General features: G+C 36.7%; 4 protein-coding genes and 1 long non-coding RNA gene across 5 annotated transcripts in view; 1 reads left to right on the top strand and 4 right to left on the bottom strand.

Moving 5' to 3' along the window:
- Nucleotides 1-14,291: 14,291 nt before the first annotated feature.
- On the bottom strand, nt 14,292-16,414 carry LOC126695200 (chlorophyll a-b binding protein 5, chloroplastic). Its single transcript, XM_050391865.1, has 2 exons — nt 16,178-16,414; nt 14,292-15,159 (listed from the first exon to the last, which is right to left on the bottom strand). The coding sequence occupies exons 1-2, from the start codon at nt 16,321-16,323 to the stop codon at nt 14,508-14,510; spliced, it is 798 nt and encodes a 265-aa protein (XP_050247822.1). The 5' UTR covers nt 16,324-16,414; the 3' UTR covers nt 14,292-14,507.
- On the top strand, nt 14,889-36,540 carry LOC126695201 (uncharacterized). The gene is made up of 2 exons (XR_007645997.1): nt 14,889-15,101; nt 36,482-36,540. It is a non-coding gene; the product is annotated as an uncharacterized LOC126695201 (long non-coding RNA).
- Nucleotides 35,758-37,638, bottom strand: LOC126695199 (chlorophyll a-b binding protein 5, chloroplastic-like). Its single transcript, XM_050391864.1, has 2 exons — nt 37,408-37,638; nt 35,758-36,539 (listed from the first exon to the last, which is right to left on the bottom strand). The coding sequence occupies exons 1-2, from the start codon at nt 37,557-37,559 to the stop codon at nt 35,888-35,890; spliced, it is 804 nt and encodes a 267-aa protein (XP_050247821.1). The 5' UTR covers nt 37,560-37,638; the 3' UTR covers nt 35,758-35,887.
- A 20,801-nt stretch (nt 37,639-58,439) lies between these two features.
- LOC126696142 (uncharacterized) lies at nt 58,440-59,243 on the bottom strand. The gene has a single exon (XM_050392926.1). The coding sequence runs from the start codon at nt 59,241-59,243 to the stop codon at nt 58,440-58,442; it is 804 nt and encodes a 267-aa protein (XP_050248883.1).
- Nucleotides 59,244-66,411: 7,168 nt separating this feature from the next.
- LOC126695197 (calcium-transporting ATPase 12, plasma membrane-type-like) overlaps nt 66,412-72,089 on the bottom strand; it is a 7,794-nt gene continuing 2,116 nt past the window's right edge. Inside the window, exon 2 of the mRNA XM_050391863.1 lies at nt 66,412-69,283. Coding sequence (XP_050247820.1) covers nt 66,545-69,283 — 2,739 coding nt within the window. The 3' untranslated portion in view covers nt 66,412-66,544. The remainder of the gene's footprint in view (nt 69,284-72,089) is intronic.

Here is a 72,089-nt window from a genome sequence, read left to right as displayed (position 1 = left end):
ATGATTGATTGTTGTTTAGTATTAATTTATGCGAAATTTGCGTCTTTATATTTATAATTGATTCAAGATGATGTAACATAATTGAGAATCGGCAACTGTGTGACAAAAATCCAAGAGGAAAAGTTTGAAGGCTAGTCTAGGGAGGCTTGATTTGATGGATATGTTAGCGAAAGGACTTTTTGATGCAGAAAGAGTGAGAGGAGATAAAGTCCATAATAAAAATGGAGGGTAGCGTTTGGAAGGGAGTTTTGTGGGGGGAATCAAAATGGTTAGGTAATGCATGTGTCGTTTTGTCTTTTAATTACCACTGTATTGCTTTGGTGTTGGTTTGGCGGGTTTATTTTTTGTCAATTTATTTTATTATTCAATTTATTTTTGTTATTTTTTATGGGTTTTATTGCACTTTTTGGTACTATACATAAGTTCTACTATACTATTTCAATTAACATTTATCTTTATTTACGATATTTTTAATAAAAAATTTTTAATTTTAGCAAAATAAGTGGATCTCACACAAATTCTTGATTTGGAAAGATGGTATGGTATATATGTCATGATATTGGTGGGGTAAGATTTTATTTTATTTTATTTTTATTTTTATTTTTTATTTTTAAACCTTTGAAAGCCTGGGCAGAAAAGACAAGGATTAGAAGGAATATTTTTGGAGTTTTATTATTTATATATATTTTTATATAAAGAAAGGTATCTGTTCTCATGTACACGAGGGGTCCCTCTCTTTTTATTATTATTTTTTTTCTCTTAACTCTATGATTTCATGCATTATGCAACAACAACGTTCCAAATGTTTAATAGAAAGGTAACTCGTTAAGTACCTTAGTATACAGATCTAGAAGTTTTAACCACTAAACCATACATATATGATATATAGCCTCTTTTTTTTTTTTTTTTTTTTTAAGGTAAGTTACGCATACAATGACCCAAACCTTACTCCTCACCTACAACTTATAAGGGGGAATGCCAATTATGAATCTATTTTAGTATATTTTAGAAAAAAAAATTTTTCCTCTAAGTTAGTTTGGATGAATCTACTTCAACCTAAAATGTGGCAGTTTTTAAAAGACGGTATGTTTATTAAATTACATAATTTATTAAATCATTCAAATATCTCACATGACTTTTAACGTGTATGTGACAAGTTTGACTTGCTTCTCATTCGGCATTTCTATCAACTTGAAAATATTTTTGACTTCATAAATCCAGTCAAGGTAGTGCTTGATATCAAGATTGCCATTGAAACTAGTAATATCAACCTTTAGACAGTAATCCTTGACCTTCCCATTATTCTGTGCTTTCCTTCGATGTCCCTATGTACCCTCCATCTTCATCTTCAAAATCATCCTTATAGGCTAGTGACCTATGGTGGTTTACAGAAACTTGTTGGCCAACAATGGGATTGCAAACATTGCCCTCGATACACCATTATCCTCATTGGCTTCACAGTTCTTATTGGTGTTAAGCCCTATAGCTACTTGCATATCACAAATCTCTTGGAATTCGTATTCTGTACTCGGTTGATAAGCCTAGAATGCATCCCAAAGGGCATGTACCCTTTGCTACTTCAACATGATTGTTACGCTCACGGCCGGCTCAATGAATTTGGGAGCTTTAGGCGAAAGCTTTAAACGGGGCCTTTTCTACTAACAAATCTCTTAATTTTATATCAATAGTTTTCCATTGACTTGGATAAAAAATATTTGTAGGAATATAATTAGGTTGATCATTAATATTTTCACTCTCCTCTAAATTATTTTGAGCTTCATTATCAAGAATGGTGACATTACATGTTTGAACATTATCATGACCACCTTCGTTATTATCATTTTGTTGGATATTTTCATTATCTTCTAACTCTTTTTGATGAATTTCTTGTTCATTTATGAAACCTTCACTCAAATTTTCTGTAAGATTTTGTTTTTTACTAGTAATAAATTTGTCTATAGCTCCTTTTTGAGATTCAATTAGTTCTTCTCTCTGTCTTTTTTTTTTTTTTTTTTTAGTTTTTCATATCCGGATGGATATTTTCTAGTAGACATTTGTAATTAAAAAATATTTACAAATAAATGAAATACAATCTATAATAAAAAGAAATTACAATTTAACTAGAATAATATAAATTTAATGTATAAAACAATAGAACCTGGTTTATCAAAAGCACAATTATAACTTTACTTAATATGATCACTTTACACTTTAAACCTGCTCAAAAAAATTAAAATTAATATTAATACAAAGTAAATTATTCTAAATTTATAATTTTGTTATCAATACTCTTTTTTTTTTTTGTGTAGCAATAAACCTTTTTTTTAAAGCAAAATGTGTAGGACTTAACTTGATTGAATCTACTAAGACTAACCCCCTAGCAAAATAGGTAGAACTCAACTTGATTCACTCATTCACTAAGACTAAAAGTCCATCACACTAAATCTGATTCTTAAAAAAAAAAAAAAAAAAAAAAACAACAACAACAACAACAAAAACAAAAACAAAAGCAAAACGTGTAAGGCTGTCTAAAACGTGTAAGAGTAAAAGACTAAAACGTGTAAACTCTTTTTCACTTTAAAAGACTAAAACAGTAAGAGTTTAAGTGGCTTCTAGAATCTAGAGAAATCTAAAGCAATCTAAGAGTCTAAAGAGTCTAGAGAAATGAGAAATCTAAGGGTCCGGATCATGGCTTCTAGAGAAATCTAAGGTTCTCTTTTTCACTTTTTGTAAAGTAAACTCTTTAAGTCTTTTTGTTTGTTCTCTTGCCGGCACTGTTTGTAATCTTTACTCAGCAGCAATGAGCAATAGCAAAGCAAACTCCTCTTCAACAAACAAACAAAAAAAAAAAAAAAAAAAAAAATCCCAAACGCCTAGCAGCAAACCAATGACCATGAAGAAGGCAAAAGAGCCAAAGAGGCAAAGGAGGAGAAAACAAAAAAAGAACCTGAAATGAAGATCTGTGAACACACCAAGTCTATTGCTAACACCAATTGATGAGTAAGTGAACTAAAAAGAGTGTTTTTTTTTTTTTTGAATCAAGATGGAGACCGGAGAGAGTCAGAGAGTGGGTGATTTTTTTTCTTCTTTCTGCCTTTTGTAATATTTTCTTCTACAAACTAAAGATTTCTGCTTTTTGTAATCTTTTCTTCTGCAAGTTAAAGATTTGGTGATGGGATTTCATGTCACTTCAGTGTAAGAAACGGGCCTGGCTTTTTTTTTTTCAAGATGAGAAATGGGCTTTTTGTAATCTTTTCTTTTGCAGATATGGTGATTGCATTAGCCTTCATGTCACTTCAGTGTGAGAAACGGGCCTCCTTTTTTTTTTTTTTTTTTTTATAAGATGAGAAAAGGGCCTTTTGTAATCTTTTCTTCTGCAAACTAAAGATACGGTGATGGTATTAGCCTTCATGTCACTTCAGTGTGAGAAACGGGCCTCTTTTTTTTTTTTTTTTTTTTTTTTTTTTTTTTTTTTTTTTCAGATGAGAAAACAATATTATATACTATATTATTACTACTTGGGAGCCTCTTACAAGTGGGGGCCTTAGGCGGCCGCCTAAGTCGCCTATAGCTTCAGCTGGCACACTTGTCCTAGTTATTTGCCATATGTTGAGTATATACATGTGAGTAAAGTGTCACATGCAATAATAATAATAATAATAACCAACACCTTATCATAGCACATGGATGGAAAGGCTTAAATCCAAATGATAATTAATGTTAGGGGTGTATATACAAATTTGAAACTTTAAAAGACAAAATCAAAATCCCCCAAACTTTAAGCAAACTGTAATTTAGTAAAAAAAGGGTAAAAATATAAAATGTGAAGTTTAGCTTAACACAACTACATATGGCTACCTTTAGCAACATATGCAAAAACCAATGCCTTTTTAATTGAATTTGATTTTCTTATTTTTATAAGAGTAAAATTTAAGCACTTTTTCTTAGATGTTGTACCTTAATTTCTCCAATTAAGTTTAAGCATGTGAGTGCATTGGCAAAGGCAATAAAAAAGTATTATCTTCCCAAGGAAAAATGGGTACGAGTGTGTTCATTTATTTGTGTTAGGTGTCATCATACTCTTGGCTATTTCGATGGTTGACAAATGTATATATATCCTACAAAAGTGTGTATACACACACACACACACATATATATATTTATCACACTAGCCTCATCGTCAATATATATATATATAAAACCGAAACCTTTGAAACTCCTACAATTTTTCACGTCATCACTATTTTTTTCTATTCTTTTTATTTCAGATTCTTTTTCCATGTCAGCATTATTTAAAAAAAAAAAAACAAAACAAAAAGTCTGATTTTATATGATAGATATTAGAAGATCATATATAGATACGCATAGTAAGATTAATGCCACTTAGCTGGTTGCCATGAATTAAAAGTCCCATTAGAAATTGGATTTTATTGGAGTGGCGTGGAAGTCTCTAAATCATGTTTGTATGCAATGCAAACTCCTTCATAGTGAAGGAGGTGCCAACTTACTCTCCTATATATGTATAAACCTATGTGTGTTGCTGCAAACTATTCTTTTGTTACAAACACTTCTTTCTCAAGGTATGAAAATTTCTCTTCGTAGCTTTCTCTCTTTAGTTTTTGCATTCTTTCTTTAATAGTAGTCTGTGTATGGTCTATGTTTGTGTTTGTTTTTCCTTTAATAGTCTGTGTGAATATATTTCTTGGTACTTAAGCAAAATCTTTAAAGATGCCTTCATATTCTATGTTTCCTTTTTGTTTGCTATTTCTTGGCTTATATTATAGATTGTAATGTATATATTCATCATACAATTTAGTTAATTGGTTTTTACATCCTTAAACATCACCTGTTCATGAATGGAGATTCCGTGTAATATACCACTAGGTTATTGTAGAGTGAAATTCTCTCACAACAATTTTGACATTTTGAATTTTTTTTCCAATTTTTTTTTTATTCAAGGGTTTAGATTCAAAGTTATAGAAGCAACTTTCAATCCAAACCTTTCAAAAAAAAAAAAAAAATTCTATTGATGAATTAAAAAGCTGATGACTTTATTTCATAAAGTCATTTTTTTTATTCTTAAGTAGAAAGGATAAGATTAAAAAAAAAATGCAAAACTATTTATGGGGGGTAAAAGACCAGTAGGCCCATGTTGATGACTACATTGGGCCGAAGGCCTAGCCCAAGGGAAAAAATCCCTCCTCAGTTGCGGGGAGGAAAAGCCCCTCCTTGGCCACGAGGAGAGTCCTCCTCGGCACAATGTAGTCGAGGATGGAGGAGGTAACCTGCTACCGGTAGTGACACTCCTTATCATCTCATGAAGCGGGAAAAGTACTAAAGCAGAAAAGGACAATGAAAGTGTTGAAAGGAAAGACTGTCATTATCGCATTCAGTGCCTTGTGCCTGACACAGCTATACCCCTTTGTCCTTACAACCACTCCCAACAATTGGAAGGAAAGGCTGATGGGACAAATACCTACCCTAGGGGCCCCATTCAGGAGGAAGGAAATTACTATAAAAAGGGAGCAAAGAGAGATAGAGGGGGGAGGGGGGGTTGGGGGGCGGAGACCCCCCAACACACCAGAGGCATCAAAAAAGGCACCCCAGACCGTGGCAAGGACCAATCCTCTCAAATGAATCTGATCCACCTTAATCTGATCGTAAAGAGCACCATGATGATCGTTGTTCATACGCTAAAGCCTAACTCTTTGGCCCACTCTCTACAAATTCATTGTACCGGGCTTACCAAGGTCTAAAGTCTCATTCATTTTGGGCTTGGCCTGAAAAACGTGACCCTAAAATTGGCGCCGTTTGTGGGAAGAACTTATGCATCGGCGAATATGACAATTAGTCACGGTTAAGTTACAAAAATCCCTCGAGAGGACAGTTTTGGTAGTGGTGTGAGCTGCGTGGAATTCCCCCATCATTTCCAGGAACACACCGCCATCATCATAGCTTAGCCCCCGTTTTGGGTTATGCTTCAAAATGATTCATTACGAGGGGAGGATTGCTAGACAGCGTAGTTTAAGGGGCTTTGGACGTCAGATATATGCCCCCACGCACTTGTCAAGGGGCTAACTCTTGAGACCCCTAGTATTTAGTTTCGCTGAATCCTCTACGGACAGGGGAGCCGAGGGTTAAACCGAAATCTCTTGAGGTGCTAGACAGAACCAAGGTCTTGCATGGTCCTCGAACTCAAACCTATGGGGAAACTAGACACTCTAACAGCCTAAGTGTTAGACAGAACCAAGGTCTTGCATGGTCCTCGGACTCAAACCTATGGGGAAACTAGACACTCCAAGAGTCTAAGTGCTAGACAGAACCAAGGTCTTGTATGGTCCTCGGACTCAAACCTATGGGGAAACTAGGCACTCCAACATCCTAAGTGCTAGACAGAACCAAGGTCTTGCATGGTCCTCGGACTCAACTCTATGGGGAAACTAGACACTCCAAGAGCCTAAGTGCTAGACAGAACCAAGGTCTTGCATGGTCCTCGGACTCAAACCTATGGGGAAACTAGACACTCCAAGAGTCTAAGTGCTAGACAAAACCAAGGTCTTGCATGGTCCTCAGACTCAAACCTATGGAGAAACTAGACACTCCAATAGCCTAAGTGCTAGACAGAACCAAGGTCTTGCATGGTCCTCGGACTCAACTCTATGAGAAAACTAGACACTCCAAGAGCCTAAGTGCTAGACAGAACCAAGGTATTGCATGGTCCTTGGACTCAAACCTATGGGGAAACTAGACACTCCAAGAGCCTAAGTACTAGATAGAACCAAAGTCTTGCATGGTCCTTGGACTCAAACCTATGGGGAAACTAGACACTCTAACAGCCTAAGTGCTAGACAGAACCAAGGTTTTGCATGGTCCTCGGACTCAAACCTATGGGGAAACTAGACACTCCAACAGCCTAAGTGCTAGACAGAACCAAGGTCTTGCATGGTCCTCGGAGTCAAACCTATAGGGAACTAGCAACTTCAAGAAAGGCCTAAGTCCTAGGCGAAATGGAGGTCTTGTATGGTCCTCGGCCCCCCGGCCTTTTGGAAGCTAACACACAAGGGTGCCTTTCTGAGTATTTAGACTAGGTACAGTCATGCCTCGGTCCTCGGACCAGACACCTAAAACGAGTTAAAGCTACGAATATCATCGAAAAAGCAGAAAAGAACCCTAGTACCTAGCGATCCCCTCAGACAGTTTATTTTAGATTACACGTCCTCAGGCAATTACCCCGTTCGTAATACAGAACATACGGCCGTTATCTCGGTTAGTCTGATATAGTTAACTTATTTTAAGTCGGCATTGTTGTGCCCGTGGGTTCCGCTAAGTTCAAAGTAATAACTCTTTATCGACAAGGGCATCGGTTCTAAGTGCGGTTTGAAAGAAAAGACACCAGCACATTTATTCACAAAATGATTATTGCATAAAAGAAGGGATACATAAAATGCGATAAAATCATCTTTTATTAGATAAAGAGATAGTACAATATACATAAAAGGGCTTAGACAAGCCTGTAATAACAAACTTACTATGAAAAAAAAAAAAAAAAAGAAGGGAATACACGGGGACGATAGATCCTTCAGTTTTGCTCTAGCAGCGGCTAGGCAAGTCTGGATGGCACCAATGATGGAAGAGAGGAAGAAGCGAGGATGCCAAATCCCCATACCTGCTCTAGCAGCAATTGAGCAAGTATCGTTCTAGTAGCAATCGAGCAAGCACGGATGGTACCGGTGATGGGAAATCCAAGCCTTCACGCGCATGACACACGGCACTGGATGGAGGTCCCAATGCTGTTACACCAAAAATCTGATGCAACCTCCACCCGCTCCGGATTTTGGTTGAAGGAAGAAGAGGCTCCTTTCTTGCCTTGTCGAGGAGAAAAAATGTCTTGAGCCTTTGTCTCCCTTGCCCTGACCAAGCCATTTTGAATCTCGAAAATACCCAAGGCTTCTAAAGAGGGTGTGGTTCCTTCACCCTCACCCTAGCCTTGACCATTTCACCTCCTAAGGCTCAGTCACACTGGTAATGAGGACTTTGGGCACAATTGGAGAGTTAGGAATTTGAAAAACTTAAAAGGTCTGCAAATAAAGGGAATGACCTCCCACCATGCTTCTTATATGGGAGGCAAACCTAGTGACAATCAATTCACCCAAATCTCCAAAAAGGAATTACAGGCGAAATAAATCTCGCTCAATTTCCAAAGTGATCTTCAACAGTTGAATTGATGTCACCTTATGAAGGGACCCTCATTAAAGCACGCCTCGTATACCGAAATGACATGGACGCGGCTTGGATAGATTAAAAAAACTGTCTCGCAGCCGGGAACGTGCCTTGGGCAAACAAAGAGGCTCTGGCCTTTAGTGGAAGGCCTGACGTGGCAAGCCGAAACAGAGGCCCGATATCACCAAAACCCTCCTCTCCGCCAGAGGAGCCGGACAGCAGGATTTTGAGGGGCTATTATGGGGGGTAAAAGACCAGTACGCCCATATTGATGACTACATTGGGCCGAAGGCCCAGCCCAAGAGAAAAAATCCCTTCTCGGTTGCAGGGAGGAAAAGCCCCTCTTTGGCCACGGGGAGAGTCCTCCTCGACACAATGTAGCCGAGGACGGAGGAGGTAACCTGCCACCGGTAGTGACACTCCCTATCATCTCACGAAACGGGAAAAATACTAAAGTAAAAAAGGACAATGAAAGTGTTGAAAGGAAAGGCTGCCATTATCACATTCAATGCCTTGTGCCTGACACAGCCATACCCCTCTGTCCTTACAATCACTCCCAACAACTGGAAGGAAGGGCTAATGGGACAAGTACCTACCCTAGGGGCCTCATTCAGGAGGAAGGAAATTACTATAAAAAGGGAGGAAAGGGCGACCGAGGGGGGGGGGGGGGGGGGTGGGGGGGCGGAGACCCCCCAACACACCAGAGGCATCAAAAAAGGCTCCCCAGACCATGGCGAGGACCAATCCTCTCTGATGAATCCGGTCCGCCTCAATCTGATCGTAAAGAGCACCTTGATGACCGTTGTTCATACGCTAAAGCCTAACTCTTTGGCCCACTCTCTACAAATTCATTGTACCGGGCTCACCAAGGTTTAAAGTCCCATTCATTTTGGGCTTGGCCTGAAAAACGTGACCCTACACTATTTTATAAGCATGCTAATTACATGGAAACCTAATTCAATTAGGAGAGAAGTTCAATTAGAATTAGGAGACATAAGTTACCACATAGAATAGAAACCTAAATTCAATTAAAATTAGTAGAGATAGAAGTTACCAAATAGAATAGAAATCTAATTCAATTGGAATTAGCAGAGATAGCTAAGAACCTTGTATAATATAAAATCTATAATAGTGTTCCGTATTATATGTTAATATATTTATATTTGGTTTTGAAATTTGCTATTATTGTTTTAAAGTGTTCCAAATTCAAAAGATACACTTTAACCCTCTATTCCAAATGTTAGTTTTATTACTTTTATAGTTTTACTTAAACTAATTGATATTTGAATGTTGGTGGAATTTTCATAGTGAGGTTGTGTTTGAAATTGTAACTTTTAAATCAGTATGCTAGATTATGATACTTTTTCAATTACTAATATTGTTTGGTTACTTAGCATAATAGTTAGAACTTAGAAGCTATATGGGCGTGGTCATAAGAATATGTTTTTTCTATTCTTTGCCCTGTACAACACTTCAATATATAACATTGGTTACACATTTTTGGATTGAATATTCACTTTAGGATTTTGATTATAATGAGAAGAATTTTGTGTAACAAGTTGCCTTCTTTGAACTCTACCATTGGGCCCAAATATTGGAAAAAAAATATTTCTTATAGGACCTTTAATCCTTCCTTAACAATTGTAGTTGCTCTTGCTTGTGCTAAAATTTCCAATTTTTTAAATCAAATTGTTTTCTTCTAAAAGCCTGTGTTATTTCCCTATCCATTAAATATCATTATCTTTGTTTTCATACTAAAAGTTTGTGTTCTGGTAAATTTATATCTTTGTGGTGGGAAGTTTAATGAAAAGTTTTTAAAATCTCATATCCAATAGCTTTCCCGTGCATTGCACGGGTTAGTGACTAGTTTACACTATGCCCATGCTCAAATGTTTTTTTTTTTTTTTTTTTTTTTTTTTTTTTTTTTTTTAATGTCAAAAATTTTCATTTATCAAATGTGAGATTTATGTGTGTGTATATATATATCATTAATGTGATCTCAAATAAGTTAGGAAAAATCATAAGCTGATATAAACGTAGAAACCTCATCGAACAAATACATAAACCCCAATATGAACTCAAAATAAGCTAAAAGAAATTACCTAATAAAGCCTCATTGGATAAACACATAAACCTCAATTGTGTGTGTTCAGAGACTCTTTTTTTTAGGTCAAAATTTTGGCTGCTGGGCAGACAAACTGTAGGAAGAAGACGGAGGACAGGGAGATTGGCAACCACCTAGCTATGGTGAGACCAGGATTGGGATATTCTTTCTTCCCCTATTTTTTTCATGGGTGATAATTCACCACTAAATTTGGTGTTTTACCAACCCCTTTTTTCAAGCTTGGAGAATCATGATAAGCTATTTGCTTTAAGTGGAATCCATTGGAGCACCAAAAAAAAATCGTATTCATGTAGCGAAGCTACAAAATGTATTAGAGATTTCATAGATGGAATGTCCATTCAATTTGAATTCACATCACTACTTGAGGGTCTAACAATTTAAATCACAAGTCAATAGTAAATAAGGAGGTGCTTACCTCAACAATCTTTAAACCATCTCTTCTTTGAATCCTTAGATACTCTTCTATCTCTAAGGTTATTCGAGTCAAAGATAACCATGAGTCTAAGGATGGCTAGAATTTTTAACCTAGAGTCAGGAGTAGAGCCAAGAATGAAAACTTGGGATGATCAACGTATGATATTGATACAACAATAAAGAAAAGTACAAAAAATGCATACATACTCTAATAATTTTCTTACATACATAATATAATTTATGGAGAGCTTTTGAGCTTCAATCTTGGAAATTTATGTCTAAAGTTGCATTCTGCTTCTAACTCTTTATCCTGCTTTTGATTGACAACTCTTTCAAAATGAGTGAAAAACTCTATTATATTGAGATTAGTACGCAAGCAGTCCTTCAAGTTAGCATTGAAACTCTCACTAAACTGGGTTGTCTTCATTCCTGTAGTGAAAGTTCTCTTAACATATGCTTCGGCCCATTTTTCCTTCAATTTAAATAGATCAATTAGCCATTTATTTTCACAAACATCGTACTTATCCAGCATTTCATTCCAAGTTGTAAGAAACTCATCTTCACCATCATACTCATCGATACATGCTAAGAAATCTTCGTTAAATTGAGACTCATTTTTGAGTAAATGACCCAAGGGTTTCTCAACATTCTACCACATATGCCAACTACATAATGCATGATATGTCTTAAGCATGACTACTTTTATTGTAGTTGGCATTGCTGCATCTTGATTTGTGAAAATAGTGATTGGCTTCTTTTCAGACATTGCTTTTAAGAAGGTCTAAAATAACCATAAAAAAAATTCAATCGTTTCATCATATAAAAGTGCACCTCCAAATACAACAGTTTCTCTATGATGATTGAGACCCAAAAATACTCCAAGTGGCCTTGCATCTCTATTTGTACTATACGTTGTATCAAACGTTATTACATCACCGAAGTGGCTATAGTTAATGATCATTCTTGTATTGGCCCAAAAGATATTAGTAATCAACTCTTCATAGTCTAATTGAGTAGCAAAATAATATGAAGGATTTTCCTTAAGTTGACGACTGAAATATCTTCCCAAGCTAATAGCTTCCTCATGCTCCATGTCTCTCTATCGCTTAGTGCATAAATAGTTTTTATGATCTTTCTTGATAAAACCAAGATTATCATATCCACCAACTTGCTTACTAAGAAGCTCATAAGATTGCTTTAATCTTAATCTTGATTCATGTGCCAAATCAATTTCAATAGCATGAGTTGCAGCCACTTTTCGTTGTGATGGCATCATGTGCACAATTGATGGGAGGTGGAGATAGTGGTTATGCTCAGCAATAAATTCATTCACCACATATTTTTTACTATCTCGATTAAGTACAATAACCAAACGTGCTTCACAACCACATCTTGTTTCTGCTTGTGGATTCTTTTTATTCTAATCTCTCGTCTTTGCCTTGAACTCCCTCCTTCGCGCACACAAATCTCCTTGAAGTAACCACTCCAGTCTTTTTACATTTATTTACATACTCTTTTCTAATACTAAAACCAGTCTTTCTGCCATATTCATTATAAAAAACATATGCAATCTCATCTGCTTCAAACTCCATCCCTTTAAATGGGGTAGATTCCATGGGCACATTAGAAGGTACATGTATTCCCATCATTATCCTTAGAAAAAATTGACCATAAATTTATTATAACTTTCACCTATCATTTGTTTTCAAAATAGAGATGATGTAAAAAAATGAGACAGGGTAAAAATGAAAGAGTCATTGGAAGCAAGGGAAAATTTGGCTGCTGAATGAGTAGTAGAGTTACGGCATCTACTAATCCAACTAAAATTGCAAGAAACAAAAGACATAGCCAAGTCTTGAATGTCAGCAATCAAATGGGAAATAGACCAGGTAGAACAGGGACCATTGGTGTGAATAGACCAGGCGATCAAATATGTCATATACTAATAAAGATTCAATCTTTATCTCAAAAAAAAAAAAAAGATTCAATCTCTATCTCAAAAAAAAAAAAAAAAAAAAAGATTCAATCTTTATCTCAAAAAAATAAAAAAGATACTCCAAGAATCATCCAGCCATTATAAAGATTCAATCTTTATCTTAAAAAATTAAAAATAAAAGTTTAGATAGACTCTAACTTGCGTCCAACCATCAAAACAACAATATAAACTCACCAAGACAACAATATAAATGCAGAAAAATGAGATGGACTCCAAGAATCATCCAGCCATTATAAAGATTCAATCTTTATATCAAAAAATTAAAAAATAAAAGTTTAGATAGACTCTAACTTGCATCTAGCCATCAAAACAACAATATAAACTCACCAAGACAACAATATAAATGCAGAAAAATGAGATGGACTCCAAGAAACATCCAGCCATTATAAAGATTCAATCTTTATCTCAAAAAATTAAAAATAAAAATTCAAATAGACTCTAACTTGCATCCAGCCACCAAAACAACAATATAAACTCACCAAGACAACAATATAAATGTAGAAAAATGATCAAACTTCAAATAAGATAAGCATAAACAAGTTTTACGGATATACCTCTGTTTTGGCCAGATAGAAACAGAGATGTGCTCTGAACTTGTTCTCTGAACCTTTTGTGAAGCTTTGAACTTGCATGTTTGGTTTTCACTTTTCCCTCCTAAAAGGCTTTTTTTTTTTTTTTTTTTTTTTTTTTCCAGTAGAATTTGTCCGTTTGAGTTAAACAACCCTCTAGTTTAAGTGTTTAACCACAGTTAAGTGTGTGTTTACATTTTAATTGACGTGGCACGTTTTTTATCCTTGATAGTTTTCAAAATGATCCTGTCCGTGAATTAGACACTCTCCATTTCAAAGGGAAATGGAGAGGATACATATATATTTATTGGTACTAGGTATCAGTGTATCACAATGTCAATAGATGGTTCTTATTATTTCTTTATTCACTGGTAAAATAGTTGAGAGAAATATCTTTTTGACCTTATTTCCCATCATCAATCACATTGTCATGATATTCAGCAAAAAAAGAAAAAAAAAAAAAAGAAATATCTTTTTGAACTTTGAGTTTGCTTGAGTGAAGAGTTTTAGATTTTGATTGACGTGGCACGTTTTAAATTGCTGATCTATATCAAACAGATCTTGTTTGTGAAATGGACACTCCATTTCAAAGAGAAATAGAGAGGATCCAAATTCCTTTTTGAAGTCTTTGGTGAAAGTGTTAGGCTTGTTTGGTGAAAGATTTCTAGTAACGTTGTTTAAGTTTTGGGAAAATACGTGTAGGTAAAAAAGTATGTGGAAATACGAGTTGTGGTGTTTAAACAACACTTTTCGTTGTTTAAACACCGTTATCAAACGGGGCCTTAGTTATCTTTTTGTCTTAAACGGGAAGATTAGAAAACGTTTCTTTTCCCTTTTGAAATAGAAACTTTACCATATGCTTCCAAAAGTTTCTATTCCCCTTTACTTAGCAATGGGAAATCAATCATATATTTGTTTGATAAAAAAGAAAATTGCATGTATATATGCTTCAAGTTGAGATAGAGAATATTCAAATTATAACACACATATCTACCAACATTAATGTAAGTTCAAGCACAAAAGACCAAATGTCTTGTACTTTAGAAGTGATACATTAATATATAGTTTGAAGAAAAGCAGTTTGTGGTAGCATCAATACAATATAGATGAACACAGCAAGAGAGAAGTTGAACACAAGCAAGAAGATTGATGAGTAAAGTTACAGTAGAACATTTAAGTTTCTTCATTTTCCAGGGACAAAGTTAGTGGCGTAGGCCCATGCATTGTTGGCGACTGGGTCAGCAACATGGTCAAACAGGTTCTCAATTGGACCCTTTCCAGTAACAATAGCCTGAACAAAGAAACCAAACATGGAGAACATTGCCAACCTCCCATTCTTTAGTTCCTTCACCTTCAATTCTGCGAATGCTTCAGGATCATCAGCCAGTCCAAGTGGGTCAAAGGCACCACCAGGGTAAATGGGGTCAAGTCCTTCACCGAGTGGTCCTCCACCAACTCTGTATCCTTCAATGAAGCCCATAAGCACAACTTGAACAGCCCAGATTGCCAAAATGCTTTGTGCATGAATGAGGTTTGGGTTGCCAAGATAATCAAGACCACCTTCAGAGAAAATCTGTGCACCAGCCTTGAACCAAACTGCTTCACCAAACTTGACACCATTCTTTGAAAGGACTTCAGGGAACACACAGCCCAAAGCTCCAAGCATGGCCCATCGGCTGTGGATTACCTCCAGCTCACGGTTCCTAGCAAATGTCTCAGGGTCTGCGGATAATCCAGCAGTGTCCCAGCCATAGTCACCAGGGAATTCACCAGTAAGGTATGAGGGAGTCTGCTCAGAGAATGGTCCCAAGTACTTTGGGCGGTCTGGGCCATACCTGTTTAATTCGTCACATTCACGGGTTTATTATTTGATCGTTTAGTCTAACAGCTTAAAAGTTTTCATGTGAATTTCGTATCAACTAATTATCTTTCTAATACTATAGGGAGAATTTTCCGTGATAAAAATTTACTTCTCTTAGTTGAACTAAAACAGGTTATTATCAAAAGTTTATTTTATCATGATTATATAATAGTTTTTGTTTTAGCTAAAAGCCTAAGACCTTTATAAGTCCTCCAATCAGACAATCATGGTTTGTAAATAATTTTGTGATAGATGTTGACTTTGAAGGATTTTATAATTAGTTCACCATGTTTAGTGCCACTATATATGTAAATTCAAATGACTCTTATAGTTGTGATCACTACTTTATTGATTGAGATATTGGAAATATATAGACAACATTTTTTTTTTATTACTTAAGTAGATAGCATTTTTAAGAAAGAATGACTTATGGTTATGGTAGTTGAGTTATAATTGCCCATTTAAGAAGGTGAGCTAGAGGCAGAGCAACATCGGCAGCCTATTAATCAAAGGGACCTTTAACAACCTGAAACTTTAAGCGTGTTATTCTTAGAAGTAATTAAACTGAAATATATTTTTTTTTCTTAGTTGTGAATTAATCTGAAACTTTTTTTTTTTTTTGAGAAATAATTACAACATGCTGCTAACCCTGCAACTCGAATCCTTTTCCCCCCTAGACCTCCAAGCACTTTGTGCATGGGGAGGTACCAATTCAGCTACAAAGTCTTTGACAATTAATCTGAAACTTTAAACATGCATTAAGTGTACAGATAAAGTTTGGTCTCCATTTTTAATCAACTTAGTTTACATCAAGATAGGAGACTCCATTTTTTAAGGGTAATTTTGATTAGTTTACATCAAGATAGGAAACTCTTTTTTAAGGGCAATTTTGATTGTTTAACATGCAAAGTGTATTTTCACTCTAAAATTGATGAACTTCGTACAATATAGCTGCAAATAGATGATTTACTAATACTAGAGTAAGTTGTTACCATATGCTTTGTGGAGCACTCTTCACTGTTCGCCTCATGGTAACGCGGCCACCGGCAAAGCTCCCAACCTTACGGACAAGCTCATTGGACTGCTTCAAAGCGGTCTGGCCTGCGAATGCTGATCGTTGAATGGTGGAGCTTGCCATGACTTACTACGACAAGATTCTTGGTGTTTCTTTTTTGGGTATTTTGAAAGTTTAGAACTTAGAAGATGGTGTGGAGAAGCCTATGGAAATGAATGAGAAGTTATAACGGGAATGAGTAGATGTCGTGGATTAGGATAATCTACATGTCAGCACCATCCTATTGGTCCTTATATTGGATGTGGATTTCCATGCTGATTTTTTCTTGGTAGATCGTGGATATTGTTTAGCCATGTCAGAATCAAAGATTTTTGTTGGTAGGATGTCCATAGCTTGTGAATCAATACACGCCACATACATATATGGATGGTAGCATACATTTCTTCTTCTTTGGGGTTCGGCTGATGCCACTTCATGAATGTCCATGGGCCAATAACTTGGCCATGTCAGCAAGTGATTTAAAAAAAAAAAAATCAATGCTAGAGTAATGTTATATACATAAACTATTTTACATATCACATTTTCAATTACTAATAATTACTTACCACATTAGCAGTTTGTAAAATAGTTTATGATTTTAGCATTTTTCACTAGAGCTAATAAGTGGTTCTTGAACCATAAACTATTTCACAATTTTTTGTCATAACTTTAACGTAATAGATCGTAAGTAATTGCCTATTATTTATACATAGAGCTATTATCACTATTTCTACCCTGCCATGTTACAGTCATGACAAAGAAGTTGTGTAATACTAGTTTTTTTCCAGAGCTAATAAGCCCATTGATTTTAGCCTCCTAAGGTGCTTTTGGGTCCATGCACGTGGGATTGAATCAATTGATAGAATTAATATATATATATATATATATATATATATATATATATAACGTGGGATTGAATCAATTGATAGAATTAATATATATATATATATATATATATATAAATAAGTGGTTTTTTAAATATTAATTAAATTAAATTATTTTTATATTATATTTTTATTTTTTCAAAAATAATTCTTATTTTTATATTTTTAGATACAAAATTATTAATTAAGTTTTTGTATTTAGATTCTACTAACACCTCTTTACAAATGATGATAATTAAATCACTTAATTTTCTTGTCACATTAATTATATGTAGGATTTTATTAATTTTATTTTTTTAAAGAATAATTTTGCAAGAAAAAAATTGTAATAAATTTTGTGAGGAATTCTAAATGCTATGCATGCATTTGAAAAAAAAAAAAAGTCTCTTTATATAATCAATAATTCTTTATTAAATGTTTGAGAATTATTATGATAATTTTCATTGATCTTTTGTTGTACTATTTTATTATATTTTAACTCTTTTTGATGAATTCTGGTTAATTTATGAGACTTTCATTTAAATTTTCTACTATATATTTAATATTACTAATAACAAATTTATCACTATTTACAATATAAAACCACAATGTGGCAAGAATAAAATAAATTTTAAAGTGTAGAATAATAGAATCTAATTTATTAAAAGCATCATTACAACTTCACTTAATAATATTGTGGGGCACAATGATCCGTGGGCCAGGCCCATTTACTTGTTGGGGTCCAAAGGCCCAAGCCGAGGAAGGTGATGGCCCAAGCTTGGTAATACAAATACGAAGTAGCCTTGGGACACAGCCGAGGACGATTCAGTCCTCGGCATAACCGAGATCTCACGAGAAGAAAGGGCAAAAATGGTATAGAAACAACTTTGGAAAAAATCTAAAATATCGGTGCCAATAGAAAGGGGTATGCTAGAAAGTGTAATGACCAGGGAAAGCTGCCCTTACTGCCATTCAATATTCTGCACCTGACAGAGCCATACTCTCTAGCTTTTACAACCACCCCCAACCACTCTGAGTATGGGCTGATGGGACAAGTATCAGTCTTGGAATGTCGATCCTACACGTGGACGAAGGATAAAAAATACAAGCTAGTATAAAAGGAAAAGTAAGCAATTCATAGAGGGGGCTGGGAAAAATGGCAAAAAACCAGAGCCTCCCAGCCCGCCTCCAGGAGAAAGACTCCAGGGGCGAAGACGACTTAACCATGTATGGATATCACGAAAAACCCATCGCCTAGTGACCAAGGCCTAGCCTTTCAAACCCATGCTCTACAAATGATATTGTTTGGGCCTTTTTACGATCGAGCCCGACACTGTTGTGGTTCGTCACAAATCGTGTCCTTACAATTGGCGTTGTCTGTGGGAAAGACTTGTGTGTAGGCATAGGCGGTAGGTCGAGAGAGTTCCTTTGTCATTTCTAACAGCTGGTTATAGAGTTCTAGTGTAAAGGTCCGCTAGGGGATTCTTGACTAGGGGCTACGTTTGGTAGCGTCAATCGCCTGGATGGTTCTAGGGGCTTGGCCGAGGAGCTAATTCCCCTAGAGCCAAGGTCCCACGCCAAAAAACTGAGTTTTGGACAGAACCAAGGTATTGTACGGTCCTCGGACTCAAACTTATGGGGAAACCAACTACTTAGACGAGAAAACTGAGTTTTAGACAGAACCAAGGTATTGTACAGTCCTCGGACTCAAACCTATGGGGAAACCAACTACTTAGACGAGAAAACTGAGTTTTGGACAGAACCAAGGTATTGTATGGTCCTCGGACTCAAACCTATGGGGAAACCAACTACTTAGACGAGAAAACTGAGTTTGGGACAGAACCAAGGTATTGTATGGTCCTCGGACTCAAACCTATGGGGAAACCAACTACTTGGATGAGAAAACTGAGTTTTGGACAGAACCAAGGTATTGTATGGTCCTCGGACTCAAACCTATGGGGAAACCAACTACTTAGACGAGAAAACTGAGTTTTGGACAGATTCAAGGTATTGTATGGTTCTCAGACTCAAACCTATGGGGAAACCAACTACTTAGACGAGAAAACTGAGTTTTGGACAGAACCAAGGTATTGTATGGTCCTCGGACTCAAACCTATGGGGAAACCAACTACTTGGATGAGAAAACTGAGTTTTGGACAGAACCAAGGTATTGAGTTTTGGACAGAACCAAGGTATTGTATGGTCCTCGGACTCAAACCTATGGGGAAACCAACTACTTAGACGAGAAAACTGAGTTTTGGACAGAACCAAGGTATTGTATAGTCCTCGGACTTAACCCTATGGGGAAAACCGAGTTTTGGAAGAAAAACTGAGTTTCGTAAGGTCGGCTACTTAATAAAAATTCTAAGTTACTCAGTCCTCGGCTCAAATACCATAAAAGGTTAAAGCTATTAAAAGTGTTAAGAAGATGGTGAAACGCCCTACTATTCAGCAACCTGGAGGGGCTGTTCATTTTACGGGTTGTATGTCTTCGGATGGTTACTTCCTACACCGCATCGAGCATTCAGTTGTCATCTCGGCTATTTTTGGGGTAAGTGTTGTTTTCGCAGGTCGGCATTGTTGTGCCAAACAACTCTATTAAAATCATGACAATATCTTATCCTTAGCGAGAATTTTGATCCTAAGTGTCATTAGCTCGAGTCTGTATTATTGTGCCGAACAGCACTCGTAAGTTCATAATAGCGCATTTTTCTTTGATAAGGGATTTCGGCCCTAAGTATTGTGCTCTAAGGTCGGTGGTATTGTGCCAGGCCGCCTTAATAGGCTCATCATAATGTTCCTTTCTTTTTCTTCTTAATAAGGGTTTCAACCCTAAGCATCACTTCTTCAATTCAGTAGTATTAAGTCGAATAATGTCTATAAACACAGAGTAAGATCTTTTTATTAACTAGGATTTCGGTCTTAGACATCGGTCAGAGTGTAAAAATAAAAAGAATTCACAAAATAGTATGTCTATTCACGGCATAACCATTTCGGAAATAAAGAGATTGAATGTATGAAATAAAATAGTAACAACTTTTATTAAAATAAAGAGGTATTACAACGTACAAAGAAGGGCTTAAACAAGCCTATACAGAAGGTGGATTACAAAAATAATAAAAGAAAAAATGAGGACCTTCTCTGAAATCTTTCCAAACTCTGCCTCGATAGCTCCCATATTGAGAGGAGGACCTTCTTCAGAAGAAGAGGGAGGAGATGAAGGGAAAGAAGGAGGAGAAGAAGAGGGAGGAGATGAAGGGAAAGAAGGAGGAGAAGAAGAGGAAGAAGGAAAAGCGCCAGGATGGATCTGGTGGTGGAAAGAAGAAGAAAGAGAGGAAAAAGGAGGCACCAGTGAACCAAGAGAGGAAGAAGTAGGGGCATTTAGTCCGTGCGTCAGTCCTGACTCCTAACACACTGGTGCCTTGTTAGCTATGCTCATAAGAGAGCGGCTGGTACTGATAATGGGTGACCCCAGCTCAGTCGCGCCAAAAGTCTGACGCGACGAGCCCCTGCTTCGGATTTTGGCTGAAGGGAGGGTGAGAAGTATCTTGAGTCTCTGCCATCCTTGCCCCGACCGAGCCATCTTTAGCTTCATAAGAACATGGAATTTCGGAGAGGGGAATGGCTCCTTCATTGCTTGCTCTTGTTTTGAACGAATTACAGCTTAAAGTATAACCAGCGGGTAAAAGTAAACTCTGGAAGGAGTTTAAGGGTTTCAGATTTTGGGGGATTAAAAGGGTTCATGTATGAGAGAAAATAATCTCTCGCTTTTTCTTTTTATATGAGGGGCGAAGCGGAAGGTATTTAATATGTTCAGATCTCCAAAGAAATCTGCAAACAAGAATATGCCTGCTCCACTTTCCCACACCATCAATAACCATTAAATTTGAATGGTCTCGTAAAGGGAAACTATTAAAGGCACGTTTTGGATAGCCAAACGGCATGAGCGCGTCGTGAATGAATTCAGAGGAATGCCTCGTAGACCGGTAAATTTCCTGGGCAGATGAAGAGACGTCAACATTAATAAAGGGCTGAGTTGAATGAGCTATAATAAAGGCTTGGTATTATCAAAACCCTCCTCTCCAACCAAGAGGTTGGACAGCAGGGTTTTGAGGGGCTATTGTGGGGCCCAATGATCCATGGGCCAGGCCCATTTACTTGTTGGGGTCCAAAGGCCCAAGCCGAGGAAGGTGATGGCCCAGGCTCGGCAATACAAATACGAAGTAGCCTTGGGACACAGCCGAGGACGATTTAGTCCTCGGTATAACTGAGATCTCACGAGAAGAAAGGGCAAAAATGGTATAGAAACAACTTTGGAAAAAATCTAAAATATCGGTGCCAATAGAAAGGGGTATGCTGGAAAGTGTAATGACCAGGGAAAGCTGTCCTTACTGCCATTCAATATTCTGCATCTGACAAAGCCATACTCTTCAGCTTTTACAACCACCCCCAACCACTCTGAGTATGGGCTGATAGGACAAGTATCAGTCTTGGAATGTCGATCCTACACGTGAACGAAGGATAAAAAATACAGGCTAGTATAAAAGGAAAAGTAAGCAATTCATAGAGGGGGCTGGGAAAAATGGCCAAAAACCAGAGCCTCCCAGCCCGCCTCCAGGAGAAAGACTCCAGGGGCGAAGACGACTTAACCATGTATGGATATCACGAAAAACCCATCGCCTGGTGACCAAGGCCTAACCTTTCAAACCCATGCTCTACAAATGATATTGTTTGGGCCTTTTTACGAGCGAGCCCGACACTGTTGTGGTTCGTCACGAATCGTGTCCTTACAAATATAATCTACCATGAGAGAGACCAATTTAATGCCTAAAGTTGTTAGAAAAATTGATCACCAATGGTTATTTGACACACTCATAACATTTTTCTCTTAGGTGAAAGAATTTAGAGTTTCAAATAGTTTAATTTATATCTATCAATATTTTTTGGGCCTTCTTAGAGTTCGGGAAAGAATGCATAACTCACCTATACTTTCTTTTTCTTTTTCTTTTATATATATATATAAAAAAAAAAAAAAAAAACCAATTATCATCCTTTACTTTTTAGGACATTTTGGTTTTTTTTTTTTTTTTTGGTTAATTACTATTTTTTTTTTTTTTTTTGGTGGTAATGGAGATACTTAGTACTTGTTTGTAAATTTTTGGGGCATGGGGACCTTAGGCCTAGAGAAGGCCCTAGGTCCATGGGAAAATAATCAAATCTCAAACTCAATATGTGATATTCTAAATTGTATGGATTTAATTAGATTAGATTGTTTGAGTGTGTTTTATGTGGGCGTGTGCTTAGTCTCACATCGAGTACTAGTTGAATTATGGTTTTATAAGTGATTACGAGGAGCCCAAATTGTAACTTGACTAGTTCTTTTGGAGTGTAAGTGTGTCTCACTAGTGCTTTCTTTGGGTCATTGCAAATGGTATTAGAGAAACTTTGGTAATGCCATGTGGCTCAAGGCAAAATAATATATGCCCTGACGAGGACAATAGGAATGTAAGTGAGGGATATTGTGATGCCATAAATTGTGAGAATTTGATTGGATTGGATTGTATTGTTTGAATATGTGTTATGCATAAGTGTGCTAAGTCTCATATTTGGTTTACAGGTAGATCTTGGTTTTAATGATAAATGATTACAAGAAGCCCCAATTGTAATTTGACGATTCCTTTTGAAGTATAACTCACATATATGATTAATGCTTTCCTCATGTCATTACATTATCTTTCCCTATATTGACATATTATTCCTATGCCCTACATTGGGTAATAAAAATCAATGTTATTAATTCCGTTCCGTTCTGGCTGGAACAGACGGAAAATTTCGTATTGGTCTACAAACCGGAATGAGATACCCTCTTGTTCCACCTCGGAGAAAATTTCGGCCTATTATGGTGTGTTTCGGGTGTTTCGGTTGATTTCGGTAAATTCCGGCCAAAATCAAAGATTCGGCCGGCACGCATTTTGGGCTTCTTTCCCTCTTAAAAAATAAAAACAAAATCACTGCCACTGAATCTTCTATAGAGGAGATGAAAAAGAAAGGAAAAAAAAAACAAAGGAAAAAAAAGAACGAGATGAAGGCATGAAGCAGAGTCGGTGTGAGAGAGAAAATACAAAAGAAGAAGAAGAGGAAAAAGAGGAGAAAAGAGACTGAAGAGAGCACCTGAGCCACTGAAGATTGAAGAGAAGTGGGAACTTTGGAAATGTGAAGAAGAAGAAAGAGTGGTCAGGTGAGATGAGAAGTAAATAGTGTAGGTCATGTGAGCGGGTTGGGAAATGGGAAAAGTTAGTGGAAGGAAACTTCTTGGAAGTTCCTTCTAATTGCCCAACTTGTTTCTTTTATTTACAAAAAGGCCATTACTAATTATATTTTAATAACAATTAGAATAATCTACTTACTTTATTTTATAGGGAAAATCATCTGGTTACTTTATTTGAGATTTTTTATATAAAAAAGTTTATATATATATACACACACAAGGTAATATATATAAAATAGACAACCCGAAACACCTCAAAATGGTACGTCGAAATAAGCTAGTACCGAAATATTTCATTCCAATGGACAAATCGAAATGGGCTCTGAAACGGTATTCATAACACTGATAAAAATACAACTAAATTTAAATATTAAAAAAAAAAAAAAAAAAAAAAAACATATTTAAAAAATATAACAAAAATTGACTTAAAGTTACATGGAGAAAAAAATGCTATAAGATCGAGTTTTTGAATTATTAAATTAACTTAAAATATATTAAATAAAAAAACTTAAATAAGTAATAAAAATTAAATATTTTATTAAAATATTTGGTAATTGAGTTTTATTGGAAAAATATTTTAAATTTCTTGAAAATTGTATATATATAAAAAAAAAAAAAAAAAAAATCTCTTTAGATGGCAAAAGCATGTCATAGTACATGCAACAGTTGAGAAAAGTAGCGCAAGTATGACATGTAAATCTAACTTAAATTATTAAAACAAAACATTACGGTAGATTTTCACTATTAGCCTATTAGGCCTCTCCAAGACTGACCCTCAAAGGGTAACGCGAGTGTGTATATGTGAACTCGGATTCACATCCAGTGCAATACCTAGGGTATTGCACGGGGTGCAATACCTCAAATCTCAGCCGTCTATGTAATCCAAGGCCCATTAATTTGACACGTTATAACTCCAGCCTGGCAATCCGTGTCTCCCACTTTTTCTTTTCATTTCAGCTACCCAATTTGAATTCAGTGAAACTCTCTCTCTCCCACCTTAATTGGGTTTCTCTTTCTCTCCCTAACGCTTCATTCTCTCAACCCGACTGTGCTTCCACCACACTCTCAACCTCCACACTTGCTCTGTGCGTATCCCTCAAGTCCTCAACCCCTTCATCACCGTTACTAGCATAACCAACTCAGACCCATCAGCAAAAACAAAGAAAAAATAGCAACTCACCATCTAAAACCAAATCCCCAAACACTCACACGCCTCGTAGAGCACTTTTTAGACCTAGATGTGAGAGAGAGAGAGAGCGAGAGCAAGGGTTGGAGTTTGGAGAAAATCGGGTGTAGAGAGAAGTGGATACTTTTGGGGTTTGATCTAGGGAGGGAAGTGAGATTGAGAAATTTGGTTCGAAGAAGCCACCATCGGAGGTGGTGCTGAGTGGTGGTTGTGATGAGCCATGGCAGCAGAGAGAAAGGAAGAGGCTGACTGGTCCGATAGGTTTTCCCTTTATTTATTTATTTATTTATTTTAATTTGTTTTTTATAAACTCTGTTTGGTTGCTAGGGGTTGAGGACTTGAGGTGATAATTACACAATATTGACTTTAAAGACTTCTTGTAGATGTGTTGGGACACCATTATTTTCTTTCCTTCCTTTCCTAGCAACCAAATAGAGTTTATAAAAAACAAATTAATTAAAATAAATAAATAAATAAAGGGAAAACCTATCGGACTAGTCAGCCTCTTCCTCTCTCTCTGTTGCCATGGCTCATCACAACCACCACTCAGCACCACCTCCGATGGTGGCTTCTTCGGACCAAATTTCTCAATCTCACTTCCCTCCCTAGATCAAACCCCAAAAGTATCCACTTCTCTCTACACCGATTCTCTCCAAACCCCAACCCTTGCTCTTGCTCTCTCTTTCTCTCACATCTGGGTCTAAAAAGTGCTCTACGAGGCGTGTGAGTGTTTGGGGATTTGGTTTCAGATGGTGAGTTGCTATTTTTTCTTTGTTTTTGCTGATGGGTTTGAGTTGGGTATGCTGGTAACGGTGATGAAGGGGTTGAGGACTTGAGGGAGACACACAGAGCAAGTGTGGAGGTTGAGAGAGTGGTGGAAGCACAGTCGAGTTGAGAGAATGAAGCGTTAGGGAGAGAAAGAGAAACCCAATTGAGGTGGGAGGGAGAGAGTTTTACTGAATTCAAATTGGGTAGCTGAAATGAAAAGAAAAAGTGGGAGACACGGATTGCCAGGCTGGAGTTATAACGTGTCAAATTAATGGGCCTTGGATTACACAGGCGGCTGAGATTTGAGGTATTGCACCCCGTGCAATACCCTAGGTATTGCACTGGATGTGAATCCATGTGAACTCATGCTGGTTTTGCAGGGAAAAAGTATATGAAATGAGATCACTACCAATTATAGAGATTCAAAGGTGTGGTTGGTCACTTATTTTAACCAAAATTTTGGGCTTTAGGAGTCCTAATGTCTTCTAACTTGATCATGACTTCAGTGATTAAGTTGCAATTTTTTGTTAAATTAAATCAATTTTTTTAAAAAAATAACAAATAAAAAATTATAGGTGATAAAAATGAAATTACTCAATCAAAGACAAAACATCCATGCCTTAAAAATAAGGAAAATAACCCTCTTTGTTCCAAACTAAAAATGGGTCATGATTTTCACATATGGCTGTGTATACTAGTGAACCCCCAGAGCATGGATTACCTACTTTGATAGAGGCAATGAGATGGGCTACTCTTTAGGCTATCGAATTTGGGAATGAAAGTTACTTAGGCTGTGTTTGGTTGAATGTAAAATATTTTCCGTGTGTAAAATATTTTCAAGTGTTTGGTTGTATTCCAAAAAATGTTTTGGAAAATATTTTCTAGTGTTTGGTTGTGTTGCTGAAAATGCTCTAAAAAACCCATTTTTATCATGTTTCTCACATTTTCTTAGGATCCAAACAAATATTATTACAGAGAATCAAAATATATAAACAACACAAGGAACAAAAATCAAAACAAAAAAATCAAAATCACAAGACCAATTGTGAGAGAGGGACAGAGAGAGATCGGTTCGTGGGTGCGACTCGCCGGTGGACGAGGTGGGTCGATCTGAAGGTGGCGGCTTGATCTAGGAGTGGGTCACTCTCTGGGTGGGTCGATCGGTTCATGGGTTCGTGGCGCAATCTCGCCAGTGGACGAGGTGGGTCGATCGGTGGGTGAGTTCGTGGTGTGATTTCGCCGGTGCTGGGGTGCAACTCGCCGGTGCTTGGATGTGCGATCAGAGCTCTCGTCGGTGCTTGGATGTGCAATCAGAGAGGAGTGCGTTTGAGAGAAGCTCGGAGAGAGTGTTGTGTGAGGAGTGGAAAATGTTTGAAGTGAAAATAAAACCTGAAAATATTTTACGCCTTCTTGCCCTTATTTTACAGACAACACAGAAAACGTTTTTAGTTTGACCCAATTTTCGGTAACTACCAAACACGCACTTTTACGGAAAAGCATTTCCGGAAGTGGTTTGAAGCCAAAGCAAACGTACCCTTAGAACAAATGATAGATGGTTTGGCACTCTACAATGAATATGAAGTTCTCAAAGAAAACCTCTAATTTTTACTAACATTCAAAAAGTGATTAGAATGTAAATGGGTGCATTTGCTACTCATACTAGGCTGCATGTGTTGGTAGCCATTCGATTGTCTCTTGCCCTACTAAATTCTCATTGGCCAATCCCAAACAATAACTAACTCATTAATAAACAGAATACAAATGGAATATTTATTATTAGGTTAGGCACTCTACAATGAATATGAAGTTCTCAAAGAAAACCTCTAATTTTTACTAACATTCAAAAAGTGATTAGAATGTAATTGGGTGCATTTGCTACTCACATTCGATTGTCTCTTGCCCTACTTAATTCTCATTGGCCAATCCCAAACAATAATTAAATCATTAATAAACGGAATACAAATGGAATATTTATTATTAGATTGGATTTTGCATAATTAAGTAACAGCTAGTAGCCTAGTGTTTGGATTGGTTACAGCTCTAACTTTTTTTTTTTTTTTTTTGAGATAAAAATAGAATTTTTATTATTATAAGAAAATTATAATCGGGTACAAAACCATGGGCACAGTTCAGAACTCCACATTGCTGGAGAGAAATACATCAAACACTAAAGACCAAAACAGCACACCATGGCCATAAACTTCACATTGCTGGAGAGAAATACATCAAAACACTAAAGACCAAATAGCACACCGTGGCCATAACAGCACAGTTCAGAACTCCACATTGTTGGAGAGAAATATATATAAACACTAAAGACCATACAACACCTCATAACAAGGATTAAGAGTACATCAAAATACTACTCCCTCCATCCCAGTTTTTTGTCCTTCATTCCATTTTAAGATGTCCCAAAATATTGTCCTGTTTCTAAAAATAAAAATTATTAATTTACTAATGTTCCTATTATACCCCTACTTTACTTTCAAAACTTTTTGAAAAGAAAACTAACAAATATTTAAAAAAAATCAATCTAATTAAGACACCTTTTTAGTTACCTCATTAAGAATAAATTTTTTTTTTTTTTAAGTTGATAAATTTATTTAAAGGTAGTTTTGTAAACTTACATATTTTTATAAGGTAGACAAAATAATAAATGATGTTCCCTTAAAAAATTTGACTTTTCAAACAGGACAAACAAATTGGGACGGAGGGAGTAAAACCATACAGCAACTCATAACACAGGTTTACAAGAAAATTAAGGGTTCCTTATTACTGCAATTAATTTCTAATACTCATCCAAATAGCCAATTGCCCCCTCCATAATAGCTTTAGGATGTTGTTGGATCTTTTCGAAATAGAATTTGTTTCTAGCATTCCATATAGCCCATGAGATCATTGCCCATTTGTACAACTCCATCTTTGTTAGCTGATCTACTTGCATCCGAAATAGTGCAAAGAAGTCTTGTGCATCATTTGAGCATTTTTGTAATTTTCCTTGGCAAAGTGCCCATACATTCCTTGCTAAAGGGAATTCCCAAAGAAGATGACATGTAGACTCAGTTTTTTGGCAGCATACTTCACACTGTGGATCAACCTTTATTATCCTCTGATGTAAATTTTCTCTTGTAGGTAGAATGTTTGAGCAAGCACACCACACAAACATTCTAACCTTAGGTGGAACATGCATAGTCCAAATTTTTTTCCAAATAGCCCGATCAGTTACTGCTCTTGAGTGTTCGGCCTTCACTCTTTCCTTGAGTTTTAAAGCAACTTGATATGCAGATCACACTGTAAACGTATTTGCTGAATTTTCCTTCCATAGCAGTTTGTCCCGAGACGTAGTCATAGGCAGAGGTATAGCTAGGATTTCCATTCTAGTTGGATAAGCAAAGAGATCAAATATCTTCTCCCTATCCCATTGCATTGTTGACCTATCAATCAAATCACTCACAAGCAAGTGTGGCTGGTCTGCATCTAGGAACACAGGTTTATGTGGTAGCCATTTATGGGTTGAAACTAAAATACTCCTTCCATCCCCCACCTTCCAATAAGAGCCTTCAGTGATGATATCCCTTGCCGCCAGCAAACTCCTCCAAACATATGATGGATTATTACCAAGTACAGCATCCATATAAGAACAATTAGGAAAATACCTTGATTTATAGACTCTATAGAACAATGAATGAGTATTATGTATCAATCTCCAAGCTTGTTTAGCTAGAAAGGCTAAGTTAAAAGCTTGAATGTCATGAAAACCCATACCTCCACTCTTCTTTGACATACACAGTTTCTTCCAATTGATCCAATGGATTTTATTCTCCTCCTTTGTCTGACCCCACCAATATTTAGCCAAAGTAGAGTTGATAGTATCACATAAAGCCTTTGGAAGGCGAAAAATACCCATAGAGTAGATAGGGATTGCTTGAGCAACTGTTTTAATCAAAATTTCCCTACCTGCTTTGGAGATGAATTTCTCTTTCCAACCCAACACTAGCTTAGTAATTTTCTCTTGCAAATCTTTGAAAGTATTCACCTTTGATTTACCTCCCACCATAGGCAAACCAAGGTATTTTTCATAATCCTCCATAATTCTTGCCCCTATTAATGCTTGGATGTTTGCTTTGGCTTCTTGTTTTGTGTTTCTACTAAAAAATATAGATGTTTTCTATCTATTGATTGCTTAACCCGAAGCTGCCTCATAACAACCAAGTAAATGAAGGAGGTGCTGACACTCCTCTACAATAGCTTGACAAAAAATAAAACTATTATCTACAAAGAGAAGATTAGAGATACATACCCCATTGGGACATGAGAAGATACCATGCAAGTATTGTGATTCCATTGCTTTTCTAAGCAAAGCTGAAAGACCCTCTGCACAAAGCAAGAAAAGATATAGAGATAATGGATCCCCTTGCTTTATACCCCTTGATGGATTAATAAAACCTCTAGGTTCTCCATTAATAAGTACAGAGTAGGAGGTAGTACATACTGTTTCCATAACTAACTTGACCCAATGTTCATCAATGCCTAATTTAAGCATAATTTGACTAAGAAAATTCCACTCAACATGGTCATAAGCCTTATTGATGTCAAGTATTATAGCCATCTAACCTTTCTTTCTAGTTCTTTTATTCCTCATCCTGTGCAATACTTCAAAAGCTACAGTAGTATTATCAGTAATTAACCGATTAGGAACAAAAGCACTCTGTGAATCTGAGATAACATTTGGCAAAATGAGCTTGAGACGATTTGCTAGCACCTTAGAAACAATCCTGGAGACAACATTAGCAAGGTTGATCGGTCTATAATCAGAAACATATCTTGGATCATTCTTCTTGGGTATAAGAACAATATAAGTATAATTCATCTTATGTAGGAAACAACCAGAAGTCAACACAGATAACATTGTAGTAATAACATCATTTCCAATTATATGCCAATATTTTTGGAAAAAGAAAGGTGTCATACCGTCTAGTCCAAGAGATTTTGATGGATGCATTTGGAAAAGTGCTTGCTTTACTTCATCAGGAGTATAAGGTTGAAGGAGTGTGCTGTTCATAGCTGGTGTAACTACCCTATCCACTGAGTCCAAAACCGGCCTCAAATCAGTTGGGTTTGCAGTTGAGAATAACTTCTGAAAATAAGATTTTGCCACCCTTTCTTTATCATCTTCAGTATTGCACCATCTCCCACCGTCATCCTCAAACCCAGCAATATTGTTCCTTTTACGTCTTTGACTAGCTCTTTAATGAAAATATTTTATATTTTTATCACCCGCAGGTAGCCAAATGGATCTAGACTGCTGCCTCCAAAATAATTCATCCTTGAGTAAAAGTGCATTTATTTCATCACGTACCTACTGTATCAGAACAAGATTATCAATATTATTGATAGCCATGAGAAGCTCTAACTCTTTATATTTTTCTTCCAGTAGTGACTTTGGATTGCCAAGATTTCTACTCCATCCAACCAACGACATGCGACATTTTTTTTCTTTTTTTTATTGAACAACCTGTACATTGGACTTCCTAATTCTGTGTTTGCATTCCAAGCTTCCAATATAATGGATTCACATTCTGGATGTGTGGACCATACTTCTTCAAATCTCTTTGGAATTCTCCTTCTTCTAGTCACTGCTTCGGTCACTTGAGTTGTTAGCAAAATCAAATCATGGTCCGAATATGCAGCTTGAATATGCCTCACTATAGCTTGTGGAAACAAATCTCTCCAGGCCAGATTAGCACAAGCACAATCCAGTCATTCCTGTACAAAAGCTTCACCAGGTTTCCCATTTCTCCATGTAAATATATTTCCTTGAAAGCCAAGATCGATCAAACCACAATGTAACAATGTTGTCCTGAACTCCTTCATTGGCATTAAAGGCCTTGGAATTCTGCCTTGTTTCTCATTGGAATTTAGAATTTCATTATAATCCCCTATGCATATCCACGGTAAAGAATCTCTAGAATGTAAATGCCTCAGATAACTCCAAGATTCATGTTTACGATGATCCTCTGGTCTTCCATAAAAACCAATAATTCTCCATGGGGAATTTGGATCGGTCATGATACGAGCATCTATGTCATTTAAGGAATAGGTTTGAACATGTAGTGATACCTCTTTCCTTCCAAAGCATGGCCAATCCTCCAGCCCTATGAACACACAGTACTGCAAGCATAGAATCATATCTTAGTTCCCCCTGAATTTTCCTCATCTCATCCACAGTTTTTTCCATCAGAAACAAAACTTTGGGAGCTTTTTCCCTCACCAAGTGAGAGAGTACTGTAGTTGCTCGGAGGTTCCCAAACCTCCGGCAGTTCCAACCTAAGATATTCATTGTGCTTGGCAGGGCTGATCACCAGCCTCCGCCGTTGTGCAAGTTGGATCTTGAACTTGACCCCTGGTTTTCTTCCTCCCCTCATTATTTTCATGCTTTGTTTCCTCTACGGTCTTGCACCGTTTCTGTCCCACTGTACCATCTATTTGATCATCACCAACAGTATTTGCTGTCAAGGAATTTTTCTCCTTTTTAATCACCATTTTCCATTTACGTACATTGGCTAGGGGTTTTTCCTCCTCGCGTGGACTTCCACATGGTATATGCGTTTGTTGAGTTGCAAGGACAGATGGATCACTATTCAGACCCACACCTTTTGCTTCAGTCACGAACCTTAGTTAGATTATTCCCATAATTTTTGTGATTTTCCATTAGCCCTTTACTTGCCGTATACAACATGGTTTCCTGACTAGTAGTGGTTGACTCAATTTGAAAAGGAACAGAAGTTTTCTCATCTCCCAAAACCAAATTGTTAGCTCTAACTAATTAATAGCACCATTTGTTATAGCAAGGAATTGTAATCTTTCAAGCTCTCCGCCAATAACTACCAAACCAGGTGCTAATAATGGCCCGGACCTTGTCCTTGAGTTAAGCCCCTGAACTATGCCCTAGCAGCTGGCTGCAGGAACCAACTTAATTAAGATGGATTAGCATAATATAATTAAGCTACATCTACCTGCTGTTATTGCTACTACATGCAAATAGAATGTAAGTAGCATTGTATGTGATCTTGCATATATCAAAGCCACTACCCAACCCAAATCACCAAGTTTTCATTATTGTTCTGCACACACACCCTTTCACTTCCTAAGACCACCCTGACCTGAAAAAGAAAAAACAAAATTTGGGAACACCATCAATTTTTTTTATGCCAATAAAATTAAATTTTGCTTCATTATTTGTTCTACTTTCAAGCAAAAAGAAAAAACCCAAAAAAAAAAAAAAAAAAACTAAAATCTTAAAAAAAATAAATAAATAACTTAGAAAGCCCACCACAGGGAAAAAAAGCCCAACATCAATCCTAAACAAGACTAATCCAAACGGATTCTCAAAAAAGACTTAGTTAAATTAATACGGCCCAACCCAAACTGATTCTAAAAAAATTTAGTTGAATTTTTATTAACTAAATACGACCTAACCCAAACGGATTCTCAAAAAAAAAAAAAAAAAAAAAAAAAAAAAAACCCAAATTACCAACACGCGTCCGCCGATTAATCAAAATCATCAAATGGTAAAGCAAATTAGCAAAATTGAAATTAGAACTGAAATCCTGACCTAAATGAAAAAAACCTCATCAACAACCAAGCTCCAAGCACATCAGCGCAAAGGTGCCTCCACTTGGACCGCCTCAAACTCGAGCAACAGAGCCTCAAACTCAAGCAACAGCTATGGCGAGATCGAAGATCGGATCAGAGATTGCTTGGCTTGCCTCATTGCCTCGACCCTCGTCCCTCAAGTTCTCGCCTCGACGTGTTGCCGTGGCGCCACCCCTTATGCCTCAAGGTATTTTAGTTCTTTACTTCTCTCTCTTTTTCTCTATCAGTCTAATCTCATCTAAATCTTACATCTTTGGTTTTCCTAATTGTTGTGCTCTGATCTGAGAGTGACTGAGTGAGAGCGGAGTTCTCTCTTTCTTTCTCTTTATACTGAAATGAGATTCTCTGTATCTCTCTGTTTCTCTATGTCTAAATGTCTAATTGCCTTTACTTTATAACTTTATTTGACATTTTGACTTTATTGGTTTGTGAGTTTGTCGTTTTGTATTGTGAATTTTGTGTGTTGTGAATGTTTGATATGTTTAATATTTTGTGGAATGTTGATTGGCTGTTGTGACTCTTGTCTGTTGAGTGAGCAGTGGATGGGGGCCATAGGGCCATGGGGTGGGATATTTGAATTGGGGAAGTGGACAGGTAGAGGTAGTAAAGGTTGAAGGCATGCAAAGGTAGTATAAAAAACAAAAAAATTAAATTATGTTAGGCACTAGGCAGTGGGTTGAGTCGTGGATAATGCACATGGGGTGTGTGCTAGACTGCTAGTAGTCAGTAAAGAAAAATAATGAAGCAACTAAATAACAATAATTAATAATTTAATTCACCAATACATTATAAAAGACAAACAAATTAAATATTGTTAGACAGTGGGTTGAGTTGTGGATAATGCATAGTGGGTTGTGTAATTTATACTCCTTAAGGAACACCCAAAGAAAAATTCCTAGAGCCGCCACCGGCAAGAAACGCGTGAAGAAGAAATAAGATGAAATCAAAGCCAGCAGGAAACGCATGAAGAGGAAGAAGCCAAAGAACGAGAAGTGAAGCAGTTGGAGCCCTATTAACTTGCAACCCAACCAATGCAAGGGAGGTAGGGCCCACGACTGAAGAGGAATAAAGGGTATGGTTTGGTGAAGAGGGGAAAAGACGTAGCTTTGGTATCCTGCTAAGACCCTTTTGGAAGATGCTCTGCTGGGAAAGGTGGGAACCATTTGATGCATGTTAGGGAGTGTGGACAAGAGAGATTAATGAGGTTTTGCCGTTAGGGGAACGAGGGAGATAAGGGTATTATGGCCGGATTGGCTTTTGCCCAAAAGATGAAGGAAGTTTGTTGCTAAGCAAGTAGTGGGACTAAACTTGCTTCTAGCAGCTAGAAGGTAGTGGAATTGAACCCACCTACACACGGCTAGAACGGTACATTGTGGGTGTTGGCTAAATGCCTACAACAAACAAAATTGTTGGTGGAAAGCAAGGGCAACAAAGGGAAATCACCTAGGCTTGATCTTGGGTGTAAAAGGAACAGCACCCACGAATATGGGGTAACACACATGGTAACAAGGAGAACACAGTAACTAAGAGAATCAAAATAGTGAGTTGAAAGTGAAAGAAGAGAGAAAGAGGAAAAGAAAGTGAAATGTAAAAGAGAATAGAGAGTTGAGAAAGTAAAGTATACACGGCAGACTTAACATGCATCACTATACAACCTTTTCCCTCCCTCATATAAAACCATACTCTCTATCATCTCAATCGAGAGGATAGCTATTTTGACCCACTCTCCAAACTACATAATTTTATGGCCTTGTAGGGTAATAAGGTTAAGTAAGTTGGAGTTTGGGCTCTTTTTAGTATATATCCTGCGGAGAACCCTTTTACTTTTGTTATTATGTTTGCTGTTATTACTATTTATTTCTGTTGCTAACATTCTCGGACTAACAGTTATTCTGCTGTTACTATATACATATACGTATGAATATTTTTCTTTGTTTGGAGTGTTTGGTCTTGTGCACAAACTGATTCCAGGGGAATCCCACGAAGAGAGCCAAACCCAACTTCCTTACCCCTTGCAGAAAGCCTTAGCCCAATAGCGCAAAGAGGCACCCACAATATTCATATAACTTAATTTAATTGTACTATGATTTGGTGAACTGTTTACATTGGACATTGTACCCTAAGAGTAGGTTTGTAAGCGAATCAAATTGTTCATAAATGGCTTGGGTTTGGCTTGATAAAAAGCCCATTCATGTTTTTTTGTATATAAACAAGTCAAATTTGAGATTTAGTTTTAGACTTGTTTGGTAAATGACTAGATCCAAAGCAACAAAAACTATTTATGAATCGGCTTGTGAGTAATAAAGCTTGATAAAAACCAAGTTGAGCCTAGGCTCATTTATGCACTTGGTAATAAGCTTGATATGAATTTGGAAAATAAACTCATATCTTACTCAACCTTTAATTAATTGAGAGTTGGGATCGCTTTGTCCAAATCAAATGAGTTTTCTAATATACTTATTATGGACTTAGATAATGTACTTGAGTTGGATCTCGCATTCAAGAGTTTGATATTGAGTTCAAACTCAGCTTGACTAATGAATTAAGATGATCCAAGCCAAGTTCAAACATTGTTTATACATTTGGTTCAAGCTCAAGCCGAGTTTGAATATTTTACTTTTATTGTTAAACCAAGCTTTAACATTCTATCATCAACAGAGCTCGGATCATTTACTGCACTAACTAAGAAACTAAGGTTTGGCATAATGGGTAACTAATGCATTTCCACCCAAGTGAGACCGCATCCCAAAGGGGTAGTGTATCCTCGGATATGGTGATTCAAGTGTCAATGTTTTACCCTTCGATTGAGGGTTTTATAAAATAGAATCCGCTTAATTTAAACTGATGAACAATAAAAAGTAGATCACAAACAAGAAGATTAAGGAGTCAAATTACAACAGAGTTTCTTCATTTTCCAGGGACAAAGTTAGTGGCGTAGGCCCATGCATTGTTGGCGACTGGGTCAGCAACATGGTCAAAAAGGTTCTCAATTGGACCCTTTCCAGTAACAATAGCCTGAACAAAGAAACCAAACATGGAGAACATTGCCAACCTCCCATTCTTTAGTTCCTTCACCTTCAATTCTGCGAATGCTTCAGGATCATCAGCCAGTCCAAGTGGGTCAAAGGCACCACCAGGGTAAATGGGGTCAAGTCCTTCACCGAGTGGTCCTCCACCAACTCTGTATCCTTCAATGAAGCCCATAAGCACAACTTGAACAGCCCAGATTGCCAAAATGCTTTGTGCATGAATGAGGTTTGGGTTGCCAAGATAATCAAGACCACCTTCAGAGAAAATCTGTGCACCAGCCTTGAACCAAACTGCTTCACCAAACTTGACACCATTCTTTGAAAGGATTTCAGGGAACACACAGCCCAAAGCTCCAAGCATGGCCCATCGGCTGTGGATCACCTCCAGCTCACGGTTCCTAGCAAATGTCTCAGGGTCTGCGGATAATCCAGCAGTGTCCCAGCCATAGTCACCAGGGAATTCACCAGTAAGGTATGATGGAGTTTGCTCAGAGAATGGTCCCAAGTACTTTGGGCGGTCTGGGCCATACCTGTTTAATTTGTCACATTTACAGGTTAATTATGTGACTTTGATATGAATTTCCATGATAATAATTTCCTTCTCGAGTTCATAAGTTGAACTAAAACAGGTTGTTAAAAGTTTCTTTCAACATGATTGTATAATAGTTTTTGTTTTAGCTAAGACTATTATGAGTCCACCAATCAGACTATTTTGATTTATAAATAATTTGGTGATAGTAGTGGAGTTTGAAGGAATTTACTAGTTCATGATGTTTAATGCCAACATATGTAAATCGGGATGACTTCAGCAATTGATGTATTAGAAATAGATAACATATTCAGAAATAATGATAATCTTGGAAGTTGGATTTTAATTCAGAAAATGCTAGGAACATAAAAAATCTCACAATTATTGCCACAACTTATCACATGGATAGTTGTGAATGGTGGATGTCAAATGGTGAGTCCACACTTCCACCACTCATAACTCGTCACGTGACGAGTTGTGATAAAAATTGTGAAATTTTTTGTATCCTGAGCATTGCATTCTTCACTGTAGAAGTAATTGATTAAAACAATTTTTGTTTTGTTTTTTTTTTGTCCTGTCTTTTGATCTGTGAATTGAATGAAAATATAAACATGCTGCATTAACGTGTAAAAAGAAAGTTTGGCCTCTAATGTTGGCCACCTCCTAATTTACATTTTAAGGAAACTTTGTTCCTTTTGGCTTTTGCAAGTGTTTCTTTACTCTAAAATTGATGAGCTTTAAAAACAGTGTTTAATTGATATGGGTACTAATTTTTAATTAATGTGAAAGACTTACTAATTCAGCAGGAAAAATAAAGACCTAATAATAATATATATTAATGCTAATTAATAAGAAATTAAGGTTGTTACCAAATGCTTTGTGGAGCACTCTTTACTGTGCGCCTCATGGTAACACGGCCACCGCCAAAGCTGCCAACCTTACGGATGAAGTCATTGGACTGCTTCAAAGCGGTGTGGGTGTGGCCGGCAAATGCAGATCGTTGGATGGTGGAAGTTGCCATGGTTTAGTACGCTAAGCTTCTTCTATGTGTTTTTTGTGTGTATATATGTTGAAAAGGGTCAGGGGATCGAGAGATGTTAATGTTATGTTATAATTAAGGGAATGAGAAGATGTTGTGGATTATCTACACTACACATCAGCACCATCCTATTGGTTCACATATTGGATGTGGATTTCCTTTCGTGCTGATTTCTTCTTTGGGATGAGAATGTGGATAATACATGTTTAGCCATGTCAGAATGAAAGATTTTTTGTTGGTGTGATGTCCAACTCCATAGCTTGTGAATCAATACACGCCACAGATGTATCTTACCACACATTTCTTCTTGTTTGGGGTTGGACTGATGCCACTTCATGAATGTCCATTGGCCAATAACTCGCCATGTCATCAAGTGAAATTAATTAAATCATTGCTTCAATTACCCATATTTATTTATTTTTATTTTTTGGGTCCAGCTAGATAGAATTTAAATCATTCATATAAATTTAGGTAGAATTTTTTAATATTTAAATATAAATTTTCTATTTTATAATTGGGAAATGTTAACGAATGTCTTAAGGGCATTTGTTAGTGAACTAATTTATGAAAGTTTTTATGAAAAAAAAAAATCATTAATATTTTAACAGTTTTTTCTATTTTCCATAAAATTGGTATCAAAATTTTCTTGAAATGGTTTATTAACAATTGCTCTAGGGGCATCTGTTAATATGACCCTTTATAATTCTTTTTAAAAATATTCTTCTTGCTATTTGACATGTAAAATTATCAATTAGTCTTTTTTATTTAAGTTTTACTAATATCTGTTTGCAATTGATAATAGTTAAGTGTCTTTAATCTTCTTATCCCATAATCAATCTTAAGTTGGATTTTATCAATTTTAATTTTGATTTTGAAAAAAAAAAATTTATACATAAACAACTGTAATAAGTATTGTAATAAATTCTTTAAATGCATGCATTGAAAAAAAAAAAAAGAACCTAGTCTTTTAATAATCAAAGTTTTATTACATGTTTGAACATTATTAAGATCATTTTTATTTTTATCTGCTGTATTATTTTATTTTTCATAACTTTTTTTGACAAATTTCTTGTTCATATATAAGATTTTCATCTAAATTTCCCATTATACTTTTGATATTGCAAAATAAAAAATTGACCAAATTGCAATAACACCCCATAGGCCAATAACTTCACCATGTTATCATGTGAAAAAAAAAATTGAATTAACAAACCCACATTGATTTTAGTCTCCCCTTTTCTTTTGTGTTTTTGGGTCTAACTCAATAGAATTTGGATGATATAAATTTAAGTACGATTAAAAAAAATTAAATATCGATTAAATAATATTATTTAACTTTATTATATTATTTTATAAAACTTATTATTCTTGTTTTTTGAGATGTAAAATTATTAATTAAATATTTGTATTTTACTTTTCCTAATATCTCTTTGCAATTGATAATAGTTAACTCGCTAAATCTTCATATAATCAATCCTAACTTCTAAGTAGGATTTCATCAGTTTTAAATTTGGAAGAAAAATCTTTTTACATAAAAAACTATAATAAGTATTGTAAGAAATCTGTAAATGCAAGCATTGAGGAAATAAAAACGGTTTGGATCTTAGTCATATACTCTAGTCATATACTCATATTAACCATTTCTGTAAATGTGGGACTTTTGGGGTACCGTCATCAAGATCTATGCTTCTCGAGATTAGCAGGATTTCTGGATTAGTTGTCAAGGCCTTCTCTAAGTCGTAACCCCTTTTGACTATAATGGCCAATCAAAGGACATGATGCATGCCAGATATCCTTTGCTGAGACCTATGCCTGTTTAGTATACCATGTTGTCATAGTCACTATTGAGCCTTTGCTTCAGTGACCCATCTAGCCAACTTGTGCCAACATGGGGGAATGAATGCCACACTATCTAGCTTTTACCAAATATTTCCATGGAAAGTTGATACTCTTACCTCACTAGTGAGATGTATTAGATGACAAGATCCAAATTATTATTTATAATCCTCTAGTAAGTTCATAACTTCTCAAAACTTGACTTTTCTTAAAAATTGTTTAGTTTCCACTGCCGACGCCTCACGGCTGTATGTCGACCACCCATCACAGCAATGCTCATGTGTATTGTGCACGTGCTATGGAGGTGTGTGTCGTATCTCAGGTGTGTGACTGGAATGTGAGTCGATTTTATGGAAATTACCAAGCGTAAGTGAAGTCGCCACCAATCATTGGGTTTTTTCTAAGGTGTGATTGGTCACTTGATTTTATTTGATTTTATTATCAATACTAGGTTAAGAAAAATGTCGTTTTTCCTAATCTAATATGGATGAGCAAAAAATATTAATTCTTGAGTTCGGAAGTCTGGTAACGTGTGGGGAATGTGTTAGGCACCCCACAACGCCTGTCCGTAGATAGTCCTTTGTTTTGGTAAAATCATAATTTTTAGACATTGACAATTAAAAACAAGCTATTGGCATTAGCTTTCGGGGTTTTGAATGTGTTGGGCTTCGAGGTTTGGTTTCAAAATGGGGGTGGTCCTGATCAATGCTTTTCAAGTTTGTTTGAAGTTGCTACCAAATTTCCATGGTGAAAATCCAATAGCATTTCACCTTATTTTCGTGACAAAAATCTAGCAACACTTCACCTTAGATGCATCATAGCACGCCAAATGCTATTCTCACCAAGCTTTTGACGTGAGAATGCGGCAATGGGGATGCCTTATTTTCACGGCGAAAATCCAATAGAGTTTCACGTTTGGTGCACTATGGCGCACCGGCAGGGTTTTGCATCTGTGTATACAGCGTGTATCGACATACTCACGCCGTGGCGAACCAAAGCCCTCTAAAGTGTTAGAAAATGTTGATATGTTTTGCATACACGGGGAAACCAATGTCACTTGGTGACATGGATCATGATAATCACACCGAGATGATCGTGCACACAGTATAACATGAATATGCACCTACAACAATCGCCTTGTGCACATACCCATACTACAAGGTCAAGAGCTCTCATGACTAGAAAGGGTGGCTCACATAGCCTCGAGAGTTCATCATACAAAGTACATAATCACCCACACACACGTAGGCAGATATATATATATACATGCATCATGCGCAACGCTATCACACAAAGCGGGAAAGTAAACTAGACATTGCCAACGTTCTAAGGGTATGGCCCAGTAAGGTGCAGGAAATGTAAAACAGATATTGTCATATCCAAGGAACATGGCCCAAGCAAAGAGTAGGAAAATAAAAGGGGGTACTTGAATGGAGACCCTAATACATGCTCTAGAGAAGGGGCTTAAAGAGAGGGTAAAAGAAGACCGCTTTGGAGGGGCTAGGCCCCCTAATTCATTGATCATTGCCCTTTGTGGGCTTGCCTCTTCTTGCTTGCATTCTTGCACTTTTTGCTCGCGCCTAGGAGGTCGCACCCTGCTCCAAGCGTCCTTGCTCCATGCGTGAACATGCAAAGACAAAAGAAACGAGCTAGCAGACAAGCGGAGAAACACATAGAAGGAGAATCATGCTAAAGACTAGCTAGGAAAAGATGCCAAACGGGGGCAAACAAACATGTGAAGCACATGAAAAGACAAGGAAGCATGTTATCAAACAAAAGGGGGTGTCCTAGGAGGATAAATGTAGGTTTGGATCGAGTGTCCATAGTTTCATTGGATTGAAGTACAAACGACACACAGACTCATGCATAAACATGTAGGCAAGCGTGCAAAGATGCAAAAAATCAAAGAAAGCCAAACAGGTGGCGCAAAGCAAGTAAGGCAAGCATATTAACATCGTACGGAGTGGAGAGAGGTGTAAAGCAAGCATACCAACACCACGGTGTATCCCACCAACCCTAGGAGGGATGGATGTAACCACACAAGTACAAACCCATGGAGGGCACAAAGCATGGCAAAGCCTAGATCTAGAGAGGCTAACATGGAGATAAAGCATAGAAGCAAGCAAGCAAACATCAACATGAAAAAAGAAATGATCCAAACCCTTTAATATAGGCCTAGGTGTGCAGATGTAGACCTAGACCACAGGATCTAGATCTACACCCCATCGGAAGGGCCAAAAAGCAAGAAAGAGAGATATCAAAGGACAAAAAGTGGCTAAAGTAGCACATGGCATAGCAACCAACATAGATCTAAGTGCATAAGCATGACACAGAGCACATAAACGCATAGATCAAAGCATATGAACATAGATCTAAACACTAACATGTAGATCTAATCAAAAACATGGCAAAAAACACATAGACATGTAGATCTAAGCATAAACATGGCAAGGAACCTAAAAACATGTGGATCTAAGCACAAACATAAAAAGTAGACATATCCTAGCCCAAGAAGGCTAGGCCAATAACATCAAAATGATAAATCATGGCAAAAAGCAAGTAGACATGCTAGGAAAGCTATAAATCATGCTAGGAAGCAAAAACATGCTAGGAAAAGAAAATAAAGCATTATTTTTAAGCAAATAAAGCTAGGAGAAGCAACAAAGAGAAATGGGTGTGGATTGTAGCCGAAAAGCTGCATCCACACCCCTAAACCTCAAATCCAAGGTATAGAACCAAGGAGAGAAAGATTGAGAGTAAGAACACTACGTTTTGATTGTTGAGAGAAATGAGGAATTTTGGGAGAGAAATGTAGAGAAAAGAGAGATAAAACTACCTAGAAACTGCTCCCAGACTCCCAGACTGCTCCCAAACTACCTTTTTGAAGGCCTTCCTGAACTCGGATTAAGTTGATCTTAGTGTCTCTAGAAAGATCTAGATGTCTAGTTTTTGTAAAGTTAAAGAAACCAAAAATCAAACAGCTGGATCAAAAGTTATGGTCTCGGGAAGCAAGTTGACGTGCCCAACACAATTTTTAAGATATCTTAACCATTTTAACTCCGATTTCGACCCATGAGCAATCGTTGGAAAGGGAAATAAATAAAATTTGCAATGACACTGGCTCCAACCCATTCCAACGTATGGATAAAAAAATTAGGGTTTTGGGTGCCCCCAAGAGTCAACTTTAAGTCAAACTTGGTCAAATTTGGTCAAAGTTGACAAAAATCTCCGAGTGGCTCGGGTTTGATATAAAAACATGAAAAAGGTTGTTTTGGAATGATTTTGACTAATTTTGACTTTTGATCAACTCAGGGTTGACTGGGGGCATTTTGGTCAATTTGACTGGAAATGGCACTTCAAGTGCTCCGATGCCCGAATGGGTTGCGCCACGTCAATCTAGATGCTTTCGCAACCCCTTGGAGAATAGTTAATGTTTTTGGAATTTTTGGGGTCCAGCACGCAAATCGAAGGTGGACAAAATATGGTATCTACATCCACGCTTTTCATAATTATCATTTCTTGAAAATTCTTTGTTAGGATTTAAATATTCTATTTTATGATGGCAAGCACGTGAATCAAAACTAGTCCTGTTATGGTCTATAGATATGATAAGACAAGTGCTCAAGGTTTTGGATTTAGTGTGCAAGAATAGAAATTGGATTCATTTCAACTGATCAAAAACTTACAGTTTCAAGTGATTGAAATGAATCTCAACTGATTGAAACATGGTTTTACTAAAACAGATTTTCAGCCTATAAGCCCATCAATTGATTAGGGTTTCAGTTCTATTTCACTTAGAATATAAAGAAAACCCTAAGGCACATTTTTAGAAGACTTTGGAGCTACTCATTTGAAATCTAAAAGGTTCTACAAAGTCACTATCGGTGTCCATTCTTATACAATCTGAACCGATGGATCTGAAATTGTTGCACACCAATTATCATAGTTGTTGGATCTAAATCTTCAAAAGGATATTGAAGTCGTTGATTGGAGGTTTACATTGCACCAGGTTGCTATCAGAGACATTTGTGGATCTCAGAGTTCAGTTTGATAATTGTAATTAAATTTATGAAGAATATGGTTATTTAGTCTGTAAACTTTTATTTGATAGTGGATTTGTTCACCTTGGGATTGATAAGGTCAAGTCCCTTCAACTTTAACCTATGTGTAATGTTATATTTGTAAATTGGCATATCCCAAGATAAAACGCACTTTACATATAATTGAGTCCTAGTTTCTACTGTGTTCAAGAAGACCTCAAAGTTGACAAATAAGTGGTATTATTGAAGGCTTGCTTAATGACACCTTTCAATCTATTGAGCCTTGGGTAAATTGAAATCTAAGATCTGTTCGACCCATGATGACAAGGCTTCCTAGGGATTCACGTACTAGGGTTCCAGAGCATATAAAAGGCGTACTTAACAACCGTCATCTAATTTATAGAGAAATATAGAGAGATACACGCTTAATAGAAGTTTCTGCAACATTTTGTATGCCTTAGGGTTTTGTGCCAAACTACTTCTAAATCATCCAAGTGTGGATTGAAGAACTCAGCCAAGCTACAACAATCAACAAGTTGTTGTGAGTTTGTCACATACTAGGATCCGTGCAAAGGAGAAGTTTTCTACAAGATTAAGTCCAATTAGGGATTGGAATTGAGACTGGTATAGCTTAGTTGGTTCTTCTGTAGGTAGGTACTTTGAAATAGGCCAAGGGTATAAGATTCCTTATACTTGTAACCACTTGTTCTTGATTAGTAGATTCTTCGGGAGTGGTGACCTAAAAAACACCCGATGGAATTTTTGCCCGCGAAGGTTTTCCCTATCATGATCAAATCGCTGTGTCAAACTTATTTTACACTATACTCAATTTAGTTTGGTGATTTGATTGTGCCTTATTTTGATTTGCATGTAATATTGACTAATTAATTAACTTGGGTAATTGGATTGATTAGCTGGGGTCAATCTATAACCCAACACTATGGAATTAGTTTGTTTCACTAGTTTCCTGGATCATCATTTCGTGTATCATTTACTTTTTTGCACTTGCATGATATTGATGTTTATCTAATTAACCTAAGACTTTTCAACACCCTCCTCTAATTATTATATTATAAAAAAATAAATTTAAAAAAAAAAAAGCAACAAAAATTTGAAATATATATATACACACACGCAGGATTTTTCCTTGCAATTATGGAAATGAATCAAGACCGGCTGATCATGAGCCTTGAGCAGATGCGCCATTAGTAGTATGTCACTTGTCAACATGTCTAATGCGTGTAAGGTGGTGGATTATTGAGGAAATATTGTTTAAAAGATTAATTTAACCACAGCAAGCAAAGCAAAGTTGTTTGTTGACTAAACTTGAGTGTTGTCTGTGAACTTGTTTGATTGAGTTGAAACCTATATATGTCGGTACTTGTGGGCCTGGATTGGCAGATTCTATTAACCTGAGCTTGTTCAAGCCAATATGGCCGGGGCTCTTAGTGCATTTAATTATCTTTTTGATAAATTCTACCTTTCATTTTAACTAAAAAATTATCTTTTTGATAATCCCATGTTCAATTTGGTTCGAATTATAGGCATAGATTGAAAATTTACACTTAAGGCATGTTTTGAAGATGCTGTATATAGGTAGGCATATGTTCTTTCCAGAATGTTTTGTAATCCAAGGTAGCATTAGTGAATAATACCGTGCTATGGCTATACATGGATTGAAAAGAAAAATCAAGCCCTCATAGTTCTTTTTCATTTATTAAAGCAACAAGATTTATTGTGCGTTTGGATAGTGATGATTTTGGCCGCTTCTGTGTTTTTTTTTTTTTTTTTTTTTTTAAGTGCATTTCAGCCAGGAATATGCGCTGTTCAGTGGATCTGTGTACTATTCACGAGACCCACAAGTACTTTATTCAAAAAATATTTAAAAATGAGTCTCACGACATTATTCACACATTTAAAAATTATTTTGCTATAATATTTTTAGTTTTCAGTTTTTAGTTTTTAACAAAATAAACGATATCCAAACGGACCTAAACGTAGAATCCACTCCATTATTATGATGATACCGCTAGACTAACCAGCATTGGTTTCTCTCTAGAATACAAGCCTACCCATTCGATGAACACTGGAAACTCAGTTTTCATATTCAGGAAACGTCTCTGAAACTACATGCAGGATTTTTCCATGCAATTATGGCCAAGGACTTCAAACAACGCGTCTAATGCGTGTAAGGTCAAAGGTGGTGGATATTATCTTGTAACTATTTTCTAAAACTAAAAAATTAATGTCACCACACCAAACCAAGCAGAGTTTTTTGTTGTGTTAAGAGTAATAAAACTAGTTTGAAGCCATGCATGTCGGTAACGCGGCTAGTTTTGGGGGTGGCAGATTCTACTGACCTGCACTTTTTTAAGTCAATACATGGCTCTTAGTGCATCTAATTATCTTTTTGATAATTTCTACCTTCCATTTCAATAATATATATATATATATATATATATATATGAAGTCCCAACTTAGATTTTATCCCCCTAAAATTTGAAAGTGTTTGGATTTTACATCCTGAAATTTCAGAATTTTGATTGTATCCCTTGAAGTTCTATTCTGTTTGTATCAACCGCCCATCTATCTATATTTTTTTTTAAGTGTCAAATAACCTCTCATTTTTAGTTTATCCAATAAAATGATGCCACATCATTTCTATAGCCTAGAAAAAATTAAATAATTAAAAATGGCATGAGATAATAAAAATTATGTGGCATTATTTTATTGGATGAACTAAACATGCGTGATAAGTTTATGTAGCATTTAATGTAAAATATGGATGGATAGGCTGCTAATGCAAACAAAATAGAACTTTAGGGGGTAAAATTCAAATTCTAAAATTTCAGAATATAAAATCTGACACACCCAAACTCTAGGGACTATAATCAAAACCCAGAAACTTTAGGGAGTAAAATCCAAACACACTCAAATTTTCGGAGTGTAGTTTGCAATTTAGTCTATTATTTTTTTATAGTATGCTTGTTTGAAAATATATTTAGATAAACTTAAAATCTGATTGTAAAAGTTTGTCAGAAGGTTAGTGATGCCTCTAGAAATTTTTCTAGGGTGATTACTAAGAAACTTAAATTATACAAAATCTAATAAATAGAGATCTTAAATATATCAATGTCACAAAAAAAAAATGCAAATTCATAAAGTATTACAATGTCATTCTACTAACAAAAAGAAAAAGAAATGGCAAATTACAACTTACCCACTTGTTATTTGGCCTAAATTTAAACTATTTACCTGTGATTTGAAATTTAACACTTTGCCCACTTGAGGTTAGTTCAGTTAGATTTTCTTAACCCACCTCTGTTAAAAACATGGCTAAATATGTTATTTTGCTTCACTTTTATGTTTCTATCCTCAAAAAACACACAAAAAAAAAAATACAAGATCAAATAAGATAAAAAAAAATCCAATGGAACACTTGTATCATGGGATTTCAAATTATAAGTAGACAACTTAAATTTTGGTCAAATCTCAAGTAGGTAAAATGTTAAATTTCAAACCACAGGTAGACAAATTAAATTTTGACTAAACCCCTGGTAGGTAAATTGTAATTTGCCCAAAAAGAAAAATGGACTAACAGGAGATAAATTATGAACTAAGAATGTTGAGATGAAAGTAATAAAATATGAGAGAGAGTGTTGACACCCTATTTTGCAACCCGCATTTAACTTCACATGGAGGGTAAAAGGATAATTTCACATTGGAAATATGCATCTTAATTTTGGTCATTAGATCCTTACTCTAATTTCACCAAAATGATCTTGAAGTTGTAACAATCAAATCGACTGGTCATAAGCCCGAATCGGACCACCAGATTGAAAGTTATCATCAATTGAGTCCAACTATATGTGATTATGAACAATTGATTTCAATTGGTTATAAGTATAATCAATTTGAGATCAATGATGTGTCATAATTTGATTAGTTAGGACTACATTTTATGGTAGAGTTGCACACACCTAATTAACTAGATAGTTAAACAATAATTATTCAATGAGTAATTTGTGCAATTATCTTTTAATTAGAGTGACTTTGGAACCAATTAAGTCTGAAATGGGAGTGATTGGAGCCATTTAATGTTAATTGGGAGCTAATTTGGGACTTATTAATGTTGATTGTGTTGAAACCATTTTCTAACAAATGACCTCTACTCACCATTTCATCCATATCTTTCATAATATTTTAAATCTGTGAATGAGGTTAATGTTTCCAGAAACTAGACATCCGGGACTTCAATTTGAGCACAAGAACGAGACAATTCTGATCAGAATTGAGTTAGATATGATTTTTCGAAATTGGCTCTACAGGCTGTTACAGCAGCTACGAGAAAACCGAATTTTTCCTTGCTCCTCACTCCCACCAATCTTTCCATTTAATGCACCAAATTTTCCCAAAGGCTAAAATGAGGTCTAGGTTCATGATTCTTTGTCAACTCTCATTAAATGGTCTTCCATTCATATTTCCTCAACCATTACTATATAAACCCCCCCTCTCCTTCATTCCAGGAAACACAAAAAACCCCCCTCTTTTCTCTTCTCTTGAGTTCTAGTGAAGTTGAGTAGTCTTGTCATATCTTGGTCTTCCTGAGACTTAAGGTATTGAGTGAGACTCACTCTTCCTCTCCTAACTCTTCTTTTCCTCCACCCTTAGGACCTCCATCAAAAGTCCCTTCCTCCACCACATGGATCTTGCATGAAGGTATAATCCCCTTCCCTAACTGTTTGTTTATGTTACCATGATGAGAATTTAAGATTAAAGTATGATAATTCCCTTGAATATGTTTGAATGTTTTTAATTGTTCTTATGTGTTCTTCACATATTCTTGGTTGTTCATCACATGTTCATACAATATCACTAGATTTAATCTTAAATCCACATCAAAAATATGAAAAAACATGTTTGTTTAATATTTATTTCAAATCCTTGAATCTAGGTTATCACCATCCACACACATTCACTAGAATTTATTTTTCAATCCAAATGCAATGCTTAATAAATTGAATTAGGATTTATCACATGCACACACATTAAATTCAACATGTAAATTGATTGATGACATATTGGATGATGTGATATGAATGTTGGCCACCATAGTCTAGAAGACCAATTTCACCGAGCAAGATGGGTGCCTAACACCTTCCCACCTTGTAACATAGCCGCCGAGCTTAGATCAAGGGTTAGTAGATCAAATACTTATCCATGAAATTTTCAATTTTTAGATTGCAATTAGGAAACAAAGCCATGTACTTTATCTTAGATTGTATCTAGGACCAAAACCATGTAATTTCCTATGATTAATGTAAATTCAATTTCAAATAAATAAAATGAGGAATTTTTTAATTATGGTTTTCTTATTTTTCCAATAATTAAATAAGTGACAACTTCATTGTAAAACTCTTAATCTAAAGGGAAAAATATAACTAGTCGAACCTCCATTTTGAGAGGCAATAACACGACTCCACCCATGCACGTGGGTTTGGCCTAACTTCATAAAACGGGCCAGGGGCGCGATCTCTCACACAGAGAGAGAAAGAGAGAGAGAGAGCAACATATGATATTTGCTACAATTGCAAGCTGAGTGTTCGAGTAGAGCAAAGCTATTGTGACTACAAAGCTAAATAAAGCAGAGCTACTGACATGGCCAAGGAGATCTCAGGACCATTGCATTTCCCTTGGTATTGTTTTTAGGAAAAATGAAATTATGAATTATTTTTATGTAATGGGTTGAAACAAGTTATAGATTTAAATGTTAGGGATTTTTGTTTTTTTTTTTTTTTTTTTTTATTCGGATTTTTGTTGAATAATTTCTTCACTTGTTTGTTGTTTGGCCTAGTTTTGCTTTTGTTTAGGTTATCTTCGTTGTTATCTAATTTTTATTGTTGTTATTTTTGTTTTTTTTCAAATGGGTTAAGGATTATGTTTGGGGGGCCATAATATATATATATATATATATATATATATATATATATTTGGAGTAATGTTATATCTATAATATTTTCACAATAAATCTTATGTGACAAATTTTTATTGGGAGGTAAAAAAAATGATGTAAGTATTGGACCTAAATTAGAATTAATAATAGCTTATCAATTAAGATTTTTTGTGAAATTATTGTGAAAATGTTGTGAACGTAGAATTATTCTTATAATTTTTTGAACCCAAATTCTTGTGATTCTCAAGTTAGGGTGTTCAATATTTTTTTTAGGGTGATCAAAATAAGTTAATTTAATATATAAATTTTTTTTTTCAAGTATTTATACTTTTTTTTAAAGTTAGGGTGTTCAAAAGAGCACCCTAACTTGAATGTGGAACCGCCACTTGTTCATATGATATTAAATTATTATTTGTACCTTATTGATGATATAAAACATTTTAGTAGTAAAATTTCATACTAAAATTCATAGAATTATGAAGAGTTAAAACATTTTAGTCATGGTGTTTCACAATATTTAGGAAAATAATAAGTTAATTAATCAAGTAACTCGTAAACAAGCTCAAGATTGCTCGACAAGAAAATAAGTCAAGCTTGAATGTAAAATCTTGTTTGGTGATGAGCTCGAGCTCGTGTTTGAAAAAAAAAAAAAAAAACGTGAATTTTTAATACTTGGCTCAACTTTGTTAGTTTACAGCCCTAATCAAGACGCCCCTTTAAGATGGTACTTTACCTCTTCAACACATAAACCTTGCTAGTTCTATCAACATTAGTAATTTTCAGTTAGTTTGCATGCAACTGATAAGAAACCTTTTGATAAGCTTTAATATTGTTAATTAGCCATTGAAATTCTTTTGTATGTACTATGATGAAGCCGAAAATTGACATCGTCAGTATGTTCCTTGTCAATGCCAATGGACGATCTCCAGTACCTGTTGTTAAGAAAAAAACGTAATGGAGGTCTTCTCGGTGTGGGGCCGATTGAGAATACTCTAATGCTTAAGTTAGCAAAATTCACTTCTAATTGAAAAATGTTGCAAGTCAATATCTGGAATTTTTTAACATGCCTTTTACCTGAGTTCTTCTTTCCCTTTTATAGCTTGCTATGGATGGGCGTAGTTATGTCTGTTAATGCTGCTTCCGGACGTTTTTCTCCTGAGAGTAACGTAGCATTGATTGACACTGATGATTTCCTTAATGCTGTAACGGATAGTCGTTGGACAATCACTACACTGGTAATTGCTCCAACGTAATTATTGGTTCACAGCTGTCTTGTGGGCATCTATCCATTCTTTAATGAGTGGTGGTCTCTTTCGTCCATGAAGGTGACGTATGTTGACGGAATCTTGTTCCCCGCTTTTGTCACGAACATGGCTAAGCTCGTCTTTCATCTAGACGACCTTTATGTCGATATTCGTCAGTTGCCCCCTCATTCCATGGTCGTCAAGATTTTGGACGATCTTTGGAATGTGAATGGTCTTGACACTCCACTCTTTTGCAATTTCTGAAATTTGGCGTCTCACTTTAAATGCAAAGCGACTGCTCCTCAAGGAAAGGACACATACTGGCTTCCTATTTGTGGTGCGTGCGAGGCTTCCTAGATTTTGGGGGTTTTCCTTTTTAGAGAAAACCGTTTCCCTTCCTCCGCCCTATTTGGTCTGGTTTTCGAAGCGCCAAGTGATCTTCATCTTCAAAATTTCCTGGTAAGGTTTCTTCTCTTTACACTTTCATGGTTGGTTTTGATTTTCTTAGCCAAGAGTGCCCCTTGGTCTCTTTTTTCTTTGCTCGATTAGGGGTTTTCTTAGAGTATTCCTCTGGTCGCCGTCCCCAAGTAGGTTTGTTCGTATCCCGTTGTTCGACGCTTAGGCCTGTTATGTTCACTCTTTACCCTTTAATCCACCAGTCTTTGGTTAGGTATCACTCTGAAATGAACCCTGTTAAGTATAGGGCAGATGATGTCAGGTCCAGTGAGTTGGAGACTGGGCTGTCTTCCAATGCTAAGTCTCTAAACCGAGTGGTTGATACAACAGTTTCCAAGTTGCCCTCATCCTCTTTCTCACATCCTTTACACGCCCTTTCCGAGTCTTGTTCCCTAAAAGAGAGTTATTTAAAGGGTTTTAGAAAATGATTTCAATTTTCCAAAAACACCTCCGTTAGGTTGCCTGGCCTGGGTGAGAAAGCCTGCTACTTTGCTCATGGGAAGTCTGTTTCTATGAGGCTCACTTTTTGTGTGGCCTTCGATTTCCCATTCATTCGCTTATCTTACATCTCCTAAACGAACTTTAGATTGCCCCTGGTCAGCTCGTCCCCAATGCTTGGAGGACGGTAATAAGCTGTATGGCTAATTGGGTGTTCGCTTGTGATAGAGAGATGATCACTGTAAATGATTTTTTGTTTTTGTATCATCTAAAGGCTTCTACCCATTATGGGTATTTTGAGCTCCTGCCCTAGGATAGGAAGTCCAGGATTGTGAGGGGTTTCCCCTCGTCCTTCTGTGATTGGAAATCACGGTACTTTTTTTATTTCCGGATCGGGTTAGGAAACCTTGTCTAATGATTTTTGGAAAGAAATCCCAAGATTGCTACGAAAATGGGAAGTTCCAGCGCTTGGTGCATATTTCTGTGATCTCCCTCTGTTCTTTTTTCGTTCCTTGATTACTTGTCTGACGACGTTCCTGTTTTGATTCTTTATAGATCTTGATCGTCCTAACCTCGAAGATCAATATCGCCACCGAGTTCGTGCTGCCCTCACTTATGCTCGTGAAATAGAGGATTTCGACGACCTAGTTGATCCTCATCACTTATATGATTGTTTCTTAGGGCCTGAACCCTCATCACCTTTTTTTTTTTTTTTTTTTTTTTTCTTTCTTTTTTTTTTTTATACAAAAATGGCCACTAGATATAGCAAGTATAAATATGCCCGCATCAAAAACTTGAAAAACGAGCCTTTAGCCAATTTGACTTCGGATTCGAAGAAAAGGAAGCTAAGTGACAAGAAGGCTAACACTTCTGCTCTCCCTCTTGTCCATATTGCTCCTTCTTCTCCAACCCTATCGTTGGAAGAGGTAAATCCAAAGTGGGAATAAGTGTATGGGACAACCCTGCCACAACCTTGGGTCATGTACACAATGTGATTACCAACGATGAGCTGAAAGGTTTATCGTCCATTCCATCTCATGAGCTCATCAGTCGACACATCCATAAATTAGTACAAGTAAGTAACTTTGTGTTTTTTTTTTTTTTTTTTTTTGACATCACTTTTTGGATTTTGCCTATGTGGATGTGCATAATTTCTTTTCTGATCTACTTGTTCCAACTAGGTCCTTAGGGAGTCATTGCGTATTACCACTGATTACTTAAATATGGAGGAGAGAGTTGTAGTGGCCACATTGAAAGTGGAATCCATAGAAGTTGAATGCTCCCAATTGAAGAAGGATTTGATTGTTGTTATGAATGAGAGGAATGAGGTGAACAAGAAAATAAAAGAGCTTACTGAGGCCCTACACGTGGAGAAGGCTTTGGTCATCCAAAAGGATGAAGAGATTCAGGCTACTCTTCTAAAGACTGATGAAGAGAGAGACAAGGTCATCCAAAAGTTCAAGCAGTCAAAGGAATTCTCCGACCTTTAGTTCATGCAGTACTTTAAAGGGCTTGAGCTCTTACGCCGATGGACCATGAAGCACCATAGTCTGGCTGTAGATTTTTCTAGCTTGGATTTTGAAAAGATTGATACCAAGGTTCTTGAAGACGAAGCAAAGGAGCTAGGAGATGCTGAGTCTAGTGCCGTGGAAAAAGACAAAGCTGCAAAAGGAAAAGATGCTGATGAATCTACTACCCTTCCTTCATGATTTCTCTATCCTCTTTTTCCTTCTTCTTTTGAGAACAATGGGTTCCCCCTTTTGTATTTTGGGGTTTATTTTCTTTTTAACAAACATTGGTTGCTCCCGTTTTGAGGCCCCCTTTTCTTTTTAAAATGACGGGTTTCTCCTTAGTTTTGGAGTCGTCTAACAGACTGCTTATTACCTTGCTTAGATGACTATATGCTATAACTTTACTTGTTGAATCTTTCGTCTTTGTGATCCTATTGGTGATGTTTTTGATGCCCTTCATAAATTGAGTATGATCCCATCACTTCCTAGTCTCTAGTTCTTGGTCCCGTCATTTGTGTTGACGGAGTATTTGCCCTTGCGTTTTGGACTTAGCATTCTTATTGTTTGTTTTGGACTTTAATCTCGTCATTCATATTGACGGGATCCTTATCCTTGTGATTTAAACTTAGTTTTTATCACCTCTGTTGGATTTTAATCTCGTCATCCATGTTGGTGAGATTCTTACCCTTGTGATTTAAACTTACAGTTTTTATCACTTCTGTTGAACTTTAATCTCGTCATTAATATTGACGAGACTTTTTCCTTGTGATTTAAACTTATAGTTTTTATCACTTATGTTGGACTTTAATCTGGTCAATAATATTGACAAGACTTTTATCCTTGTGATTTAAACTTCTAGTTTTTATCACTTATGTTAGATTTTAATCCCGTCATTCGTATTGACGAGATTTTTATCCCTGTGATTTAAACTTATAGTTTTTATCACTTAGGTTGGATTTTAATCTCGTCATTCGTATTGACGAGATTTTTATCCTGATTTAGTTTAAAGGAGTTTTTCCACCATGGAATGTTTGATGTTTCAATCATTTGAAAAGAAATGGCTCTGCAGATGCTTGGCCTGTTTTATTCATCCTTGCTTATAAAAAGGGATTACAAGGATATAAACTTATGAAAACACAAAAAGTGCTAAAGATAAAGTACTGAATGGGAAATGAAACAAATGCATAATGGAAATTGACGTCTCGCTTATCTGTGAGTAAATAAACAAGATGTTCCAAACTCTGAAACTTATTAGAGCTAAGGCTTTGTTCCCTTACTGATAATACTTCTTAAGATGTTCTGCATTCCATGGACGAGGTAAAAGCTTGCCCTTTGTGTCTTCCAGGTAGTAGCTTCCCCTCCTTGAATGACGGATGACCTTGTATGGGCCTTCCCAGTTGGGGCCTAGTTTCCCTTCATTCGGATCTTTGGTGGCTTGTGAGACCTTTCACAGAACCATATCTCCAAGATTGAAGCACTTCAGCTTAACCCTCTGGTTGTAATACCTCGTCATCCTCTCCAGGTATAGGACCATTCTTTGGGCTGCATTGTCTCTGACTTCATGTAAACAGTCTAGGGCTAGCTTAAGGCCCTCGTCACTGCTTTGCTCATCGTACCATACCTTCCTAATGCTCGATACACCAATCTCCAACAGGAACTACTGCTTCTGTCCCAAACGCCATTTTGAATGGTGTTCCACCTGTTAGGGTTCTCACTGTCGTTTTGTAAGCCCATAGCACTCTTGGGAGCTCGTCAGGCCTTGCCTCCTTTGCCCCCTAAAGTCGGGTTTTGATCAGCTTGAGTAAAGTCCGATTTGTGACCTCTGTCTGGCCATTGGCCTGTGGGTGACCAGGTGAAGAATAGTGGTTCCTTATTCGCAATTCCTTGTAGAAATCCCTGAACTTTCGATTGTCGAATTGTCATCCATTGTCGGAGATAATGATCCGTGGAATCCCAAATCGGCAAACAAGATTCCTCCACACAAAGTGTTGTATCTTGGCCTCTGTTATGACTGCAAGAGGTTTTGTTTCCATCCACTTCGTGAAATAATCAATAGCGATGATTAGGAATTTTACCTGCTTCTTACCACGGGGTAGGGGACCCATTATGTCTATTCCCTATGTGGAGAATGGCCAAGGTGAGGTTATGTTTGTCAAATGCTTCGCTGGGACATGTTGCACATTCCTGAATCGTTGGCATTTGTCACGCTTGTGGACAACTTGAGCTACATCTTTTTGCATTGTTGGCCAGAAGTACCCTGCACGAACAACCTGTCCAACAAGTGAATGTGGTCTAGAATGATTTCCACATACTCCTTCATGGATCTCCCTTAAAACATATTCAGCATCCCCTGGATCGAGGCACTTCAGGTAGGGTTGAGAGAATCCCCTTTTGTAGAGCTTGTCATTTAAGATCGTATATCTGGATGACCTGACTTTGACTTTTCTTACTTCGGTTGGATCTGACGAAAGATTGCCAGTCTTGATGTAGGTGATTATTAGGTCCATCCAGCTTTCTCCTGACCATACATAATCCACTTCAATCCCCTCAATGCTTGGAAGATATTGGACCTCCATGAGCAAACCAGGTCGTCTTTTGCTGGACTCTAATGACGCCAATCTAGCAACCTCGTCTGCTTCAGAATTTTCTTCTCGGGGTACCTAAGTAATCTTGACATCATCAAAGTGAGAAATTAACTGATTAGTCAGTGCTAAGTACCTCTTCATCCTATCTTCCTTAGCCTCATACTCATTGTTCATCTGCCCGGTCACAAGTTTTGAATCAGAGTTCAACTTCAAGTTTCTCACTCCTAGGGCCTTTGCCACCCGCAGGCCCATCAACACTGCTTCATACTCCACTTCATTATTCGTCGCTGGGAACTGAAGCTAAACTCTGTACTTGAGGATGTCCTTCTCTGGGGAGGAGAGAATCACTCCTACTCCACCCATGCCAAATGCCGCTGACCCGTCTGTGTACATCATCCAATAATCTGTTTCTAGATCTTGCTCGGCTGTAGTGAATTCAGTAACAAAGTCGGCCAGTGCTTAGGCCTTGATTGTTGTCCTAGGCCTGTAATCAACGTCAAACTGGCTCAATTCTACTGCCCATTATACCATTCTTCCTGCTGCGTCTGGCCTACCCATAACCTTTCGCAGTGGTTGGTCCATCATGACCAATATCGTGTGTGCCTGGAAGTAGGGATGGAGCTTCGTTGATGCGATGATCAAGGCAAAACCAACTTTTCTATCCTTGGGTATCTTGCTTCCGCACCCTAGAAAGCTTGGCTCGTGTAGTAGACTGGCCTTTGAATCTAGAGTTCTTCTTGGATCAACGTCAAGCTTACCGCTTTCTAAGAGACGGCCAAGTATAAAAACAAATCCTCCCCTTTGATGGACGGACTCAGCAATGGCGATCTGGACAAGTAATCCTGGAGTGCTTGGAAAGCGACTTCGCACTCATTGGTCCACTGGAAAGCCTACTTCAATGTTTTGAAGAACGGGAGGCTTTTGTCTGTGGCTCTGGACACAAACCAGTTTAAGGCTGCTATGCACCCCATCAGTCTCTAAACTTCTTTCACACTCCTTGGGGACGTCATATCCAGTATGGCTTTAACATTCTTAGGGTTAGCCTCTATACCCTGCTGCGAGACCATGAACCCTAAAAACTTGCCAGACGAAACTCCAAACACACACTTCACTGGGTTCAACCTCATTTGATACTTCCTTAGTGTATCAGAAGTCTCCTTGAGGTTGTCCAGATGTATCTCTGCTCTCTTGCTCTTCACGAGCATGTCGTCTACATAAACCTCCATGTTCCTTCCAATCTATCTACAGAACATCTGGTTTACCAATCTCTGGTAAGTGGCTCCTGCATTCTTCAGGCCAAACGATGTGACTCTATAGCAGTATAGTCCCTGACTAGTGACAAATGCAGTCTTCTCTTGGTCCTCCTTGTTCATGCGGATCTGGTTATAGCTTGAGAAGGCATCCATGAACGTCAACAACTCATGGCCAACTGTTGAATCCACCAACTGATCGATCCTGGGAAGTGGGAAACTATCCTTAGGGTAGGCGCAATTGAGGTCTGTAAAATCTACACACATGCACCATTTTCCGTTGGACTTCTTAACCATGACGACATTGGCCAACCACTCGAGATAATAAACTTCCTGGATGAATCTAGAAGCCAAAAGCTTTTCTACCTTTTCCATAACAGCCTTGTTCCTTTCAGAAGCGAAAACTCGTTGTTTCTGCTGGACGGGCTTCTTGGTGGGGTCAACATTTAACTTATGCTCTATCACTTCATAGTCTATCCCCGGCATATCTTCGTGAGTCCAGGCGAAGACATCTAGGTTTTGCTTGAGGAACTCCACAATCTTGCTCTTTAAGACGGGATCAAGTCCTGTCCCTACTTTTGTTACTTTGGTCATGTCCCCTTCTACTAGGTTCACCTCCTCCAGCTCTTGGGATGACTCATTTGGTTCTTCTTCCACTACCCATGTGTGGTTTTCTCTTGAAGCCAGTACTGCTTGATAACATTCCTTGGCTAAAAGCTAATCTCCAAATATTTGACCTACCCCATTTGGAGTTGGAAACTTCATTTTTAAACAATAAGTCAACGTTACAGCCTTGAGTCTGTTCAGAGTAGGTCATCCCAAGATGACATTGTAGGACGATGGGCAATCAATGATCAAGAAATCGACTTGGATTGTTACTTGTTCCGGGTGTGTCCCAACCGTGACACACAATGTGACAATCCCTTTTGGGTAAATCTTATCTCTGTTGAAACTGAACAGTGGAGAATTAAAGGGCCTAATTTTTTTAGGATCCACCCTCAACTGTTGATAGGTTGTCATGTACATTATGTCCGTGAAGCTTCCGTTGTCGACTAACACTCTCCTTATGGCAAATCCTTCTATCCCCAATGTAATGACGAGTGGGTCATCATGGGGTTGCTTAATCCCACTCAAATCTCGTTCAAAAAACGTGATGTCGTCATTCTCGGGCCGTCGGTACTTTAGGGGCGGATATTTGATATGGACACTATTGATCTGCCGGTAATACATCTTCTTCAAAGACTTGTACAACCCTCTCGATACAGGTCCTCCTGCTATCATCTGTATCTCTCCCACAGCTTACTTTGGATGGTCTTATCCATCATCCTTGGCATCATCATGAGGTTTATCTTCAGCCTTTGATCGAGATTGGTGATCCCTTTTGATGAACTTTTGGAGTTTTCCCCGTTGGATCAGCTTCTCTATCTGCTCTTTCAAATCACGGCACTCATCAGTATAATGGTCGTGATCCTTATGAAAACTGGAGTACTTCTTTGGGTCGCACTTCCTTAAGGACGTGCTCAACGGCTTGGGCCATTTCAACCCCGGTTCATCCTTTATGCATTAGGATTTTTTCCACAGGCATAACTAACGGGGTCAAATTCATCTTTTTCTTCGGGGCATCAGGACTACTCTTGTTGGTCTTAGCCTTTGCGTACAAATCCTTACGATCCTTCTTTTTACCATGGGACTCCCCAGTCTCCTCCTTTTTCCGTTTTCCCATTAGCCCCTTGGCCGTAAGGCCGTCCTCCCCATTCATATACTTCTGGGCTTTGAACAGCAGGTCCGTCATGGAGGTTGAGGGCGTCTTTCCTAGCAAAAAGATGAGGTCAGGGTTGTTAAGCCCTGCCTGGAAGGTTGTCATGATGACTTGATCATCTGCTTCGTTAATCTCCAATACTGCCTTATTAAATCGCTCCACATAATCCCTCAAGCTCTCCCTTTCCTGCTGCCTTACTGTTAACAAGAAAGAGGTTGGCCTCTTGTGACGAATGAAATGACGGACGAACGAGTCACTAAGCTGTTCAAAATTTGTTATAGAAGACGTTGGCAACTTGCTAAACCAGACCCTTGCAGCCCCTTTGAGGGTGGCAGGGAAGGACCTACAGATAACTTCGTCTGGGGTCTGCTGTAGGTTCAAAATGGTCTTGAAGGTCCCTATATGGTCGAGGGGGTCTTTCGTGCTATGGTAGAATTCTAGTTGTGGTAGACGAAATTTTGGAGGCAAGGGGCACTCCAAAACACTAGCTGTAAAGAGCAAATCTGTCCGTTTAAGCATGCCATCCAGGTTCATTGCTGTCTTTCCCTTCATGGCATTTTTCACTTCATCGAGCTCCTTCTGTAGATTCTTCATCAAATGGTCATTGTCAGGTGCAGACTGTCCAGTGTACTCTGTCGTATCTTTTCCCTTGCTATTCCCAGGGCTGCTAGCTTCCTCATCATGCCTGCTACGACTCCGCCAATGATGCGAAGTGTTACTGCCCTCTGGACGGGCTCATTGCTTCAATTCTTCATTTTGTCTCATTAGCTCTTGCAATCGCTGTTAAGGTCTGGATCTGTTGGGCCATCACCATAAGATCTAAAGGTGTTGTTGCTGCGTTGTCCATCTGGAGACAGGAACTTTATCAGTAGGAGCACAATGGTTCGAGTGAGAATCAACTCGTTACACGTTTCCCACAGACGGCGCCAAACTGATGAAGCCGAAAATTGACCTCGTCAGTATGTTCCTCGTCAATGCCAATGGACGATCTTTAGTACCTGTTGTTAAGAAAAGAAAGTAATGGAGGTCTTCTCGGCGTGGGGCCGATTGAGAATACTCCAATGCTTGAGTTAGCAAAATTCACTTCTAATGGAAAAATGTTGCGAGTCAATATCTAGAATTTTTTAACATGCCTTTTACCTGAGTTATTCTTTCCCTTTGATAGCTTGTTATGGATGGGCGTAGTTATGTCTGTTAATGTTGCTTCCAGACATTTTTCTCTTGAGAGTAACGTAGCATTGATTGACACTGATGATTTCCTTAATGGTGTAACGGATAGCCATTGGACAATCACTACACTGGTAACTACTCCGGCGCAATTATTGGTTCACAGCTGTCCTATGGGCATTTATCCATTCTTTAATGAGTGGTGGTCTGCTTCGTCCATGAAGGTGACGTATGTTGACGGAATCTTGTTCCCTATTTTTGTCACGAACATGGCTAAGCTCGTCTTTCATCTAGACGACCTTTATGTCGATATTCATCATACTAGTTCTGGATGTATTTGCTTGAGCAACTTCCGTAATCAGATAATCTAGTGGTGCAGCCCATAATAAAAAATACACACAGGTATAAAATAAAAAAACAGTGAAACACTACCATAAATATAAACTCAAGCTGTCATTTAATTGTCCTTCATTATATGATCTGTCAATAATGAAACAAACTGTCAAGGATTTTTTTTTTTTTTTTTAATAAAAAAAATCTTTCTTCCAAGCATCCCTGACAAAGGAAAGGAAGAAAGATTATTACACATAAAACAGTATTGGCATCAAAGGAACATTGGTTATCGCATGGACTAACCATTTAGATCAGATTCCTTTAACCCAATTAAAAGAAAAATAATAATAACAATAAGATCCAAAGCATTAAAAATAAAGTTAGATGTAGACCATAAGCTTTCTCTATCATTACTGTTAAGTGCATCAAAATGAAAAATTTTAAACTTAAATAATTAAAATAAAAATATATCTAAACTCTAAGGGTAAACAATGTAATTTAGTAATTTCCAGGCAAAGACATTCAAAACCTGCTTAGTCTCGTGGTCCCATTCAACTGAAAGAAGTTGTACTCTAAATGTTAACTGAGAAGGTTGGATCCACTTGTTCTTGTGGCAAATGGTGAAAGGCCATTAGTATTATGCCACTTGTTGAGGTGTATACGCTTAGCTTGGTTGTTCAGCATTGGGAAAAGTTGTTTTATCAAAGCAAGAAGAATAACAATGTTGGGATATTGCCTCAAATTCTAATTATGACTTTTGGAAAGTCAATTGGGTTTTTTAATTGAAGAAAAAATTAATTTAGTTTTCCTTGGTGTGGAAGGAAAGACTATTCCTTGATGTGGAAGGAAAATCTATTCCTTGTTAAAGAAGTAATTTATTCCTTGTTCTAAAGTGAATAGAAAAAGAATCTTATAAATAAACAATGCTTCAAAGAATTTGATAGTTTTGGCTCAAGGGTCCTCCCTATAGGGAGGGGGAAAATAAAGCGTGAAACCAAGAGAGAGAGAGAAAAAAAATCAAGGAGAATTTGTGAAGCTCTGATTGATATTGCAAAGTGTCAAATAAAGAGGTGCCGCATGGAGAGAGATAACCAAGAAGAGCTACGTGGAAAAGAGAAAGAAGAAGAGAAGAAAATTAGAGAGGAGAGTACAAAGTGTTGCCATCTTTGAGACAAATAATTAGTGTGCATGAGAGTAAAGAAAAACAAGAAGGGTTTTCTTTAGTTGTGAGACACAAAGAGAGTGTGTATGAGAGTAAAGAGAAACAATGACATTTTTCTTTAGCCGTGAGACATACACAAAATGATTTGTTATTGTATTTGGTGAATCTCAAGTTAGATGTAAACTTGAGAATTATTGTAATTGATTTTATAATAGTGAAATTATTTGGAGCTTGTCCCGTGATTTTTCCCTTCTAGGAAAAGGGTTTTCCACGTAAATATTTATGTTCTTGTGTGTTATTATTATTTTGAATTGGTAATTTTGGTAATTTTGGTGATACTTTTATTTGGTACCCAACAAGTGGTATTAGAGCTTGATTGATTTAGTAGATGCATTTTTAATGTAAAGTACGATGAAAGAGAAGGGTTTGCTTTGATTAAGGTGTAGCTATTCCAAGAGGAAAGAAAACTACTTAATTTCGGTAGAGCTATTCCGAGAGGAAAGAAGACAATTGATGGAATTTGGGTCAAGGTGGAGATAGTTGGGAGATTGCCTCAAATTCCAATTTTGATTTGGAAAGTCAATTGGGTTTCCAAGTTGAAGAAGGAAAATTTAATTTGGGTTTCCTTGGTATGGAAGAAAAACTATTCCTTGGTGTGGAAGGAAAGCCTATTCATGTCAAAGAAGTACTGTATTCCTTGTTCTAAATGGAATAGGAAAAAAATCTTATAAATAGATAATGCTACAAAGAATTCGATGGTTTGGCCCAAGGGTACTTCTTATGGGGAGAGGGAAAATAGAGCATGAAAATAAGAAAGGGAGAAAAATAAATAAATAAAAATAAAATATAAAAATAAAAAAGATTTTCGCTTGGGAGGTAACACAAGGAGAGAGAACAAGGTTTGAGTTTTGCCAACAACTTTTTTTGTGAAGCACTCAAATCAAGGAGAATTTGTAAAGTTTTGTTTGATGTTGCAAAGTGCCAACGAAAAAGGTGCCACTTTTGAGATAAATAATTAATGTGTGTGAGGGTAAAGAAAAACAAGAAAGGTTTTCTTCAGCCGTAGACACAAAGAGAGTGTGTGTGAGAGTAAAGAAAAACAAAGAGATTTTTCTTTAGCGTGAGACATACACGAGAATTTGTTATTGTATTCGGTGGATCTTAAGTTACGCATAAACTTGAGAATTATTATAATTGATTTGATAATAATTAAATTATTCAAAATTTATCCCGTGATTTTCCCCTTCAATGAGAAAAGGTTTTTCACATAAATATTTGTATTCTTGTGTATGATTGTTATTTTAAATTGGTAATTTTTGTGATAATTTTATTTGGTACCCAATAAATAGTATCAGAGCTTGGTTGATTGAGTGGATTCTTTTTTTGTGTAAAGTAAGATGAAAGAGAAGGTTTCGCTTTGATTAAGGTGGAGCTATTCCAAGAGGAAATAAAACTACTTGATTTTGGTGGAGCTATCCCAAGAGAAAAGAAGACAGTTTATGGAATTTGAGTCAAGGTGAAGATTGTTCGGGAATTGCCTCAAATTCCAATTGTGACTTGGGTTTCCTTGGTATGAAAGAAAAGACTTTCTTGGTTGGAAGTAAAGTCTATTCCTTATTTAAAAAGTATTATATTCCTTGTTCTAGAGGGAATAGGAAAAAAGTCTTATAAATAGACAATGCTACAAAGAATTTGATGGTTTTGGCTCAAGAGTGTCCTTTTTGGGAAGAGGGGGAAAATAGAGCATGAAAAAAAATAAAAAAATAAAATCGCTTAAGAGGTAACACAAGGAGAGACAACAATGTTTGAGTTTTGCCAACAACTTTTTTTGTAAAGCACACAAATCAATGAGAAATTGTGAAGTTTTGTTTTATGTTGTAAAGTGCCAAAGAAACTGGTTATGTCTTCGAGAAAAATAATTAATGTGTATGAGGGCAAAGAAAAACAGGAAGTGTTTTCTTTAGCTGTGAGACACACAAAGTGTTTCGTAAAGAAAAAGCAAAGATTTTTTTTTTAGTGGTAAGACATACACAAGAGGATTTGTTATTGTATTTGGTGGATCTCAAGTCAGCCGTAAACTTAAAAATTATTGTAATTGATTTGATAATAGTGAAATTATTTAGAGTTTGATCGATAGTTTTTTCCTTCAAAAAGAAAGGATTTTTCAAGTGAATATTTGTGTTCTTGTATGTGATTATTATTTTAAATTGATAATTTTGGTGATAATTTATTTGGGACTCAACAAACGGATGGTATGTAGAGTAAACATGTTTACGTCATTGACGTCGCAGCAATTCTTGCGAGTTGCAGATTCTTTGATCTTAACTTTTTTAAGTCAATACGCGGCTCTCAGTGTATTTTACTTTTGGATAATTTCATGGCTTTCTATTTGGTTAAATTGTTTGGCGTAGATTGAAAATTTACAGGCATATTTGATAGATGATGCTATAGGCATTTATGTTCAATCTAACAAGGTTTTTTTTTTGAGAAAGTTCAATCTAACAAGTTGTTGTATGCTGCATTTAACTAATGAAATTTGCTGAGAAAAAAAAAAAAGGTTGTAATCCAAGGGTAGGATTAGTCCCAAGAATACCATAGAAATATAATCAAGCCTTATAGTTCTTTTTCATTTATTTAAGCAACAGGAATAAATGTGAAATCTACTCCATTATCACGACAATTTACCACGACCACTAGACTAATTAAGTTGGTTCTTCAGCATCGGTTTCTCTTTTACACAAGCCTACTCATACCATGAACACTGTTAATTCTGTTTTTACATTCTGGAAATATGTTTGAAACTACATAAAGGACTTTTCCATGCAATTTTGCAAAGAAATTCAGACAAGCACAGAATTTCTAGTTGTGTTGAAAAATTTTGAAGATTGGTTGTGTCAAAATGAACTTGTTTAAGGTCTATGTTTGAGAGTGACAGATTCTATCGACCTGAACTTGTTTAAACCAAGACATGTTTGTTTGTTTGTTTGTTTGTTTTTTTTTTTTTTTTTTTTTCACCTTATACATTGTAAAGTTGGGGAAGAAGAATTTGTACCTTATACATTTCCCGTAGAAATACTAGAAAATACTATTTGACCTAAATGTCATTTGCAAAGATAGGCTTAGTTACATAAGCTTAGTTGCATCATTGTATCATTCATACCTTATACCTTTTGATTAGTTAGGATGCTTTGTTGGTAACTAAGTCATTTATATTAACTAATTCATTTATATATTTTCTAAATATACGGCTATATATGATTTCTTTTGCTCTTATTCTCCTATTATTTCTAAAATTTAAATATTAAAAAAAAAATTGATTACCATTTGAATTATTCATCTAATAGAATTTCTTTTTATCGTTAATTTAAAACTCGGGTCTAAAAGTCTTTCAATAATTGACATCACACTAAGATTGTTGAGGCTTAAACATCTTCACGGTTTAAACCACTAGACAATAGTAGTAATACTATATATGGTTTGTGGGGGTATTTTTATCATTTAGTGATTGAAGAGATTTTTTTTTTTTTTAATCACTCCTAAGGTATTTTGGTCATTTTTGAGGTCTAGGGGTATATTGGACATTCTAGGGACATTTCTGTCATTTTGTAGTTCGAGGGGTATTTTGGTTATTAGGGTGTTAGTTTTCTGCATTGGAGTATAAAAAAAAAACAAAAAGGACTAAACTTTGTGGTTTTGTATTTAGAAAACACCTATAGAAGCAATATATATATATATATATATATATATATATATTATAGAAGTTGAGAAACCGCTACCAAAAAAATGAAAGTATATTGTAATGATTACAAAAAAAAAAAACCGCTGCTACAAAGAGACTTATAGTAGCATTTGAAAATTCGCTACAATAAACTCTCTAATAGCATTTTTTGTAAGTGCTACCAAAAAAAACCCACCGTTGTAACTTACCTTTTTTGTAGTGCCTCACTCATAGAAAATTAGTGAATTATGAGCAATTAAAGCTTATGCTTGTTCTTGGCTGGGATTTGAGAGAACAATGAGGGGATGTTGTTTGGGTATATAATAAAGGAGCATCAACAAAAATTCCTTAGTAGAATCCAAGGGGGCAATGTCTCATATAATTCGAAGTTGAATTGTGCGAGCTGAGAGCGTAGTTAACATTGTGGCATGGATTGGTCAGGTGCTTTAGAAGTAATAAAAAGGCAAGATAATTATGTAGACTAATATTATATATAAAGCCTGTCTGGGATGCACGGACGCGGCTCCCAGGCCGGCGTACCCGCGTCCGACGCGGCGGGACGCGGCGACGCGGGAGGGACGCCGCAGACCGCGCGTCCGTCCCGCGTCGTGCCGCGTCGCGCCACGTGGCGGATCCCGAATCGGGCCGACGCGGGCCGACGCGGCCAAAGTCGGCGCCGACGCGGCCGAAATCGGCGCCGACGCGGCCGAAATCGGGCCGACTCGGTCCGTATCGGCCGTATCGGCCTGTATCGGCCGAAACGGCCGAAACGGCCGAGTCAGGCCGAAATTCAAAAAAAAAAAAAAAAAAAAAAAAAAAAGGTGCAAACGCACCGTTTATAAATTATTAGTAAAATATTTGGTTCAATATTTGTTTATAAATATTTGTTTATAAATATTTGGTTAAATATTAGTTTATAAATATTTGTTTATAAATATTTATATTTGTTTATAAATATTTGGTTAAATATTTGGTTAAATATTTGTTTATAAATATTTGTTTATAAATATTTGGTTAAATATTTGTTTATAAATATTTGGTTAAATATTAGTAAAATATTTGTTTATAAATATTAGTAAAATATTTGTTTATAAATTATTAGTAAAATATTTGTTTATATAATGTGAAAAAGTAAAAGTATGCTTAGCAATATATTAAACATATATTATAAAAATATTTTTAATAATTTTTTAATCGCCGAGTCCTGCCGCACCCGCACCCACCTTTTTCAAAAATTGCCGAGTCCCGCACCCGCACCCGCACCCGCACCCGAGTCCCGAAACGCACCCGTGCTTCATAGAAGCCTGTTATCATGTGCATTAAAACTATACATTCTGATCATTATCTCGAAAAGCTCTGAAAAAAAAAAAAAACACAAAGTATTTGACATTTATAAATACACTACGACTAGAGCAACATTTATACAATTCTGGGAAAGGTAACAAAGAAGTGATAATATTTATTATAAAAAAAAAAATTAAAGACAAATTAGGCACAATGAATTACTCAAAAGTTTTATTTACAACCTGATGGCACATTTTCATCATAATTTATGATAGTGGTAAAAAGTGCAGGCAATGCAAGGAGAAGGAACGTGAAAAATGGAACGCCTAAATAAGAAACATAGGGTGAAGGCATCCCGTAAGGCAATGGCCTTGCAACTGAACTCTGAAACAATGACCATATGCCAGCAAGCCAGCTCAAGGCCCTATCAAATCCCAATGGAAGTGCAGCAACAAGAAAACAGCAAGTCCACTGCACTGCATTCAACTTCTCAAATTGGGTTATACTTCCCAAATAATGTATCAACACCACCTGCGTGGCAATAACATCAATTAAAGTCAGCAAAAGAGAATAGTTTTGAAGGAAAACCCAGAACACTTCCCACTTTACTAGGTCCATGGCATTGAACTGATTAAAGATTTGGCATAGGATAAAAGTGTTGAAGACCATGGTTTTCCGAACAGCATCGTTCATGTCAGTTATGGCTTGACCCTTGAGTTGAAAGAGTAGCAAAATGGAAGCTTGGTACGAGGCTTGAATTGCTATGTTTACCCACACGGCCTTGGTTAGAAGTGATTGAGTTCTTCTAGCCGGTTGATTGGTTAGCAGTTCCTCGCTTTTTAACTCCATCTTCATAATTAGGCCACCTAGAAGGCACAGAACCAAATTCATCCACGTCAATTCTAATCCTGTTATTGGGGATTCTCCACGAACCATTGTCATCACTAGGCTTATTAACAACCCAGATAAGCACGCAGTGAACTGAAGTTGAATGAATTTCTGAATATTGTGGTAGCAACATCTACCAAACTTCAAAACAGGAACTAATGAACGATAACCTTTAAGGGTGATATCAGAAAACTCTTTCACCAGTATGGTGCTCTGGGTTTCCTCAATGATCCCTACATCAGCTTCTTTCAGTGCTAGAATGTCAATTGTTGTTGATCCTCCAACGAATGCAACTATATGACCCTTTCGCTTCGAGCACTTTATCATGCAAACCTTGTGCTCAGGGAGGCAACTTCCTACCACTGTAGCCCGATCCAATACCTCCATTCCTCCTCTGGTTTTCAGTTTTCGAATATCTTCGCCTTTAAGTGCCACATCCATTGAACCAGGACTAAAGATTCCCAATTCAAAAGCTATGGCTCTTACTACTGAGAGCTCATCATCTGATACCAACTTGACTCCTACTCCAGCATTTCTTAGAGTTTGCACTACTGATTTAAACTCTTCCTGACATGGGTATTTCAGACCCACTATTGCCAACAAGCTTAAGCCATCTTCTTTGAGTTCTGGTACCTCAATTTTTCTATAAGCAAATGCAATGGGTATAAGACCTCCATCCTCCATATCTTTAATCTGTTTCTTGAACTCTTTCTTCTGACCTTCAATGGCATGACTTTCCCCATTGCTGTCATAGTAGTGTGAACACATTTCCAATATAGTTGATGCAGCCCCATCCCAGTGCAAGTGCATAATTTTTCCATCTTCATCTTTTTTCCTCATCAAAGCCCCACTTCCTTTCTTGGTACAACTTTTATGGTCAAGAATGTCAAAATTACTTGGATTGACATTTGAGTTGAATCTTTGCTTTGCCAAAGAAATAAGCAAAGCATTGGTGGGGCTAACAGAAATCTCAGACACACGAAGGGACACATCAATTCCCTGTTGCAAAGCTTCAGGAACATCTTTAGAGTCCCCATCGTTTTTGATTTCTTTATCTCCCACAAAAACTTTGCTAACCTCCACCGGTTCACACATTAGCCCACCAGTTGCATCAATGTAGATGACTGTTACCAACCCCATTGTGCCACAAGCTAATAAGTTTTGAGGGTGTGCCCAAGATAGCTGCACCTTTTCCTTCCAGCAACACAGAGACATTGTAATCACAAAAGGCATTCCGTGTTGTATTCCTATTACCACTGATGTAAGAGCACTTGTCAAAATCCAAATCTTTCCTTTGGATTTCAGGGCAATTTTCTCAAAGATTTTCGTCATCGTGTCCACTGAAACATTCCCCTTAAGCTCTGGCAATCCATTACTATTACTGTGGTTACCATGTAGGAGGCGAATTAACACCACAAGACTAATAAGAACAGTGACACATAGAGCAATCATATCCATGTAAATACTAGGCTTCTCAATCCGACCTTGAAACAGTGTCTTCTCATTAGGCTGATCGGTCACCAAGCTCAGCGGCTTGCCCATAGCTGTATTGTTACCAACCGATGTTACAAGCATTCTACCATGACCCTTAATAACCTTTGAACCTGAGAAGAGAAATGGGTTTCGCTTATGGTTAATTTTGGATTTCGAAACCTCATCTAACACCAAGTCGTCCCTACTCACTAGCAAACCATCAGCAGGAACACGATCACCCTCCTTCAACCGCACTATGTCACCCACCACAACTTTGGAAATGGAAATCCGTTGTAAATTTTCACCCCTTTCAACAAGCACTTCCAATTTTTCCATATTCTTTAACTTCTTCTTCGCCATCTTCCTTTCATGATGATAGTTCCCTACTGAAGGGAATGCCACAAGCAGGACCAAAGCAACAAGTATTGCAACCCCATCCTGCCACCCATCTTTTCTTCCTTTCTCAATGATACCAGTAACAAAGGACAAGACAGTTGAGACCAGGAGGAGGACATTGGTGTAACTGCCACAAGCCTTCAAGAAGAAGAAAAAGAACCCTTTTTTCTTAACTGAGTTCCATGCTTGATCTTGGCCTCCATCAATTCCATCCTGTTGAGATTGAGTGAGTAAATAAATTACACCACCATTTCTAATAGCTTAAGCTAACTTAAGAGAAAGAGTTGTAAATAATATTTAGGCTCAAAATTTGTTTTCTTTAAAATTGCATGAATTTTTATTTAAATTTAAATAATAATAAAATCCATCCCTAAATTATTAAAATTTTCCTTACAATTTTTATTAATATATATATATATATATATATATATATATATATATATTTCTCTACTATTGAAAAAGATATATACATATATATTTATATATATACCTGATCAATTTCATGTCACTTTACTTTTTTTTTTATATGAAGAGTTGTGCTAGGACCATCTAAAATGGTACAATCTTGTGTCATAACTCGCCACATGACAAGTTGTGACTGGTGAAAGTGTCTCCACATATCCCACAAACACTCTTTCACCTGTCACAACTCGTCATGTGGCGAGTTATAACATAAGGTGATGCTATTTTTAGTAATCCCAGCATTTTCCTTTGGTAAAACCAAGTCAATCATGTCAGAATTTTTAATACTAGATATATTTCAGCCTAGTTAGACATGTAGTATAGCAAAAGTTAGATCACTTGCTGTGCTTGTATAGTAAAAAAGGACAACTTTTTAATCGGTAAAACTCAAAATTCACCCATATTAGGATATGTAAAATTGTGTAAAAATATATAGTTCGTATAAATTTACACTTGTATTATTCATTTACATTTAGTTTTTTTTTTTTTTTTTTTTTTTACTTATTTTCGAATGAAGGAAGAGAGTAGATGATAGTTATTGTATATAAAAAAAATAACAAAATAGATTTTTATACTAAAATATACATGAATTTTTGCACGAACTAATATAAATGCTCTTACCTAATAGGAGGAAAGATATGATAAAAAGTATATTTTTAATAGTTTAGAAATGGTAATAATTATCACACCTTATTGCATATTTACCCTACACACTATTATACAAGCTGAAATCGACTTTTTTAAATATAATTTCAAAAGGAGTATGTACGTACAATAGCAATGCTTAACAAAGACTTTTTTGTTTAGAAAAAAAAAAAAAAAAAAACAAAACAAAAAACAAAACAAAACAAAACAAAACAAAAAATAAACTTATAACTTAATTAATTGGCCCTTTTTGATCTTTTGAACGGATTCAAATCCCACCTCCATGTTTCTCAAAAAAAAAATCCCACCTCCATCTCCAACTTGAAAATAAAATTTAAAATTTAAATGAAAAATAATTAAAATTTAAAATTTTTTAAAACTTATGGTGCAAACTTTGAGAAAGAACCTCAATTATTCTCATCAAAAATACTAAAAAAATATAGCATTTAACATTTTAAAACACTACTTCATTTATTTTAACCCCACATTTTATATTACACCTAAATTCAAAAGTTTTGTATTTTTTACCACTTCAATAAAATATATTATTTTTTATTTTTTAAAATTATTTTTATTCTTAGGGTCCGTTTGGATACAACTAAAAACTGAAAACACTGTAACAAAATAATTTTTAAATATATGAATAGTACTGTGGGACCTATTTTTAATAAAAAAATTGCTGAAAAGTGATGTTTGTAGGTCTCGTGAACAGTAAAAAAAAAAGTCAACATTTACACCACTTCAATAAAATATATTATTTTTTTATTTTTTAAAATTATTTTTATTCTTAGGATCCGTTTCGATACAGCTGAAAACTGAAAACATTGTAGCAAAATAATTTTTAAATATGTAAATAGTACTGTGAGACCTATATTTAATAAAAAAAAGTTACTGAAAAGTGATGTTTGTAGATCCCGTGAACAGTGAAAAAAAATCAACATTTACAGCTAAAAAAAAAAACAGAGAAAAACACGCAAAAAAAGAAAAAGAAAAACGCGACACGAAAACCAAACCGCACCTTAGATGGCTTTTGGGTATTGCGTTTCTTGCGTTATATTTTCTAGTTTTTTTTTTTTTTTTTCACATGTTTGACGCTGTTCATTGTCCATTAACAGTAATTTTAAGCTCATGAACACCGCCAAACACATGCACAATAACTTTTTTATTATTTTCAATTTTTAACCAAATAAACAATACGGACCCAATCTCATCTCATTTCTTCCATTACCCACAATCCCACTGCAAAACCCAACCCACTACCACTGCCGCCAGCCACCACGCCCACGCCCACGCCCACGCCCCCCAACCACCAAAATCACAGGAAAAAACAAACTCAACACCAAAACATAAACATAAACCCATCTCTCCTTCTCTTCTCTGAACCAAAATCATCAACAAAGTCACACCTTTTTTTCTTCTCAACCCAGCAAACCCATGACCACCAGCCAGCATCACCCACCCACCTGCCACAACCGTAAATTCCAACCCAAAATCAACCCACCACTAGCCACCACCACTACAAACCACACCCACCCACCATCAACCACAATAAACCAAAACCCACCCACCCACCCACTTGCCATCACCGTAAACTCCAACCCAAAATCAACCCACCATTAGCCGCCACCACCACCACAAACCATACCCACCCACCATCAACCACCATAACCCAAAACCCACTTACCACCCACCACCTACCACCACCGTGAACCCCATCCACCACCGCCATAAATCAACCCATTGAAAAAAAAAAAAGATAACCACCACCATTGCCATAGTGCCCAAAAGCCAAAATCAAACCAATAACCCCACAAAATCCAACCTTTCAAAACCAAATCAACCAAAAATCATACACACAATAGGAAAATAGAGATATTTTCAGCCATAGCAAAAGAAATAGAAAAGAAAAGAT

This window comes from Quercus robur, chromosome 8 (assembly GCF_932294415.1).
Source record: "Quercus robur chromosome 8, dhQueRobu3.1, whole genome shotgun sequence".
Classification (NCBI taxonomy): domain Eukaryota; kingdom Viridiplantae; phylum Streptophyta; class Magnoliopsida; order Fagales; family Fagaceae; genus Quercus; species Quercus robur.
The sequence above is the reverse complement of the archived record's forward strand: the minus strand, read 5'-3'. Positions and strand labels throughout refer to the sequence as shown.

Excerpts from the sequence above, each read along its gene's own strand:
- LOC126695200 (XM_050391865.1), bottom strand. The coding sequence starts at position 16,323 with ATGGCAAGCTCCACCATTCAACGATCAGCATTCGCAGGCCAGACCGCT. Across the intron at positions 15,160-16,177 it reads AGTGCTCCACAAAGCATATG|GTATGGCCCAGACCGCCCAA; the intron begins GTAACAACTTAC and ends CGAATTAAACAG.
- LOC126695199 (XM_050391864.1), bottom strand. The coding sequence starts at position 37,559 with ATGGCAACTTCCACCATCCAACGATCTGCATTTGCCGGCCACACCCAC. Across the intron at positions 36,540-37,407 it reads AGTGCTCCACAAAGCATTTG|GTATGGCCCAGACCGCCCAA; the intron begins GTAACAACCTTA and ends CAAATTAAACAG.
- LOC126696142 (XM_050392926.1), bottom strand. The coding sequence starts at position 59,243 with ATGAAGAATCTACAGAAGGAGCTCGATGAAGTGAAAAATGCCATGAAG.